Source organism: Tenrec ecaudatus (assembly GCF_050624435.1).
Source record: "Tenrec ecaudatus isolate mTenEca1 chromosome 5 unlocalized genomic scaffold, mTenEca1.hap1 SUPER_5_unloc_6, whole genome shotgun sequence".
Classification (NCBI taxonomy): Eukaryota; Metazoa; Chordata; class Mammalia; order Afrosoricida; family Tenrecidae; genus Tenrec; species Tenrec ecaudatus.
Window position 1 is genome coordinate 257,932 of NW_027457604.1, and position 72,089 is coordinate 330,020.

At 48.5% G+C, this 72,089-nt stretch overlaps 1 long non-coding RNA gene across 2 annotated transcripts; it reads right to left on the reverse strand.

Moving 5' to 3' along the window:
• Nucleotides 1-7,715: 7,715 nt before the first annotated feature.
• Nucleotides 7,716-32,661, reverse strand: LOC142435888 (uncharacterized). Of its 2 annotated transcripts, XR_012781651.1 has the most exons (4): nt 32,511-32,661; nt 25,433-25,557; nt 9,514-9,601; nt 7,716-9,444 (listed from the first exon to the last, which is right to left on the reverse strand). It is a non-coding gene; the product is annotated as an uncharacterized LOC142435888 (long non-coding RNA). The 2 variants fall into 2 exon arrangements; XR_012781652.1 differs by lacking the exon at nt 9,514-9,601 and having other exon boundaries at nt 7,721-9,444.
• Nucleotides 32,662-72,089: the final 39,428 nt, after the last annotated feature.

Here is a 72,089-nt window from a genome sequence, read left to right on the forward strand (position 1 = left end):
ATGCACTATCACCCTCACATCAACAAAACCAAACAAATGAGCATCTTCTTGAAGTTTGAGTTCACTTGACGAGGTGTATTTGAGTGAGGTGATGATGGCGTCTTACACTGACTTGATTTATGTTTGCATTCTGGCTTGTGAGAAGAGCACAAGGTCTTGTCACCAGCAATGACCTTGGGAAAAAAGTGTGGGTGCACTAGCTCAGAGCAAGTTGCCAGATGCCTGCCCAAACAGGAGAATGTATATTTTGAAATGTGTACCCAGTGGAGCTTTGTACCGCTTGGTTTTTTGGCGGGGGTGGGGTGGGGGTGGGTGGAAGGCCGGCTACTCCTTTGTAGGTTAGATAATCTGAGATGTGCTATTTGAAATTTCCTGGGGCCAGTTTTAGACAAAACTAGAAAAGTTAATTTTGCTGTATGGAAAAATCTGACAGTCTGGAAGTATCTAATTTTCCTCACATGCCATCATTCCCCTAGTAGCATTATTCTTAGTTAAAGCTCTCCTCTGTTCCTCCTTAGGGTTTCCCCCACTACCTGATGTTCCTTTTCTCCTACTCATCATCAAGGGACTTGTGTCCAAAGTGAGGACAGCAAATAATTAAGAGACCCTCCTGACTCTCTGTTAAGAAGGGTGCTCTGGTGCATGCGTGTGTTTATGTGTGCACATACAATCACATTTGAATTTTGTTGGAAGAGGCTTCATAGAGACAGAGAGTGACATGGTTAGAGCTGCTGCACATGTAGAGCACTGTACTCTATGGTGTTCTAATTCAAATGCATGTAAGGTCCAAGAGAGGTAATAGAAGCAAGTGACCAGGGTCAGGGAAGGCAGCAGGAGGAACTGAGGGAGCCTGAATGCCTCACACCCTGCCAGTTTCACTGATTCTTGGATGGGAGAGTACCAACCTAGTGCTGTGAAATCTTCGCAGTTTTCAGAGGCTTGAGGGATTTAAATTTTGTATGTAAAAAATAGACATCAAAAATGCTTGTAATTTATTGATTTCGATAAACACACTGAATGCCAGTACTCAAGTCAAACAAATCAAAATGACAGCCATCGAGTCTTTGCCAACTCATAGTGACCCTATTAGACAGGGTAGAACTGCCCCTCAGTTCAGCTCCCAGCCCTGGAAGCCCACCAGTTCCTCGTTATTATCATGAGGAATACTATTTTCACAAGAGCATTACATACCCCTAGAGACTAAACCATAAAGCCATATAGGCTTTGACCATCAATTCTGATATGCTTTTTCCTCAAACTGATGGGTCATTTGATGGAATCCTTGTATTACTTCCCTAACATAAAAATTAATCAAGCAAAGGAGATTCAGTGCTCAGTACTACAGCCCCCTATTTAGAGATTAACTCTTAAAAACCACCACCACCACCACCACCACCACCACCACCACCACCACCACCACCACCACCACCACCGCCACCTTATCTGTGTTGATAAAAACTTGAGTAGGCTGTATAAATATCTCAAGTATTTAGGATAAAATGGATTCTTATTCTACTGTCACATATTTAGTTTGAGTTATGTGTTTCCATCTGAACACAAATTAAATAGACCTCATTGACATCTTTTCAAAATGCCATAAAAATTAAATGATTACCTTAAAAGATACTCAGTATAATTAGGCATCAGAAAAATGTACATCAACACTAGAGCGAGATAGTGTTTCAACCCATCAAGATGACACTAGCCAAGAATATTAAAAATACCATTGAGTGCTGGAAGAATGAACAGATTTGTGTCAGAAGAACAGTCTGAAAGGTCCTTAGAAGCAAGCACGGGGAGACTTCACATGCTTTGGGTATGTTATCAGGAGATGCCAGTCCCTGGAAAAGGCTGAAATGTTAGGTTCAAGTATAACAACAGTTTTGAAGATGGTGTAGGACTGCGCAGTGGTTCATTCTGCCTTGAGTTGGAACTGACTCAATAGCACCTAATGCTAAAAGCTAGATGCTTTTGATCCTAAATGAAAAATGGATGGTCCAGCCTCCATACCAGCTACGTGGACAACTGCCCCTCCCCCCAGAAGAATTTACTTTAGAAGACGGCACTGAACCTGTAGCTAGGGGAAATGGACATGTCTGATCAGAGCACACAGGGGCAAATGAAGGGGGAGGAAGAGAGTGGAGCACACACTGGTCCACCAGGCTTGGAGGATGATTTTGGCACTCTGAACAGCCAATGTACAGAGTGGACCATATGGCTGATCCCACTATGAGACATGCCATCCCTTGCTGGCCCAGGGCCCTATGGGGACAATACCGGAGACTCTGTGTTGGGACTGACCCGACTGGCCCTCCAACACGGAGGCAAATCACTAAAAGCATGCAGCAGAGCAACCATGGGAGCAGAGCGGGTAGCCCCTGAGGGAGTACAAAGGACAGACTCTGGGGCCAGAGCATGATACGCCATCAGACCTGACTGAAGGACACACCTATAGAAAAAAAAAATCAGACCTTGATCTATTTACAGGTTTTTCTTTCTTAAAAATTTTTTTTGTCTTTTAATTAATTTACTCTTTTATTGATCATTGGTTTTCTGTTGTTGTTTTTTTGTCATCACTGTGTTCTCACCCATCGCCTATCTTGCTATGGTTTGATTTTTGGTGCATATTATTATCTCAACAGATCTATCTAGATAAGATAGGCTGGAAGAATAGGCTGGAGGAGAAAACAACAGGACCAATGGTTCCCGGGGACATGGGAGAGAGAGAGGAGGGGGTAAGGAGGTGATGCTGACCAATCCAGCGACAGGGGAGCAACAAGTAATCCAAAATCCGTCGCAAGGAGGGTGTGAGAAGCCTGGTAGGTATTCAGCAAGGGCAATGTAACCAAGAGAAATTACTCAAACCCAAGTGAAAGCTGAGCATGATAGTCGGACAAGAGGAAAGTAAAAGTAAATAGAGGAAAGAACTAGGTGACAAAGGGTATTTCTAGAGGTCTACATACTGGCATGTACATATGTAAATATATTTATACAGGAGGGTTCGTAAATAGATCAACGTGCATATATTTATAGACTTAGTATTAAGGCAGTAGATGGACATTGCCAAATACTTACTCAATGCAAGAACACGTTATATTAAATTGGCATTCCATGATGAACACCTTCCCAACATGATGGTTGAAGAAAAATGTGTGCACTAGCAAATGTGGTGAAGAAAGCTGATGGTGCCTGGCTATCAAAAGTTATAGCATCTGGGATCTTACAGGCTTGAAAATAAAGAAGCGGCCATCTAGCTCAGAAGCAACAAAGCCCACATGGAGGAAGCACACCAGCCTGTGTGACCATGAACTGTTGAAGGGATCAGATATCAAGCATCAAAGAACACAAAAATCATGTCATTGTAAATGAGGGTGAGTGCAGAGTGGAGACTCAAAGCCCATTGGTAGGTAACTGGACACCCCCTTCCTGAAGGGATGTGGGGACGAGATAAGCCAGTCAGGGTGCAGGGTAGCAACAATGAAACATGTTTCCTCTAGTTCCTAAATGCTTCCTCCCCCCACTATCATGATCCAAATTCTACTTTACAAATCTGGCTAGACAAGGGGATGTACAGAGAGATCGCCTTGGAGATTGGGTGGATGTTCCCACAGTAGCGTGGAGCCTCACAAGTGGTGGTCAGGCGTTTCCCACAGTCACTTGTAGGACCTCAGGATTTAGGCTGGGGATGCCCCCACTTTTTATAGGGGAGAACAACCTGTGGCTTAGTGTGTGGGAGAGGACCAGCGTGAATTCCCCAGCTGCTTGCCACACCAATAAGTGGGGGGTGGGAGCTCCCTCAGTTGGGCCTTCAGGTTTGCCCTAGGCAGAGGGGAGTGGCCTGGAGACAGCTATTGTCTTGTGATGGGAAAGAGAGTGAAAGGAGAGGAAAAAGAGAGAAAGAGGAAGACACAGACTGGGGCAATAATGCCAACCAGACTGACAACCACTCACCCACAGACAACTAAAATGCACAGAGTAAACAAAGGTGACAACAGTAAAAAAAAAAAAAAAAGAAAGAAAACAACTAAAAAGGAGAACCAAATCTGTGGAGGCTGTGGTAGGAAGTAGAGAAGAGCTAGATGGAGCGGAGAAAAGCAGAAAACCTGTAAGAAGAGCCCAATAAAAGGAAAAAGAGAGAAGAGAAAAGGAAGGAGGAGGAGAGAGTATTTTTTAAATGGTTAAAGAAATAACTGACCCTGTGTTATGCTGTGTGTAGCTCTGACTCGTCCTGTGTGCAGTACTGTCTTAGGGGTCAGGCTGCCCACTAGGAGGACAGGGTTGCCCTAGGCAGAGTGTAGGGCTCTGGAAACCAGCAGTGGTATGTGCAAGCAATGAGAGGGAGCAGAGAGAATCGTACAAGCTAAGAGAGAGGTGAAGAAAGCAAAGACAGAAAGAGGAAAGAAAGAAAAAGAGAATAAAGAGAAAGAAGGAAATAAATCCAACTGAGTTCACTAAGGTTGGCTGTGATGGTAAAGAGCAAGGAGAGAGAGAAGGAGGAAATAAAGTATAAAGTAGTAGCTGATCCCTGATTGCTTGGATGAGGGGCCAGAGGGGTTTAGACACTGCTCCAACATGGCAGGTCAGTGTGCCCTTTTAATGCCGGGACCCAGTGGTGCTGGGCAGAATTGCCCTAGTTGACGAGATCACCTTAGGGGCATGACGGAGGTTTCTTCAACGGTGCAGCGCACTGTAGGTGTTTGTCCCAGGTGCCTTGTGTGGTGTACAGCACTCCCACACAGGGCAGGCTGGAGTGCCTCCTGCTATTTGGGTTGATTTGCCCTAAGCGGAGGGAAGTGACCTGGAAGCCTTTAGTGGCATATGAGAGGAGAGAGTGGGAGAGAAGAGGAAAAAGAGGGGAAAAGGGGAAAAAAAGAGGGATAAAGAAGAAAGCGAGTAAATAAAAGCCCAACACCAACCTGAGCACGTTGAAACTGAGTGCGGTGGAAAAGTTAGAAGGGCTAGTGAATAAAGTGAGAATAAGTAGAGCAGTGGGATAGGAGGTAATGATACTTGATCACCTGTCCTTGAGGCCAGAGGAATTCCAACTCTTCCTCAAGGTCACAGGGTCATGGACTTGTAAGGTCTCTCTCTCTGGCCTAAATTCCAACCCCAGTCCTTGGCTCCCCGCGAGAAAAATTTCATGCGGAAGCCGGGCTCGTGATCCAAGTGAATTTAATGAGAGTTAAAAGAAGCTTCAGGTTTTACAAGGCACCCATAGGATTCCTTTGACCATGGGGCCTGGCAGAGACTGCCTCAGGTCATGCAAGGATCTCTCTCCTCCCAGGAAGACGACCTGGACCACCCCTCTCCCTTCTGGTTCCTGCCTTTTCAAGGGTTCCCGGGGAGGCTGGTGAAGGACCCCAGGTCAATCCCATTGGCTGAACTGCAATCATCTGGCCCAGGTGGGCTGCTCCAGGTGCAACATCCATCGGAGCCCACGGGCAGGAAAATCCAGCTTTCCTATGCTGGCTCTCCTGGGCATGCGTTAATGGACTTTCCCATCCCTGATGTAGGGTTCCACAGATGCTGTGTGAGATTACTTCAAAAGCAAGATCGCGCCCGTGGCCAGGGGTCACTTGGGTGCTGGAGTACCTGCCTTGTGCTGCATGTAGCACTGCAGCAGGGGCTGGGAGGGGGCACTGGGGGGCTCCCTCAGCCCCGTCTAGGGCTCCAAGACCGGCAGGGCCTCCCCAGCTATGTGCAGAATCACTGAGAGGGAAGCTTGTTGTCCTATCTAGACTGCTGATGCTTCCTAGATCAGAGGATTTTCTTTTTTATCCCTCTGGCCAGCTAGAATGAAATTGTCTCCCACAGTCTCTGGGCTACAGCTCAGTGCTGTTTAAGGCTGACACTGCTACAGCGGGTCTTTGTTATGGTAAAAGCTGCCAGGCCCTGTGGCTGAGTTCTGGCATTCCTTAGCTAGGTTGCTTCTTATGCTGATTTATGTTAAGGGACTCCCCATGTGGTGCTTGGAGCTGAGCAACCAGACTTGGGTTTGAGTTTTAAACCAATCATTTATGTTTCACCCTTAAAAAAAATTCTACTTGTGATGTGCTCAGATTTGGTGGCTGTCAAGCTGACCCCCAGAGGGGGAGATGCAGCTTATCAGGGGGGTTGTTTACTAGTCGGCCAATTGGAACTAAATTTGCTCCCTGGACTCCCGACTTTCTGCCTTTTTCTCCCACACCATGATCTTCCTAAGGTAATAATATATTTTTTCTTCTACTCTAAATTATGGCTACCCACCACCAACCCCTGACCGTGAGCTCAAGGCATCCAACCGCATGGAGAGCTCAGTGTGGGGTTCCCCTCGTGTCTGAGATTCTGCCCCCTCTCAGGGCGTCCACCTGCAGGGATCCCTGCTCCAGGCAAGGGCATATCTGGCGCCTGCCACTTCGTCAAAATTATAGTGCTGCTTTAAAGCATTCTTGGTTTGCTTTGTGAGTGGAAATCCCACAAAAGAAGGGGTTCAGGAGAAACCCTGTTACCCTAGTTCTAATTTCAGAACTCCACCTCCCCGTTTCCTTCACCTAATTTCCTATTTTTCTGGTCTGGCAGCAGGAGCTCCAGATAGATGGGTCCTATCTGGTTGCCATTTTCTCTGAATCCCTCCATCTATTTTTTTTTACACTCTTAAAAAGTACAAAACATTTACTCTACAAGCGCAAACAGATTTTCAAAAGCAGGGAAAAACCTGAACGTTCAGTACATGGTTCAATCGTCTTTTCATCTCTGCGCCCTAACTATGCTGAGCTCCATGGAACTGCATGGAGGGGAGCTATTCTGGCGTCATCGAGCCAAGTGAGTGTTTTGAATTACCTCAAGTGAATATTTGACTGGAAAGCATAGGGTGTAAAAAAACCCTGAAATCAGATGGTGCACATCTATCACAAAGAACAGGGCCTTGTACTTAAACCTTTTTTCTGAAAATAAGCAGCCATCTAAGTGAGATGTCAACTAAGTCCGCCCAGAACAAGCAGCACAGCCAGTGTGATGCCAGGGTGATAAATAATAGAATCTCAATCTGCAGGTATGAACAAGAATCAGAGCTTAAGTTCGGAACACCCAGTTTGCAAAAGGACTCAAATACACATGCGGGGTGAATTCCCTCTGACCACAGCCCATGGACATGAACAGATACAGTTAAGTTCAAATGTAACACCTGATCATTTGATCTCTTCAGACTAATTTTAATTTGGTTCCAGTTTTTAGTATTTTTCACTTTCTGTTCGATTGAGGTTTTTCTCTCTTTTATCATTGTTAGTTTTTCTTTTCTACTTGTTTCTTGATTTTGTTTTGTATTTTTTTTTAATACATATGAAATCCAGGAGAGGTAAATCCAGAGAGACACTAACAGAATTAACAATCTCCTAGGGACAGGCAGGAAAGATTTGGGGGAGTGAGGGGGGGGCTAACAAAAATGAATATAAAAGAAGGAAATGTTGTAAACCTGATTGTGGTGACGATTACACAAATCTTAATATGACTGAAGTATTGAATGATATATGTGAATTATATGAGAATTAAAATAAAACAAAAGCTGAGGTCAGAGATAGGGCAGCAATTTAACCCTGAATCTCTTGGTGAAGATTGAATGTCATTTTGTGCCAAGAGCCCATTTTTCCACTCATGAAGTTTGGGGAACCGGCCATGCTCCTTCATCACTGTTCTTACCTCAATAAATGGGTACAGTTCACTCTTCTCCCTTTTCTTCTCTGTCACATACTTTGCAGCAGTCAGGGGAACAGAACTTACAGTCCTGAAAGGGATCCATGAGTGTTAATCCAGGTAGACTAGAGAAACAAATCCACACTCATATGTGTATAGGAAAGACCTTTATATACAAGAACAGTTGTATATTGAGAAAGCATTCCAGCCCAACCAAGATCAAGTCCATAAGTCCAATATTAGCCCATGTCTGATATCAATCTATAATGTTCTCTTCAGACTCATGAAACACCTTCAATGACCCCAAATGCAGGAAGATCACAGGTCAGTAGTTGCAAAGTCTTCTGCATCCAGTGGTGGTAGAAGCATCTCAGCTTTGGCAGGGTCTCCATGTGGCTCCTCCAGTTCCCAGGGCATGGGTTCTATCAGTGTGGTGCCATGTGTCTTGTTAGTAGGACATCTCTCAGGGAATGAGCAGAAAGATAGTCTGCTGCCTCCAAGGAGGAAAGACCAGATTTCCCAGAACCCTGACGGGAAGGCCAGGCCCACAAAGAGGCCTCATTGGCCATAACCCAATAGAGAGACTAGAGTCTACCCCTTCACTCTTAATCCTCTCAAGTCCCAAATTGACACCAGATTGTATAACTACAACAGACTACCCCTTGTCCATTTGACATTTTCACAAAATTCTTTAGCCGTATATAATTTCAAAACAATAATAGAATCATATCAGTATCTAACAGTATAATATGAAAATGCATACATTTCACTCCGTGCCACCCTCCTTTAAACATAATATTCTGTAAGTGATGAAACAAAAATATCCTATGCTTAACAATTGCAGGTAAGGTACACCCACATATTAATCCTATAATTCTATGAATATATTCCAGTATCTATGAAATCTTGTAAGCTAGCCACTTCACGCCTTTATCTGGCCCATTTTGGCTATCCAGTTTCTCTACTGCCTACTTCCATCAACCCAGTGCTCTGAGGAGACAATCATATTCTTCAATATAAAGAGTCTTCATGCCAGTTGGAACCTTGTGAAGTCCACATCCACAAGAAAGTCAAAGCAGGACAGTTCGTCTATACAGTCTGCAGCAGTATACACCAGTGCACAGGCTCAACATTCTTCTCTTCATCTGGTCGGGTTCGGGTCAAGTCAATGTGGGCTCCCTCTCTTGGCCTCACCTCAGTGTCCATTGGTCGCATTGCCTTTAGGCCTTGGCCCCATCACCAATTCTCCACAACTCTAGTCCCCTCAGAGTAGGTCATGGACTTCAAACGAGTCAACCTGCTCTCATCTTCTTCTCTACTGCCTGTAAACCAGGTCCACGAGTGTCAGTGGTCAGAATGGACCCGCTGCTCTATTGCTGCTATTCTGCCACTTTCACTCAACAAGCAGATCCAGGTGGTCACCTAGCAATCATTTCAGGCTTCTACAGGCTCCCTTGAATGTTCAGTACTAGAAAGGAGTTTCTTCAGGCTTTGAGATTTTTTCCAGTTTCTGACAAAAACCACTAGTCAAAATTCAAATATTACAAAAGTTCCCTATTAATGCACATGAAGCTCTTCCTCACAGTGGGAGCAGTGCACAGAAACGGACCTTGATGCTGGGCTGCTCTGTGCGTGCTTTGGTCAGTTGGGAGCTGCTGATTCACAGATTCACTTCACGTGGATGAAGATGCTTGTTTGCTTCACCGTGAGTTTATCGCGCTTCAACAGAGAAGAACCCTGTTCTTGGGTTTTGCCTCTGCCTTGCTCCTAGCACCGCTGGAATAGAAAGATTACAAATGATTTTTTTGTTGTTGTTTTAAAAAACAGAAAAGAAATGCCGTGTACCTGCTAGGTAAGTAGAGGCAGAACTGAGGGTGGTCGCTGTGCATGCCAAACCTCCTCCCCATCACAGACAGTTGAAAGCTGCTTCAGGCTGGAAAGATGCACACATTTAGGTCCTTGTGACAGGAAGCAGGTCAGCCTGGGCGGGCCCCCATCTAGACCAGGTGGGCTTAATTCAGTCAATGGGGTCAAACAGTACCGTCAGCCATGCCTACCAACAGGGTATGGGTGGGGGCCTCAAACCAGCTGTCATGCAACCCAGCGCGCGTGGGCTGTCCAGTCCGCCCCCACCCCCCACGAGCATATTTGCCTCTTCTATCCTTTATAAAGTCACTTGGATCACAAACTAGGTTTCTGCGTCAATTGGTTCTTGTGTGAAGCCAAGGACAGAGGTACATTTCTCCCAGAGAGAGCCCTCACATAACCAAATCAGATTATAGCCTTCAGTGTTAGGGTTCCAACGAATTTTGGGTGAATATCTCAAGTGGTAGTGGTAAGGACACAACTCAATCCATATTATCTCTTTATTTTGCTCAGCCAGATGCTTGCCCTTTGAGCCTGAATTGTTGCAAGGCTTATTACCCCATCAAGTGTTCCCAGAGCAAGCCCTAAATGGGCAGTAGTCACACACAAGGAAGATTTGCAGGGGACACTGTTAAGAATGATTAATGCTTAAGTGTTCCTTGTCTCCCCAAATGTACCATCTGGCAGAAAATTTGTTAGATCTCTCTCCTGGGAGAGATATACCTCAGCTCTTGAATAACTCTCCTGGTCATAGAAGTCAAATTCCAAGCTTTTCATCCAACATTCATAAAGCTAAATAAATGTTACATAAACCTAAGTTCTCTATCTTGGATAAGACAAAGTAAAACCATGACTTGAGAAGGTTTTCATTGAGGACAGAGACAACTTCAGATATTCTAAGCCTATGAAATTGGTCATGATTCAGGCAACTTGCCAAGGAAGCAGGTAATACCTAGGTGGGAGGTGGAATGAATAAGAACTTGCACTAAGATTCCATTCCATCAGGTGCAGCTGGTGACTTTGGAGGCCCAGAGCAGGCAGTGGGAGAGAGAAGACCAGAGCAGGGGAGGGATGTGATGAGCTGGAGGGTAGAGGGAGGGATTATGTGATGTCCTGCTGTCACCTCCCACCCCACTGTGACCCTTTAGTGATGTGGGCCCAGGTTTGTGATGCAAGTGGGTTTGAAGCCAGAGGGGACTCAGAGTGCTCAGTTGCCTGAGTGCAACCGCTGTATCCAGAAGATGGAGGAGATTCTCTTTCTGCTGGAACAGAAAAGTGCTTCCTGGCTGACCTACCAATACCCCACCTGGTTCACTGTTTTGACCTTGGGCATCCTGTATGGAGTGGGTTGCTTCTTCCTGGTCCTCCCCTTCCTTCCAAATACTCCACCTGTGCGACCACCCAGGAAAAGGATAAAGGTAAGAAATTCTCAACCCAGCCATAGGAGAGATTGATTTTTCCTCGTTTTATAAATTTTTCCTTTCGTAATTAATTTCCTGATAGGGGAAATATCAAGAAAGAAGAGACCATCAGCCCTGGCTTTGGAATGTTGATGAGGGCTGGTGCGTCCTTACTCACTGTTAGGACTTTGTTCACTGCATTGGTATCATTTTATCCTTGCCGGCTTGTGTTGATTTTCATTATTTCTGTTGGCTTTCCCTGTTTGTGAAGCACAGGAGGCGTGGATGCATCATGATCATGGACACAAGGGTTGACAGAGTTGCAGGTGGAGAGATCTCATGGCAGAGGGAGGGATTGTGAGATCAGCAGTGTGGAGAACTCCCCCATCGGGAAGCTAGGGAGTGAAGGGGGATTGATTTCAAGACGAAAAAATGAAGGAGGCCAGAGGGGACAGAGAGCTTTAGACCTGACTGTGATTACACAACTCCTTTTGAAGGCAATTTAACCATGGAGGGGGGGGGGGTGTTGTTCTAAAATGGATATGGTAATCATTGATTGTACCATTGCCCTTGATCTGATTGAACGACTGAACTATTGACTCGTATGATATGTAAATCATTTGCCAGTAAGGTGAGCATTCAAAAATATTTCTCTTTGAAGATCTCAGACCTCCCATCTCTAGTTGTTATAGAGGGCAATAGGTAAAAATCCCCAATATAGTGACGCAGTGGCTAAGGACTAGATGACTAGACATTTCAAAGGGCAGCTCTCATCACTGGGTCCTCAGTCTCTTTCCTTGAGCTCCAGTCTCTGGGCCAAGGCTCCTTTTCTGTCTGGGCTAATTGAGAAAGCATGGCTGACCCCGGGGAGGAAGTGGTCAAGGGCTGGCCCAGAGCTTCAGCCTCCATAATCAAAATCTTGCCCACCAGAACACTGAGTGCTGAGAGTGTGTGCTCTCCGTGAGCAGAGGAAGGCTGACGGAAGAAATGCACTCTAGGTCTCACACAGAAGCTGGTTTCTGGGCTTTAGTCATTCCATGGAGATTGTCATTCTTCTAATCACCAGTAAATGCCTGCAGTTTGTCACAAAGAACAGACGCAGGATTGGATTCCAGCCTGACTTCCTCTCTTGTGCCCCAGCCTCAGGTGGAGACAAGGAGAAGCAGCAGGTCAAGGGACAAAGGTGACGCTCTGAAAGGTAAGGTTCTGCCCATTCAACCAAGCTCTGTAAGCTCTCCTGTCCCCTCCTCTGCAGGATGCCAGTGGCAACAGCCCGTCTCTCTCAGGTAATAATCCTGAACAAAAGGATACTGTGGATGGAAACAGAACCCAGATATTTCCCAGATGTACAGGAGGGGCCTAGGATGGGATGAAGGCTGGCCAAGGTAGGACCCAGTAGGGAGCAGTGGGGGTGTCAGGAGCAGATTCTGGTGGATTTGGAGGTGGAACATTGAGGGGTAACTGCGATAAGCTGTGTAACTTTGCCAAGGTTCAGATTGCTCACTGAGACCCCACAGACAATATTGGAAACCGATGCTCCTTGAAATGCCAAAGCACCTCCTGCCCGTGGGAGTAAGCTATCATTTGACCTTGAGCTCTGGAGAGTCCAACGTCCTAAGTGCACAGCCCGTGTGACATTCCTTTCGGTCCTCTGGGAGGGCTGCACCATAACGGTTCTCTTGATTTCCAGTTTTCCGAAGCTTCCTGCAAGAACTATATGGCGCTCAGAACCTGCGTTTGCGTCTTAGGCAGAAGTAAGTAACCTTCCTGCTTCAACGCGGGGTGCATCTTCCAACCAGGGTGCCTGTGTGGCCTCGGGCTGCAGAGCAGCTGGGATGCGCTGGTTTGGGGGACACTTTCAGGGATGGGCAGAGAATGACAGGAGTCCCGGGCAGTGGGGTGGGGCAGGAAGAGCAGGCCATCAAGGCTTGGGGAGGGGCTGAGCTTGCACCGACCCTTGCTAGCCTGCTAGGTCTCTTGCCCCTTCAGTCCTGGCAGTAATCTGGTCCTTCTGTCTCCTGCAGCCACTTGGGAAACCCACTTGACACTGGCAGCTTTGGTCAACAGAAAGCTCAAGCCCTCTCTGGTAGCTGGCGAAATAGAGGTACGGCTGAAGTCCACGTCGGTATGCGCGCCCCACACGGTTCTGCGGCTCATCCATTCCGGACACCTAGGTCTCAGAACTCCACCCTTCCACGGGCCCAGATGTGCATCTCAACTTCTCATGTCTTACCCGCCTTGAGTCAATCACCAGACTGCGCACATTCCCGTGAACCTGACAGTCTTTCACCCATACCACTGGCTCTTCCCTCACCCAGTGCCAAACCCCCGGATTCAAAGGCCTACCTGCAGCCTCCAAGCACTCTCTGGGACTCACCAGCCCCGCACCCCACAGGGACTCCTTCTCAGAATGACTTGTTGGCAAGGCCCAGGCAGAGCCCATCTCCACACAACCGCTGCTCCACACCTGCCATGGCAGCCATCACAAGTCAGGATCCCACAGGCCTCCCTACTGCCTCCCCACCCCAGTGTTGGGCAGCTGCCAAGAACTTACAGCTTCCCTCCTTGGAATACTTTGGGTCTCTGAAAGAGCACTCTACCTGGCACCCCCAAGAAGACACCTTTCGGGAAGGACCCACAAAGAGGCAGGGGGAAGTAGGGAGGCCCACCTTGCTCAACCCCAATGTCCACAAGCTGCTGGAAATAGAAATCACAAAGGCAGAGAAATGGAATATTTGGGAAGAAAAAGGAAAGGGTGTATCAGAATACCATCTGCAGGCCTTAAATATGTTGAAGGCACTCGATGGGGAGCAGATCACTGCACCTCCCCAGCCCTTCTGGAATGCCAGCATCAAAGCAGAGCAGATACCCAGCCCTCAGAAGCATTTTCCACAAAAATTCAGTGAGTTTTTCTGGGGTCTACCTTTTCTGCACAGGGAGTCTCTGGCAGCTGCTCTCAGGGTCTCTGGATCCACCCTAGAGTTTCCCACTGTCTTATTTAATGAAATTCCTAATGCCTTACCCGCTCAAATGCATGCTAAAGAGTACCCACTCTTGTTGCAACGTCACTCCTTGCCCTACACTGAAGGCCGATTCCAACTTTTACTTCCAACTGCATGCCAAGCCCAGGCCCCACCGCCGGCTACAGTCCTGACTCTGCCCGGTCCACAGCCCCGTGGCCCACTCGCAGTACCTTTTCCTCCTCCTCACAAGAGTCCCTGTGATGAATCCTGTCTTACCGTCCACACTAAGTCCCAATCACGCATTCCAAATTCACTTCAACAGCTGGAAAGCCATTTTTTAAAGAAACAACAGGAAAGTGAGAGTTCTTTACCCTTTATGATGCCACGACCCCAGGAAGCTTTTTGTCTTCGCAAACCCACTCATCCCCAGGACAATCAGAAGGTGCAGACCCCAAAGACAGACCCCAAGCTTCCTGGCTGCTTGAAGCAATCGGAGCTCCACCGCCAAGAGAACTTCCCTCAATTGCAGGGGCCCCTCGGCAATGGGACTCTTGAGTCTCTGACACTAAAGCAGCCTCAGGAAAAATGGCCAGGGACTTGTCTGGATATGAAGCAGCCCGAATGCTCCTGCTCAACACCTGGAGACAAGCAGGGGAAGAATGTAATGAAGACGGTGTCCCCAGGAAGATGCACACACCCTGGACCGTCGCTTGCGTGCTGCAGAGCCGGTGTCCAGCTGAGGAACAACTCGGTCAATGGACAAGGGAATTACTTGAGGAAAATATCCAAATGTAATCTATCTCTCTGTGGATCAGGAAACTACTGCCCAAAAGGAACTCCGGGAGCCGACTCAAAGGAGTTAAGTGATTTGAGGATACACAAGGGGATTAACGCAGGAACTTACACCCTAAGGGGTCCAAATAAAATCCTACTGGAAAACACCCTGAATGTCCACATGTGCAGGAAGGTGGAGCAGATTAGAAAGGATCAGATCCCTGGCATTGTTTGCCGTTCATGTCTTGCGACGACCACGCACGCTTTGTCTATTTCCCTGACCCACCCACATGTTGTCAATGTGGCCTCCTGGGGAGAGCTGGAAGATCTGAACACAACGCAGAGCCTTTCCTTTCTCAGCCCGGGCACTCAACAGGTGCTGGACTCGCATATCGTAAGGCTCCAAATGAGGCAGAGGTGGTGCATGCCCCTCAAAGTCCTTGAGCCCACAAACCTCTGTAGGACAAGAAAAGACAACGCAATGTCCTTTCCAAAGTCCACCTGCTTAGCCACCCCTAAGTATTGAACTAACCTAGTAACTGAGGCTGTCAAGGTCCTGGGAGAACCCTGTCAGGCAGACTGGGGAGAGAGAGTGACCACAAAGAAATCAAGCCCTACCCTGGAGAGTCCTTTTGCTGATTGCTCCCCTACAGAGGAGCCTGTTCAGGGAACCCCAGCCTACCCCCCACTTGATAATGACAGTGGATGCTCATTGGCCCTCAGGCAGCCGTTTCCAGCCTTCATGCCCAGTATCCTTGGCAGAACCTTCCAGAATGAAAGTGTCCAGAGAGAGAGCCTAGAGCAAACCTCAAATCCTGTACTGACCAGCAAGGGGTCAAGGAAAGAGGGTGCTAGTTGTGCCCCAGGAGGCCCCAGATTGGAAGTGAACTCTGAATGTCCATCTTCAAGAGCCAAAGAGACAGGGTTGGTGGTGGTCAAGAAGTCCTCTTCAATAGAGCTAGACGATAGAGACACTTTCAAAACCAGTGTGCTGGCAAAATCTCAAACCAATGATGTGGACCGGGGGTGCTTCGAGGCTCTAGGATGTAGTAAAAGGTTCCTGCTACCTGGAAAGTGTGCTCCAGTTCCTGAAAAGCCAAGCCTTACAGCACGAGTGTGCAGTGAGATTAAGCTCCAGGTGGAGGTAGAGGCAGAGGATGGTTCTCCATGCTGTCCTGTTGACGGGCTCCTTCAGGACTGCACCACTGATGTGCTCACTGCCACCAATGTTTTGCCTTCTCAGGTGGTCCATTGCCGCCCCCAGCATTTGTTCACTGGGGATAAGCCAATATGTCAAGGGCCAAGTGGCTTCATGGTGGCTAGAGCAAGTTACATGGGGCAGCAGAAGCTCAAAAGCCCCAACCTTCAGGACCCCTCGACAAGGAGAAGGAAGGATGCTGTTCCCACTGACAAGAGGGAGACTCATAAATGGCCCAATCCAGAAGAGCATGGAAAAGGATTAGCGGGAAGAGGCATCTCCCAAGTCTGTGGGTTAAGCCAGCCTGTGCAAGACAAGGCATTGGCTGAGTGCCTTGAGATCAAGTCCTCACAGCTCCCACCAGAGAAGGGACAGCTTCCTGCTGAGGGCCACAGCAAAAAATGGAGGAAGCACTTTGTCCAGTGGATTTGCTCCAGCAAAAAATCTACAGGACACGGTGATCCTTTGCAAAAAGGAAAGCCCGTATTACCCTGTGGTCACAGCCTTGGGCCCCTTCAAAGACAACCAGTGTCTCCTAACAAGGTCACGGAGGCTCAGGTGCTCACGACAGATGTTGGCCAAGTCCTAGAGGGGACACCAGGCTGACATCAGGAGTATCTTGCGTCAACGTTATGTCCACGAAAAGAAGCGCAGGCCTCAGTTAATGGATGTTCCTCCAGCTGCAGGGCTCCTTTCTTTGTAGAACACAGGAGAGTGGCAAGTGTGAGACCCTGCCTCCACCAGGCGATACCTGACTGCCAGAGCCTTCCCACCACGAGCACCTGTATCAGGGATGTATTCACAAATTTCTGTCCGTTCAGGGGATTCATTGTCAGAAGCCACACTCAGCCATTGCCCCCCAGGGTGTTTGTGTGCCCAGTCAGCTTGCAGCAGCAGAGGCGGAGGAGGTGGGCTTACTCCAGTTACCCTTACCACTGCCCACGTCACTGTCTTCGAGAATATGTCTTATCTGGCAAATTAGAAGACGCTTCTTCTGCTCTGATTAGTAGGAAAGTATCCATGCCAGCCACTTTAGCCTGTTCTGCACAGGCTAATGGCTTCTCTCAGCCATGATATTCATTGTTCCAAATTGAGATTTTCCCCCTCCTACATTAAAGTGTGACTTCTGTGCTGCATGGCGGGATCTAGAGGGGGTGTCATGTGTGTTAGTCTGTGTAGACTAGAGAAACAAAATTCATACACTCATATTTTATGAGTTTTATATAAAGGTTAAGTGAACATTGAAAAGCATCCCAACCCAGTTCAATCTAAGACCACCAGTCCAATAGTATCCCATGTGTCTGACACCAATCTACAAAGTCCTCCTCACAATCCAAAAACACACGGGGAGACAAGGACTGCAGGAGGAAATTGTAGTCCGTGCGCTGGCAGGTTCTCCATGAGGCTGCTGCAGAAACCAGGGCTGCAACAGGGTAGGTCCATGCGGCTTCTCCTCAGGGATCTCCCAGGAAATGAGTCTTTCCAGCTGCTTTAGGGACCTAACAAATGCATATCCACCCTGGTGGCACTATCAGAGAGCAAGAGACCAGAAAGGCTAGGCTCACAGAGCCATTGATCTCCCTGCCCTTCAATTAACCCCACATGAGTTCATTGACGAGGTTGGCATAATATACCTTTAACTATGTTAGATACTGCGTCTCCTTCTCTGAGTGCTAGCTTTGACTTCTCAAAGGGCAGGGCTCTGGAGGAGGTTTTCAGCAGTGTTTCCCACCCACTTCCATCCCAAGTTCTTCATTTTGCACCTCTTATGATTTATGGTAACACCCCTACTGTGAAAACCTCAGAAGGTCCCAACACAGTGAAGAATGTTCCCTGGTGCCATTACTTTGTCTTCAACGTTATGTGGCTGCAGTTGATAGGTTTTGAGAGGCGCAATCCAGCCAAGAAATTCCATCGAGGGTCCAGAAGAGGTTTAGACCAAAGTAGCGTCTCATGGTACCAAGCAGGCATGAGACATGTGGCGGCCTGTCTAAGTCCCACATGTGCATTTGATGAAGGCTGCCAAGTTTGGCATGGAGGTTCCGCCTCAATACACCTGTCACAAAATGGGAAATGACATATTTTGCTACCTTTGCCTCTCTCCCAGCCTAGGGTAACCTCCAGGATGGAAGTCCCAGGTCTGACACATGTGGGTGGGAACTGCTAGGGAGGCTGCCAGCGGGGGACTGTGCTCACCCACTGCACCAAGGGAAAATCCGGTTCACAGCTCACATGCCTTCCTCTGTATATAAACCCGGAGAAGGAGCAACAGCTTAGGCTGAGTGGTACAGGATGAGCGTCTGTGTAATAACCACTAATGGTTAGGCACCATGGACACAGGGTAGGGAAGGATACAGTGAAGAAGAATATGAAGCGTTGGACGTAGCAAAGGAGGCCAAAGAGCATGAGGATCCCCAGAAATGATGCAAGACACAAGCGGAGCTAACACAGGCTTACAAAGGGGAATCGGCCAGGTGCTTCACCCCAGCTTTAGCTAGCTGCCCCCACAGCAGAACTTTATCTCCTACAGAGAGCACTGGGTTGTATAGCAAAGGCACAGCTTTCAAGCAGGGAAGGTTACTTTCTCAATACTATCTTTAGTGGGGCGACAAACTGTTATTTTACTTGATTTCCATCTCCTGACTGGGGGAAGGATGAGTTGATAGCCAGGGTGGGGTAGAGTGGGGATGATTCAATAACAGGGTGCCAGGACTCAGGAAACATGACCCCAGGCTTTTGGGCTTCACACATGCATACACACACGCGTCCGCGCTCTAGGAATGTTCTCACGAAACATGACCCCAGGCTGGTGGTCTTCACATGCACACACACGCGTGTGCACACACACACATACATGCTCTAGGAATGTTCTCAGCAAACATGACCCCAGGCTGGTGGTCTTCACACACACACACACACACACACACACATGCACACACACACACACACACGCTCTAGGAATGTTCTCAGGAAACATGATCCCAGGCTGGTGGTTTTCACACACACACTAACGCGCACACTCTAGGAATGTTCTCAGGAAACATGACCCCAGGCTGGTGATCTTCACACACACGCACACACACACACACACACGCGTGCACGTGCTCTAGGAATGTTCTCTGGAGAGAGTGGCTTCTAAGGACTGAGTGCTGCAAAGAAAGTCACAACTGGGAGCAGCCTTCCCTTCCCCTAGAGACTCCTGGGAAATCAGGATGTGCATGGAGATTAGACATCACCTGTCTTGATAAGGGAAACCAGTTCAATAGTGGTCAGTGTTTCCTCTGTGCTTCTAACACAGGGTTTTATTTCCTGGGCACCAGATTATAGAAGAAGGCAGGAAGGCCCCCCAAAATATGATTAGTTGATCCGCTAGAGTAAATTCTCATGTGCTTAAAAGAACACCCCTGGTGGGCCAGGGTTTACTGTTTACTGAACTAAACAGTAAAGGATGGCGAGGAAGACATCCACTGAGCCTTGACCTCCATGCCTCAGTCAGGACACCAAGTGTGTGTGTGGGGTGGGTGGGGACTGACACCAGTGGTGGAGGAGGGAAGTGGACATAGGCCCCAGAGACTGCTGGTACAGCAGCATGATGTTGTTTCTGGAGTCCTGATTGTGCCAAGGCAGCCTCTGGAGTGACTGTGGCAGTAAAAAATCAGATTCTGGATCTGCAGAGCCTGGATCTGGGGCCTCTTGGGTAGCAGGTAGCTTGGGTGTGTTCCTAGAGAGTGAAGAGCTGGACACCGGACTACCCGCTGCTGAACCCTACCGTTCGTGCTAGGTAAGTGCACGGAGATGGAGAGAAGACCCTGAAAGAACAGCAAGGGGTGCATGGACCAAGCCCCTTCCCTTTCCCCTGCCACCAGGTCCTCTTATATGGTGCTGTGAGGTCAAACAAAGGGAAGCCCACTCAGACCTGCAGAGACCTCAGCGAAACACCTGCCCCCCACCCCCCACAATTCAGCAGACATCTCACAAGGACACTCACACATACCCGAGAGAGAAACCTCACACACATACTTCCTTGGAGACTTCCAGAGAGACTCAGAGGCCTCGCACAGAGACTTCATATGAAGTTCTCAGCATCCTTTATGGAGACTTCTCAGAGACCCCACAGGGACCTCACACAAAGCCCTCCCACATAGCTCACTGCCAGCACGGGAGAATTAGCAGCCGCTGTCCACCCCTGAGCTCCTGGAAACTTTCACACATTGTCTGCAGTGCCCCCCATGCTTGTGCATCTTTGTCCTCATAGCCTTGCTTGGGAACAACAGAATCACAAACTGCACGTAGTTGTGTGCAAATTTTTTCCACTGAAACGTTTTCACTAGCCTGAACTCTGAAGTGTAGTTTACAATTGAAATACAAGTAAAACTGCCAACACCAAATGAGAGTGTGATTTTAGATGGTGTGCAGTCAAATGTCGTACGCCACACTTTTACTTTTGCTTCGGACAAATTCTCTAATTGGTGGGGAAGTGACTGACTACTTTGGAAGCAACAGAACAGTCCATCAAATGGGCTTCAGGACTCAAATATATAAATAGACATCTGATCTGAACTCAAACTCATTCCCCAAGGGGCTCATGAACCTAATTTTTTTGGAAGAGTGAAGGAACCCACATGAAAATAACAAAATTTACATCACATTGTGTCTGTCTGGCTTAATTTCTCAATGAAACAGCTGTCATATCTGAAGATATGCAGGGCAACATTCCTTTTATAGCTCTGTCGACATAATTAATATGATTTTTCTGTGAAATGTAATATTTCTAAGTTATGCAAAGTCCTAATGTTTATCTACCACAACAAACTGATAATATTTCGAAGGATGAAGAAATAGATCAAGAAATAATAATTAATGAAATACACATTTTCAGGCAGTACCATTTACAATAGCCAAGCGTAAATGAAAATATCTATACCTATACTTGAATAAAAAAACAACAGATTTATATGAGGAAAACTTCAGAAATTACAAGAAATCAAGAGTGACCTCAGCAAATGGGATAATATCCCATGCTCCTTGACCAGACGACTCAATGTAGTACAGTTATCAGTTCTACTCAAGGCACTAGACAAGTTTAATTCACTCCTGATAAAATTACCCTCATCTTTCTTCAAAGAATTGCAAAACCACTGATTACTAACTTCATATGGTAAGGGCATAGGTCAGGGGTTGAACCTACAAACTTCTCCTTGGTAGAAAGATAAAACTGTTCTCATAAAAGACTTGTAGGCTGGCTTTGAGTTGGAATTTTGGGGTCATTTAGGATTTTTTTGTGGCATGTGATTTTTAGGGCTTTAAGGTCATTTGGGGTCATTTAATTTTTTTGCGCATTAGGGTGGTTTGGGCTTTAAGGGTGTTTTATAAGGTTTAAGGGAGTTTTTAAGGGATTTAGGGGTGATTTTTTGGAGTGTATAGGTATTTTTTAGCAGGTAGGGGTGTTTTTAGTGATCTTACAGGGTTTCTTAGAGATTTTAGGGTATTTTAAAATATTTTATGTGTTTTTCCCCAGCATTTTATGTTTTGTTGGGGCTTTCATGTTGTCTTCAGGGCATTTATGTGGTTTTGGAAGTTCATGGTTTGGGAATCTTCTAGGGATATGATTTGGAAGTTCCACATGTTTTGGGAGGCATTTAGTGTGTTATTTGTGGCTTCAGAGTGTTATTTGAATTTTAGGGAATATTATGGCTTTTCAGACATTTTAAGGCTTTTAGGGTGATTTTAGTGTTTAAGGGTGTTTATTAGGCTTATATGTGTTTTTATGGCTTTTAGTGTTTTGTTAAAATTTTAGGGTGCTTCTTAAGGCCTTAGAGTGTTTGGGGGGATTAGGTTTTGGTTTTCAGGGCTTTAGGGTTTTGTTGGATTATTTTTTGCTTTCATGGTGAATTCATGTCTATTAGGCTGTTGGACTTTTACAGGGTTTTATAGTGCTTCGGGTTGCTTTGTAGGGATGTTCTTGGGGTTTTAAAAGACTTTTAGCGTGTTTTTAGGGCTTCACGTGTTCTTTATTTTGCGTTTTAAGGCATTTGCATAATATTAGGGCATTTATTATGTTTTCGGGACGTAAGGAGTTTTTTTTAAGACTTATGGCGCATTAGGGTGTTTTAGAAAGCCTTTTACCATGTATTTAATGGTCTTAAGATGTTTTAGAGAGTCTTTAGGTGTGGTCTTAGCATTTTAGAAATATTTTAGACGTTTTAGGGTTTTTAAGGCATTTATAGTGTTTTTAAGACTTTTAAGGTGTTTTTAGAACACGCCTGACAGGTACACACTATTTCAATCAGGCTCTGGTTAGTGCCTCTCAATCAATTGGTGACATGGGAGTCTGGATAATGGATTACCTTTACTCTGCAGATGAGAAAACTCACTCAAAAAGACACAGGTGTTGACCCACAGGCACACAACTGGTTAACAACAAAGACATATTCACAACCAGTGTTGGGAGCCAGAGCCCTAAGCCCCACATACCTGTCCCCAGCCGAACAGTCAATCTATCCTGAACCATCAAATGATCTGAGCAGATCCTCCCACCCAACTCACCTTCCCATGCCAAATATTTTATTTCAGAAGGGGGCAGTGAATCTGCAGCTCTGAGAGAGGGACATATCTGATCGGAGCACATGGAGCAGATGAAGGGGGAGGAGGGGAATGTGGAGCACATCCTGGCACACCAGGACTTGAGGATGATGTTCCCACTCAGAGAATCCAGTCCACATAGAAGACCACATGGCCAGCCCCACGATGAGACAAGACACCCCTCAAAGACCCATAGCCTTAGAGGGGACAACACTGAAGACACAGTGTGGGAAATGCGCCCGAACTAATCCTGCCACACCGAGGCATAACACTAAGGGGGTACAGCAGAAGAGCAAGAAAACGAAGCATCAAGGTCCCCAGGGAATGCCAAAGGATGACTTTGGGGCCAGTACTTGGTACACCAACAGACTGGACTGGAAAACACTCTTAAAGGCCAACAAACCGACCTTGAACTAACGATGAGCCACTTCTTTCTTGTTGAGTTGTTTTCATTCATTGTCATTGGATTTTGGTTGTTTTGTTGCTTTTAGTGCTTGGTTTTGCTCTGTCTTGTTTTGTGTATGTTATTACATCTACAGGTCTGTCTAAATAAGATAGGCTGGATGAACAATCTGGAGGAGAGAAAACAGGACCAACACTTCTGGGGAGACATGGGAGAGAGGGAGGTGTGGGGAAAGGTAGTGGTGTTAAGAAACCCAGAGAAAAGGGAAGAACAGGTGATGCAAATCGGTGGTGAGGGGGATGTAGGAGGCCTGGTAGGGAGTGATCAAGGGAAATGGAACCAATGGAACCAAGAGGAATTACTGAATTACTGAAGCACAAATGAAAAGTGAGCATGGCAGTGGGCCCAAGAGGCAAATCAAAGGGAATAGAAAAGCAAGCTAGGAAGCAAGGGTCAATTATAGAGGTTTAAAAAAAGGCATGTACATATTTAAATATATGAGCATGGGGAAATAGATCTATGTCCCTATATTTATAGGTTTTGTATTAAGGTAGCAGATGGACATTGGGCCACTGCTCAAGGACTCCCTCGTTGCAAAAATACTGTTCTATTAAATTGGCATTCTATGATGCTCACCTTCCCTACACGATCACTGAACACAAAGCAGGTACATAAGCAAATGTGGTGAAGAAAGCTAATGGTGCCCAGCTATCAAATATATAGCATGTGAGGTCTTAAAGGCTTAAAGGAAAACAAGCGCCCATCTAGCTCAGAAGAAACAAAGCCCACATGGAAGAAGCACACCAGCTTGTGTGATCATGAGGTTTTGAAAAGATTTGGTAGCAGGCATCATCAGAACAAAAAAAATCTTATCATTGCGAATGAGCGGGGAGTGCTGGGTACAGACACAAAGCCCATTTACAGTCCTCTGGACATCCCTAACAGAAGGGTGTCAGGGAGGAGATAAACCAAGACAGGTACCAGATAATAACGATGAAACACAGCTTTCCCCTAGTTCCTACATGTTTCCTCTCTCCCACTATCATGATCCCAAGTCTAATTTACAAATCAGGCTAGACTAGAGAATGTACACTTGGACAGATAGGAACAGGAAACATGGGGAATCCAGGGTGGATGAGCCCTTGAGGACCAGTGTTATGAGTGCAGACTCGGGAAGGGTGGAGGGAGGGTAGGTTGGAAAACGGAAACCGTATACAGGGATCTACATTTAACCTCAACAGAAAAGTGGGTGAAGGAACACCAGACAGTGCAAGATATGAGAAAATAATTAGTAAATTATCAAGGGTAGCTCGAATGGAGGGGGAAAAATGAGGAGCTGAGGCCAGGGGCTTGGGTGGGGTGGAGAGTGGATATTTTGAGAATAATGAGGGCAATGAATGTACAAATGTGCTTTACACAACCGATGTATATATGCATTGTGGTTAGTGTTGCATGAACAATTTAAAAAAAGGTCTGGACAGAGGGCACATGCAAGGATGATCTCAGGCTGGATTAGATCAGCAAAATCACCTACTGGAGTTGCCTCACCCTGTGTCTATTCCTGAGTCAGGCATGAAGCTTAGGGCCCATAGTCCCAGGAGCTGGACAGGGAGGGAGGCGGGGTTCTGAGGTCATTCCATAGGGGCAATGGCCCTCCTGTCCTGCCCGGCCCACCCTCCTTTGTAATCCTGCTGGCTGGAGCACGGCTTTCATGGAGTCCACACCATGGGAGCTCTACTACTCATGGGGGATTGGCAGGAAGCCTCTGCTTATGCGCACACACCACCACCTAGCTGGAGGATCTCTGTGAACAAAGCCTGAGGCAGACAACAAGCCCACTAATTGATGCTGTAAGAGATACAATCAGCATCCAGAAACCTGCAACTGGGAGTAAGAGGCAGCATACTTGGCCCCAGCCACTCCCACTGCCATCTTCAAGGAGTGACATTCTAAAGCAGAGGGTTTTCAAAAGGCACTGCCAGGACTGTGGAATGAGCAGCTCATTTGTGGACATGGATACTGTGTGATCCAGAAGTATTACCTCTTCCTTTCCATTCAGGTGAGACAAAAAAAAGTTCCAAATAGAAAGCCATGCATCTAAACAGTATCCAATAGCCACTCATGTGCAGTGCTGCTGCCTCCAAAGAGCTTTCCTAGGTTTTTCTCTCTGTGGACAGATATACCTTGGTCCTTGGCTCTGCATGAGAAAGAATTCACGCCAAAGCCAGGTTTGTGATCCAATTGTGTTTTAGGAGAGATAGGGAGGTATGGTAGGCAACCCTGGTGGACCCCAGTGGCTGAATTGAATTTACTTGGCCTAGGTGGGTCAATGTGGGTGCAGCACCCACCCAGGTGTACCTGGCCTTCCTGACTGGAAACCTGGACCTCTGAGCACGCTCGGTGTGCCACTCTTTCCTGGATGGCTAGCTTGGCCCTCTGAGCATGCATCATGGACAACCTAGTCCCTATGCTAGCTACCTAAAATTTACACCCTGAAGAGATATGGACCCAAATCTTTGGGGTACAAGGCGACGACATCTTTAGGTACTTCCTGCTGGCAAAAGGGTGAAGTCCATACCCTTTCTACTCTGCTGGGAGGGGTTGTCCATTCAGGTCTAGGATGGATAAGGTTGAGGTGGTCCAGGAGATGGTGGTCCTAGAGGTGGCACACTTGGTTCAGAGGGCTTGGTAACTTGAGAACTTCTGGAAAAACAAACAAACGGACAAAAGGGTGAACAGTTTAACTGAGACAAGGCTAGGCTTGTGAGGTGGCAGTGCCCTTGAAATTAGGTGAGTGTCACAGGAAACAAAAAAAATCCTAGGATTATCAGGCATGTGTGTTTGTTCGTTCTAAGTATAGGCACGGGAGTAAAAGCATCCACAATTTCCCCTATGAGGGTACAGGGTTTGGGAACTACTGGGTGCACTGAGATCACTGTTTCATTTATGATCCTAATGTTTGGACCCACTGATAAGAACCATGCTTCTATTTAATCCTATTATCCCTCAATTATTAACTTTGGTCAAACAAATTTTGTTTTCATTAATTACTTTCATAGTTATCTATCTATCTATCTATACACACACATTTAATTGAATGGAATGAAAAGGTCATGCGTTATAGCGTTAAATTGTAATATTGGAATACTACAGCGGGAGTCAACAGGGATCAAAAGAAAGTAAGTGTCTGAGTCATTTTTAATTTTCTTGGCTTCAAATTGAATAAAAGACTTGTAAATTACCCAGAGACCAAATTCCCATGGCGCCTCCTACAACGGGTAGAATGTTCAGGGATGTTTCAGGGCTGGGAGATTAGTAACCCCTAAGTCCAGGATCCCTTAGGGCAGGGGTCCTCAAACTGTTTACACAGGGGGCCAGTTCACTGTCCCTCAGACCGTTGGAGCACCAGACTATAGTTAAAAAAAACCAAACTATGAACAAATTCCTATGCACATTGCACGAATCGGCTACTAAGTAGGACATGCAGAGGCAGCAAAAACACCCTGAGGGTGGGATAAATGTCGTCAGGCCACATGTGCCCCACGGGCCACAGTTTGAGGATGCCTGCCTTAGGGGTTCCTGGGTGCACTGGGGATGAAGGTCTCTACTGCTCCTCAAAAGGAGAAATGCTGTAACTTCTGGCATTTCGGCCCACTTTCCAATCACTTTACAAAACTGTTCCAGGTGAATCAGGGTTAGAAGGGAAAGTGTACCATTCTCTGGCCACCATTCTCCTTTCTCAAATAAAGTTGCATAGTGTATCAGCTTTTGTTTGTCTAGCCTCTGTGTCAACTCTATCCCAATTGGACAGGATTCATGCAAGGGGGCAATTCCTGAGTATGAAGCTGCTAAGTCCCATCTAGAAAGCACAAAAGAAGGCTATGTAGAGCTTGCTGCCTCAAGGTCAATAAACCCCACTTGAGAGCGAGCCCTTTGTTGCCCTGAATCTGTTGCCTCAGGAAGATGCCCCAGCAAGAAGTAAGGGATCAAAGACAACTCACTGAGGTCGACTTTAAGTCCAACCATTATTCTAGACAAGCTAGGAGAACCACTGCTTGGGATGGCCCCATGGCCCTCCAAGATGCCTGCTGGCGGGAGCAGACTCTCAAATCTCTGAAGGGAAGGGGCATCTGGAAGCTCAGGGAACCTTAAGGGAATTGGAATTTCTGTCTGGAACATCGTGGCAGTGGAACTGTGTATTAAGAGCTTTCCCCAAAAGTGCCTTAAGCAGCAACACTGAAAGCCAAAAGGTAACAGTTACACAGGAAGGGTTCCATATGCCATTGGCCTAAGCCTGGGCCACGGAAAACCAGCCTGTAACAAGGAACAAACCTACACTGGTAAGAACACTAACACTATAACGCCTCAAGTTTTAAATTCAGGAAATAATTTTAAACATTTTTATTCTTTACTTTCATAGTTATCAATATGTATATATGGCATTCAAATATATAAAACGTGCAATGTTTTTGAAATGTAACCAAATTGTCACATTGATAATTTATAAGTTTGGTACCAGATAAGTTTCAATTAAATGTTATAAAAATGTTGTGCTGGGCATTATAGGGCTAAAGCAGCTTGTTTGAAAAGCCAGGAGAAAGGGAATGGAGGGGAAAAGGGAAATATTTGGCTCCCAGGACAAGGCAGGGCTAACTCCCAGGTCTATTCAACCAGCTCCCTAGGCAGTGCCCTTCCACATGTTTGGGCTGGTGGGCACCATCTTGGCCAGGGTCACAGGCCCCGTTTCCCCATGGCCACAATGGCGGTTATATAGGATCTCTGGGAAAAGCTTAAACAGCCTTGACAAGAGTGAAGCCATTATGAGCTGACAGAAGGCACCATGTAAAGTAAATAAAGTAGCTATGAACTGTAAATGAACTAGCTGATGTAGGGGAGGTAGGCTGTGCAGATGTGCCCAAGGGAATGTCCCAAAGGATATGGATGCTCAGAAGATTCGCGAGAGCGACCAGAGCAGTCTTTGTTCAACTAAGAATGACTAACTGCAACACCCTGCTTCTCTACTCTGCCTGCTTGCACACCTGCACATTGCAAAAGTATAAAAACCTTTGGACAATTAGACTGGGGCTGCTCAGGAAAAAAAACTTTTTCTGTTGAACTTGCCAGCGGTCGGAGTAGTTTTCTTTCTGGGAATGGAGAGTGGCTACAACATTTCGAGGTGCACCGAGATCCAATTGCCACTGTCTGGGCTTGCTTAGAAAGGAAACCTCCTTAACAGGAGTGCTCTCCCCAGAACTACGGATTTCTGATTTCTCTAGGCCAGGGGTCCTTAAACTCTTTAAACAGGGACCAGTTCACTGTCCCTCTGATCAGTTGGAGGGCCGAACTATCGTTTCAATAAAACTATGAACAAATTCCTATGCTTCCTGCACATACCTTATTTTGAAGTTTAAAAAAAACACACAAACAAACGGGGCACAAACACTCGGCGGACAGGATCAAGGTCCTCGGCTATCCGCATGTGGCTCACAGGCTATTGTTTGAGGACCCCTGCTCTAGGCGCTCACAAAGAGAATGTAGTTTCAGCCCTAAAGCCTGGAGACTCCGCAATTTGTTTAAAGGTGATTGGACAGAAGGAGTTCCTGATTTGCCGATGCAAGACTCGTTTTCCCTTCCCCTATTTCTCAGAGTTCATAGTTATGTTTATGGGGAACCAGGACATCCCTATCTGATCCCTAAAATTGATGCGTGGAATGACATTGCCACTAATAAGCCAGCATAAACAAAAGACTTAGTTCCTCCTGCAACAGAAAGGGTTCTTGTTTCAAGATTTCAGGAAACATGGCAGGACCAGAAAAAAAATAGACCCAAGGTCCTAAAACCACTAAGGTGGAGGCTGCCCTTCCCCAACCCCTCCCCATACCCCTCTGTCTCGGCTTTATTCCTTTTTGCAGGAGGACTCTGGGAGTGGGAGAACTAGCTTACGACCCTTCATTATCACTGCCACCCTGTCAGGTGCATGGGGCTGGAGAGAGAGAAATACTCATAACTCCTTTCTGAGTCCACACCCCAACATACACTAGGGCTGGTATGGGATCTCGACCGCCCCACCCCCCAAGAAGGATGATTTGGCAGCAGCCATTCTACACTCAAGGCAAGCAGCCCCAACACCTGGGGAAGACCCCTGAGTCCCTTTTTGGGTATATATCCCCTTGTATTCCAGTGATTTGTATAATTGGAATCAACAAAATCCCTTTTCCTGACAAAGCAGGTCTGATTCCTTGATAGAAACGGTTTTCCATATGCATTAGCCCACCTCCAGAAATTGCCAGCAACTTCTCCAGGTGCTGTTCACAACACAGGTACAGTAGCCCTGCCAGAGAGAGGCCCAGTAAGCAGTCAATGGACATGATGGTCAGACAGCAGGCACTCCCCATGTGAGGGAAACTTTTTGCCACTGCATGAAAAATGTGAGATCCAAACTCCTAGCAAGGCACAGAAGGCCTAACCAGGTATCACCAGTTTCTCTTGCAGGCCCTCAGTGGAACAGCTAGAAAACCTATGAATTTATCTAAGGTCAGTGAGAATTTTCAGGCTCTTACAAGAGAATGTCTGCGTGCCTTTTTAGAGTGACTGATGGAAGCCTACGGGCTTTATATCCCTAAAGGCCTGGAGGCCCTGAGAACAGGAGGGCAATAAGTATTGCCTTTATTACTCAGTCTGACTCAGACATGAAAAAGAAGTGGGAAGGGTTTGACGGGAAAAATCTTAGTGATTTGGTACAAGTGGCTCAGCGGGTGTGTAACAACAGAGATGATCCTACCACGACAGAGACAAAGAAACTAGTTAAAATACTAGGAATTGCCATGAGAGACCCCAGAGACTCAGGAAAAGGAGAGCATGGCCCACTTACGGAGAGACTGACCTGTGGGCACCGCCAAGCCATGGGGCAGGATCAATGTGCCTACTGCAGGAAAGAAGGACATTGGAAAAATCAGTGCCTTGAATACCCCAGGAGAAGCAGACAACCCTCCAATAGAGAGGACGGGCCTCATCCACACCTAGAAAATCCCAAGCAAGAGACAATAATGCTTGAAGAAGCTGAATGAAGGTGTCCGTGCTCTGTTTCACTTGGTCCCCAGGATCCCAGGCTAACTGTCCAAGTAGGAGGCCAGCCAGTCAATTTCTTAGTGGACACAGGGATTACCTTCTCAGGTTCAGAAAAGAGTACAGGCAAATTGTCAAAAGGAAAGATTTGAATTACTGTCAGCATATGATTGCTTCCAAAAATAACTCACACCAGAAGATTTGCATGGAGGTTAGGTGGGTTTCTCAAGACATCATGATAAAAAATATCTGTCTGCCCTTTGTCCCAGTTAGCCATATGATTTTTATGGCACTGGCCCCTGGCTTGGCTGTTGAGCCAGGGAAACTGTTTTTGCAGGACGTGAGGCGGTGGCCTGTGGCCATCAGTGGAAGGACAAAATCTCCACAGTGGTCTTCCTGTTTCACTATGGAGCCACCTATATCACCTCTCGGACATTATTGTTGTCCTGGGCTCAGAATCGCCACCCCAGGTCTAGAAGGCACCTAACAGATCCACACTATTTGAATCAGGCTGTGGTTAGCCCCTATCGATCACTTGGTGACATGGGAGTCTGGACAATGGAGTACCTTTACTTTTCGGATCAGAAAACTAACTCAAAAAAACACAGGTGTTGACCCAGAGGCACACAACTGGTTAAAAACAAAGCCAAACTTACAACCATTTTCTGGAGCCAGAGTTCTGAGCCCCTCGTGGCTGTGCCCAGCCGAGCAGTCCCTCTCTCCTGGACCCACCAAAGATCTGAGCAGATATTCCCCACAACCCCTCCCAAAGATTTTATTTCAGAGGATAGCATTGAATTTGCATCTCCTGGACAGAGACATTATCTGATCAGAGCACACAGAGATGAAGGGGAGAAGGGGAGAGTGGAGCACATCCTGTCCCACCAGACCTTGAGGATGATGTTCCCACTCAGAGAAGTCAGTTCACATAGAAGACCACATGGCCAGCCCCACGATGAGACACAATGTCCCTCAAAGACCCATAGCCCTAGAGGGGACAACACTGGAGACACAGTGTGGGAATTACCCCCAAACTGATCTCGCTACACCGAGGCATAACACTAAGGGGGTACAGCAGAAGAGCAAGTAAAAGGAGCAGCAAGATCCCAAGGAAATGCTAAAGGTGGACTTTAGGGTCAGGGTTTGGTGCCCCAAAAGACTGGACTAGAAAACACTTCTAAAGGCCAACACATAGTCCTTAAACTATCTATGAGCTTTTCTATCTTGTTGACCTTTGTTTTCTTTTATTGTAATTGGATTTTTGTTGTTTTGTTTATTTTGCTGCTTGGTTTTGTTCTTTATTGTTTTTGTGCATGTTATTGCCTCTACAGGTCTGTCTAAATAAGATAGGCTGAACGAACAATCTGGAGGAGAAAAAAAAACGGGACTAGCACATCCTGGAGGACATGCGAGAGAGGTAGGTGGGAAGAAAGGTAGTGGTGTTAAGGATTCCAGAGACAAGGGAACAAAAAGTGATGGAAATCGGTGGTGAGGGGGATGTAGGAGGCCTGGTAGGGCGTGATCAAGGGTAATGTAACCAAGAGTAATTACTGAAACCCAAAGGAAGACTGAGCATGGCAGTGGGCACAAGAGGAAAATCAAAGGGTATAGAAGAGTGAGCTGGGAAGCAAGGGCCAGTTATAGATGTCTAAATAAAGGCATGTACATATATTTACAAAGGGGCATGGGGAAATAGATCTATGTCCATATGTTTATAGATTTAGTATTAAGGTAGCAGATGGACATAGGGCCTCCGCTCAAGGACTCCTTCATTGCAAGAACATTGTTCTATTAAATTGGCATTAAACGATGCTCACCTTCCCTACACGATCACTGACCACAAAGCGGCTGCATAAGCAAATGTGATGAAGAAAGCCGATGGTGTCCAGCTACCAAAAGATATAGCGTGTGGGGTCTTAAAGGCTTGAAGGTAAAGAAGCAACCATCTAGCTCAGAAGCAACAGAGCCCACATGGAGGAAGCATACCAGCCTGTGTGATCACAAAGTTTCAAAGGGATAAGGCAACAGGCATCATGAGAACAAAAAAATCTTATCATGGAGAATGAGAGGGGACGGCCGGGTATAGACCCAAAACCTATTTGCAGTGCACTGGACATCCCCTTACAGAAGGATCTCAGAGAGGAGATAAAAGAATACAGGGTATGAGACAACAAAGAAAAACAAAACTTTCCTCAAGTTCTTTTTTTTTTGTTTTTTTGCGCACCCCGCGGGCGCCCGGGGCCGCCCCCTCCCCGGTCCCGCGGCGGGGGCGGCGGCTCGGGGCTGGGGGGGGGGGGCGCCAGGGGAGGGGGCAGACACCAGGAGCAGCGGTGGCAGCGGCGGCTCCCGGCGCCATCTTGGGCTGATCGATGAATTGAACAAAGAGGATCAATTTCCGATCAAGCGAGTTATCAATGGGGGCCGGGGAGTGAGAGGGACTTGTCCCCGAGTCGGCCCCGCTTTTCCCGGCACCCCCCTCCTCCCCTCCGCCGCGGCCCCCCGGCGGCGAGGCAGCCCGGCGCCCCCGGGGAGGCCGCGACCGCCCGCAGCCCCCACCCCCGAGCGAGAGGCCGAGAGAGGAGAAGCCTGACCTGCAGCTGCTGTAAATCAAAGCGCTTCCAATATTGAAACATCGATCCCACATTGGCCGCCATCTTGAGACATATTGAGACGGAGTGAGAGGCTGATAGAGAGGGGGCTGGAGTTCAGGAGCCGCCAGGAGGCAGCAGGCGGGCGGCGCCAAAACCCGGCCTGGAGCCGGCCGCCGCCGCCGCCACAGAGGAGAGCGGACTCCTCCTCACGGCGCCACCGCCGCCAGGGCGAGCCGAGCCGGAGCCGGAGTCGGAGGCCGAGGGTGCGGCGGCAGCTGGCCCGGCCTCGCGCGCGGCCGCCCGGCCCCCGCCCCCCGCCAGCGGCCGAACGAGCGACCCGCCCGCGACCCCCGCCCCTCCCAACCCCCAGCCCCGGCCGGCGGCCGCCTGGCTTGGCGCGGCCCGGCCCCGAGGGGGCGCTGGAGGGCGGCGAGAGGGCAGCCCCGCGGCCCGCCGAGGCCCAGGCCCGGCTCACCTGGCGCGGGGGGGCGCGGAGGGAGGGGGCCCTGGCGGCGGCGGAGCGCAGCCCCCCCGCCCGCCTCTACGCCCGGGCGCTGGGTGCCGGCGACGCACCGGGGGTCGTCGGTCGTCCTGCTGGGCGCCCGCCCGGCCGCGGAGCCGCCGCGACCACCTGCCTGAGCCCAGACCCCCGCACGGCGCAGGCCTCAGCGCACCCGCGCGTGTGCCCGAAGCCTTGACCGTGGGCGGCCCCGCCAGCCGGGGCCTCAAGGACCCAGCACCCCAGAGCGCCCTTGCTGGGGGAGGGCAGGGGCGTGGGGAGGCATCAGCCCCTGACCCTCTTGAACTTGCACCCGCCAGCGTCCCACGCCGGGGCCCCAGAGTCCCCGCTCAACACCACCCGGTGACCCAGGGCCCCCAGCTGTCGCCGCCGACTTTTCACGACCGGAAAAGTCTCGACGCGCAGTCCTTGCAGCCCCCGAGGCGCGTCTGGGGAACAGCCCCGGAAACTTCCAGGGCTGCGGACCCCCTGGTTGGGTATTCGTTTTGAGGCAGACATTTGGGAAACCGAATTCAAAAACAGAAAGCAAGGCGAAAACGGCGACATGGGGACCGAATCCGAATAGCACGATCCCTCTTGATTGGCTTCCTCACGGACACCTGGCAAAAGCATGTTTGGGGATGGTCCTAAGTGTTGACACGCACGTGTGGCTCGGCGCTTCCAGTGGGACACCGCGCCGCGCTGGCTCGCACTGCAAGTAAAGTGCAGTTAGATCAAACCAATCCCCATCTCCAGGACTCGGGGTACATAAACCCTGTAGGGACTCCAAACTAAAATGCATATACGTGGGAGAGCATTCCTTTTCCCACTGGGCTGGGTGTGTGCCACTGATCAGGCGAGCGGGGTCGGCCTGCGTGAATGGATGGAGGAACCAGAAATGAGACGACGCAACATTCGAGGAGCCGCGCGTCCCCACGGTCTCGCGCTGCTGACCAAGGGGGGTCTCTCGTTTTATCCAGCCGCAGGTCCTGCGACACCCCCGCTCGCAGCCCCTCGGGGGGGCCCCGCGGGCAGGAAGACGGTGGGGTGCGCGAGGGCGTCGAGGGGCGCGTCCCGAGTCCCCGCCTGCAAGGCCGCCCGTGCGCCCTGCGGGGCGCTCCCAGCCTCCGGCTGCGCTGGGCGGCCCGTAGCGCGCGACGCCCGGGCCCGCGCACCCAGCGGGCGGGTGGCCGCCTCCTCAAGTTCTTAATGCTTCCTCTTGCCCCACTAACCTGAACCCAGTTCTACCATACTAATCTGGCCAAACTAGAGAAGGTATTGTAGTACCGATAGGAATTTCAAACACGGGGAATCCAGGGTGGATGGGCCTGTGAGGACCAGTGTTATGAGTGGAGATACTGGGAGGGTGGAGGAAGGGCAGGATGGAAAGTGGGAACCGATTACAAGGATCTTCATTGACCTCAAAAGAAAGGTGGGTGAAGATATGACAAAAGAATTAGTACATTTCCAAGGATTGATGAGGGATGGGTGGCGGGCATTGAGGGGGGAAAAAATGAGGAGCTGAGGCCAGGGGCTTGGGTGAAGAGTGGAGATTTTGAGAATAATGAGGGCAATTAATGGTCAGATGTGCTTCAAACAGCTGATGTATATATGGATTGTGGTTAGTGTTGTAAGAGCCCCTAATAAAATGATCATAAAAGAAACAAAAATAATCTGGGCAGAGGGCTCATGCAAGGATGATCTCAGGCTGGATTAGACCAGTCAAAACAGCTACTGGAGTCGCCTCACCCTGTGTCAATTCCTGAGTCAGGCATGAAGCTTAGGGCCCACAGCCCCAGCAGCTGGCCAGTGAGGGACGTGGGTCTCTGAGGCCATTCCACAGGGGGAATGGTCCTCTGTGCTGCAGGGCCCACCCTCCTATGTAAGCGTGCTGTCTGGGACAGGGCTTACATGGAGTCCACACCATGGGAGCTCTACTACTCATGGGGGATTGGCAGGAAGCCTCTGCTCATGCGCACACACCACCAACTAGCTGGAGGATCTCCGTGAACAAAGCCTGAGGCAGACAACAAGCCCACTAACTGATGCTGTAAGAGATACAGCGAGAGTGAGTCAGCATTGTGCACAGAATTGAGCGATACTGGTTCTTTGGGAAATTCATAATCCAACACTGACACTGCTGAGATAAAGGATGACAGTGAGGAAGATTCTACACCTGAGCTCTGTGATGGGCCAACGTGGTGCTCTACTCTCTTCAGGAATGGATGAGCCAGCTCCACCAAGATTCCCCTTTACTGGAGCACCTGCTATGTATGTAGACGTTGAACACAAGAACGCTTTGGCGTTCCTACAATGATTTCTGACCGATGAGGTCATCGAAAAATTGATTATGATAGCCCGGAGGTTTACTTTCAGGTTTTAACCCCTCTTCAGTTAATTTCTGTGCATGGGGGAAGGTTTGGGGCTTGCTTCATTTTCCTACATACGGTATCTCAGTTTGTCCAACACCATTTGTTGAGCAAGCAGAATTTGTCCCTTTGGATATTTCTGTGTCCTTTTTCGAAGGCTAGTTTCCTGTTGACTGGTGAATATATGTGTAGCTTTTCTGTTCGAATCCATTGATCTATATACCTCTCAGTGTACCAATACACTGCTCTCCCTTAGGGAAAAACAACAACAAAAGTTGTATGAGCCCCTATATAATGATTTTTTTTAATGGACGATGAACTATTTTCCAGGCCAGCACTATCCTATGTTTGAGCACATTGCTGCAGCCACTGTGTCAATCCATCATGCCTTATAGCCTGCGGTACTCATGTTCAGGTATAGTGTTCTGCCATTCACAAGGTTCACACTGGCCAGTTCTTTCAGAAGTGGAAGACCAGGTCCTCCTCCCTCGTCTCTCTGTCTGGAAACTGCTGAAGTCTACCTGCAGTGAGTGACCCAGCAGGCATTTGAACTACTGGCTGCAAAATTTCCACCATTACAGCCAAATGCAGGCCACCACAGTACAACAGACAGTAACAGCATCTTAACACCACACAAAGGCTCCTCCCTGGGGAGACCACGTGTTCAGGCAATTGCTGCTGTTACACATGTAAGTGGGGGCTACATGAAGTCGCACCATCTCCTGTGGCCCTTCCAGGAACAGGCCATTCTGCTGTTGTTTCTACTGGACTTAGGCTCAGCTGCCAACCTGCCCTCTGCACGCATTCTTCTCCTTACCCTTCCATGTCACCTTCTCTTTGCCCAAGTCAATACTGCTGGTCAGTCACCTACTGGTGGATGCTTGCTTCTGAAGTTTCTGAACCACATTTCCCCATGGTTATGAGACATTGCTGCTGCCACTGCGAGCATTTAACAGGTTACTTTACACCTTCAATGAGAAATCTAGGGGAATAGAAAGAAAGCTTCTTCTTTCTCCCAAGGAGTGGGTGGTGGTTTTGAACCGTTTCCCTTGAGGTTAGCAGCCCAATGTGTAACCCACTACACCAGTAGAGCCTTGGTGGCACTGTCCAGCAATTATTAGACTGCTAAATATGAGGTCAGGGTTTCAAACCTACCAACTTCTCCTTGGGAGAACGATAAAGCTGTTCCCATAAAAGACTGACAGCTCCAGAAGCCCTCTATAGGGTGGCTATGAGTTGGAATTTTGCGGTCATTTAGGGCTTTTTGGTGGCATGTGATTTTTTAGGGCTTTTAGGTTGTTTGTGGACGTTCAAGGTGTGTTTGGGGCATTCGGGTGGTTTGGGGTTTTTAGGGTGTTTTATAAGATTTTAGGGAGTGTTTAAGGGATTTAGGGGTGGTTTTTTAGAGTGTATAGGTATTTTTCAGCACAATAGGGTGTTTTTAGTGATGTTGCAGAGTTCCTTAGGGATTTTAGGGTATTTTTAATATTATATGTGTTTTTTTCCCCCAGCATTTTAGGTTTTCTTAGGGCTTTCATGGTGTTTTCAGGGCATATATGGGGTTTAGGAATGTTTAGGGTTTGGGAATCTTCTAAGGATGATTTTTGGAAGTTTCACATGTTTGGGTGGGCATTTGGTGTTTTTTTGTGGCTTTAGAGTGTTTATGGGATCCTGTCAATTTGCAGCTTTAATTCCGCAAAGAAAAGTCAGACAGCAAGCCAGAAAGGAGCAGGAAATGAAGGGGAAGCCCAGGCCACATGTTACAGCTGCCAAGTCCGGAGAACCTAGGTGTGGTCGTTGGCTACCTGGGACCCGGAGTGGGGCTGTGCTCCTGCCCAAGGGTGCTAGGGAGTAAACCAATCTCAGCTGGACGTTTGGCTTTTCTACTAATTAGCCGACTCCATGAACTTTCCCAAGGGCAGCTGGCGAATTGCCAGGGGAACCCAGCTAGACCCCCCACACAAAAGCACAGGGATGGTTACAGGAACAGGAGGTTTCACACAGTGGATGTGCAGGGCTTGGGGTCGGGATTGGGGGCCAAGGTGAGGAAGGGGCAGCAATAAGGCCTGGTCCCAAATAATCAGACACTGAGCAATAAAAGTACAAGGACTGCCAAGAGAACATGGGGACGAAGGATGGCTGGACTTCATTTGATATCTTTGGACGTGCTGTCAGGAGAGACCAGTCCCTGAAGGGACATCAAGTCCATGAAGGACATGATGCTTGGCAAAAAGTGGAGGACGGGCTATAAAACAGCTCGAACCAGTGGCTACATCAGTGGGCATAGTAACAATGGTGAGGATGGTTCGAGACCTGGCAGTGTTTTATTTTACTGCTTGTGTTTTTCTAGAACTGTCTTTCCTGGATGCACGAGGAAGGATAACTGTGCTTGTGGGAAGCAAATGCACAGTGGGCAGCGCTTTGGCCAACATAGGTACACCACCGGCACACAGTGCCCCCTTACTTGGCATCCAAAGTGACAGGGTTTGTCTTTCCCCAGAGCTCTCCAGCCCTGGGGGAAGCGGCCCTGCCTTCGGCGCACCGCCAGGGGGCAGCACTGCTGCTCTCTCACTGGCTACATCTGTGAGGACCCAGAGAGCAGCTCCTTTCTGCTGCTCTCCTCTCAGACTTCTGCCAGAAGCCTTGGCTCGTCCTGGATCCTCCCTTGATTCCCACTCTGCACCTTTGGGGACGCCCAGCCCATTAACTCTCTCCCATCCTTCCTTGCTGCCTCTTGTCCAGATGCCTGAGCTGGGCTTCAAGTAGTTGTAATGTTATGCTTAGGTGAGATGTGTTCAGCTTGTTTACTGTCTGTATACAAGAAAAGAGTGCAGCCCAAGACATCCACCCTTTTGTTCCTCTATGGAAAGCCTGTTACGTGTCATCGTCTTCTCTCTGTGCAGTGCTTTCCTCTGCTGCTGATGCTTTTACATGAAATAGGACTCGGTGTGTCACCGCTACAGGAAATTATCTCTGAAAAAATAATATGCCCAGAACTCAGAAACAGTGTCAGCTTGCATCTGGCATCATGGGTGTGTTTCCATTCATTCGCTCCTGAGTGTCACATGTTAAACTCAGTGCATAGCATAAACAGCAGCAGGCACAAACTGAGACAAAGCACACCCTTTGCTGTGAAGCACATTCCGACTCCTGGCTGCCCCTGTGCCACAGAGTAGAACTGCCCCGCAGGGGCTCCCTAGCTGTCATCTTTACAGAGGCACATGGCCACACCTCCCTTTTGGGAAGCCACTGGGTAGGTTTGAACTTCAGGGTTGTAGTAGTTGATGTTGTAGAGCCCTGGAGTCAGTTCGGATTCATAGGGGCCTGTGCACTAGAGAGAGAAACAAAGCCCAGTCCTGTGCCATCCTCGCACTTGTTACTGTATTTGAGCCGATTCTCGCAGCCACGGTGTCAATCCACCTAAGTAAGGGTCTTCCTCTTGTTTGCTAACCCTCTGCCAAAAATGACGCCCTTCTTGCAGGACTGGTTCCACCATAGTAATATGTCCAAAGTACCTGAGACAACGTCTCCGCATCCTCTTTCAGATCTCCTGCCTTTAGTTTGTCAGCTCACTTCGATGGAGTCGATGCTGAGCCATAGCGACTCTATGAGATCAGAGCAGAACTATCTCTGTGGGTTTCCCAAAGGCTAACTCTATGGGAGTAGAACGCCTCATCCTTTTCTTCTGAGGACTGACTGGTGGTTCCCCACTGCTGACATTACAGTTGACACCCAAGGCATAAGGTACTATGCCACCAGAAGTCCCTTGCCCCTGTGCAATAACCAACACCACCTACACACAAAACCCACCCCTTCTCTGTCAGTTGGATGTATGGTGATGGCTTGAGTTGCTATGAAATTGGAAGCTACTAGGGGGAACCCGACAAAAACTACAATTTTTTCAAAACTATGCATTTAAATTTTTTATCCCCTTCATAGTACTCTCCATTACACTTCACACATTTGTCTAATCTGTGATTACATTCTTGGAAACATTTTTCAAACTCAGCAGTTTGGGTGACACCCTTGTTTTTTTCCCCCCCTCTTCTGTGTTGTCAAACCACTGTCCTTCATTCATGGAAACAGAAAGAAGTCACATGGAGTGAGTTCAGGTGATTAGGATATGAGGGACAAGAGAGGCATGCTTTTTTGGGGGATGTTTTCATACTGTTATTTCTTTTCTCTTTTTTTATAATCAATTTTTGGGGCCTCATACAACTCTTATCACAATTGATACATACATCATATTTGTACATTCATTGCCCTCATCATTCTGAAAACATTTGCTCTCCACTTAATCCGCTGGCATCAGCTGATAATTATTCCCCATCCCTCATGAACCCTGAATAAATTCTAAATTATTATTTTGTCATATCTTACACTATACAATATCTCCCTTCAGCCACTTTTCTGTTGTCTGTCCCCCAGGGAGATGGTTATATGTAGATGCTTGTAATCGGTTTCCCCTTTCCATTCCTCCCTCCCTCTACCCTCCTCGTATCGCCACTCTCACCACTGGTCCTGAAGGGATCATCCGCCCTGGATTCCCTGTGTTTCCAGTTCCTATCTGTACCAGTGTACATCCTCAGGTCTAGCTAGATTTGTAAGGTAGAATGGGGATCATTTTAGTTGTGGGGGAAGAAGCATTTAGGAGCTAGAGGAAAGTTGTATGTTTCATTGTTGCTACAGTGCACCCTGACTGGCTCCTCTCCTCCCTGCTACCCTTCTGTAAGGGGATGTCCAATTATCTACAAATGAGCTTTGGGTTTTCACTCCACACTCCCCCGTATTCACAAAGATATGATTTTTTTGTTCCGATGATGTCTGATACCTGATTCTTCCGACACCTCGTGATCACACATGCTGGTGTGCTTCTTTCATGTGGGCTTTGTTGCTTCTCAGCTACATGACCACTTGTTTAACTTCAAGCTTTTAAGACCCCAGAATGTATAACTTTTGATAGCCGACCACCATCAACTTCAGTCACCACATTTGCTTATGCACCCATTTGCCTCCAGCAATTGTGTCGGGGAGGTGAGCATCACGGAATGCCACTTTAATACAACAAAGTATTTTTGCATTGAGGGAGTACTTGAATGGAGGCCCAATGTACATCTCTTACCTTAATACTAAACCTATAAATATATGCATATAGATCTATATCCCCATCGTTATACATAAATATATTTACATATGCACATGCCTTTATTTAGACCTCTATAAATGCCCTTTGCTTCCTACCTCTTTCCTTGATTTCCTTTTACTTTCTGATTGTCCCACTCTCATGTTCAGCCTTCATTTGTGTTTCAGTAATTCCTCTAGGTTACATTACTCTTGGTCACACTCTACCAAGCTTCCTACACCCTCCTCACCATCTATTTGGATCACTTGGTGTTCCCTTGTCCCTGGGTTTGTTAACAGCACTTCCTTTTTCCCTACACCCCCCTTTCCCATCTCCCTCCCCCAGCTGTCAGTCCCATTGTTTTCTCCTCCAGATTGTTCATCCAGCCTATCTCATTTAGACAGACCTGTGGAAATCATAGCATGCACAAAAACTAGACAGAACAAACCCAAGCAACAAAATGAAACAAAAGAACAACACCACCACCAACAAGCCAATGACAAAAAGCAAAACAAAACACAAGAAAGAAAAGCTTTTAGTTAGTTCAAGGACTGTTTGTTGGCCTTTAGGAGTGCTTTCTCATAGAGTATGATGGGTCAGCTAGCCCTGGCCCCAAAGTCTATTTTTGGTATTCCCTGGGGACTTCGTTGCTCTGTTCCCCTTCCTGTTCTGTTGTACACCCTTAGTATTTTGCCTCGGTGTGCTGGGATCAGATCGGGCGATAGAGGCATGCTGTTTTTTGTGTGTGAGCAGGTGCACTGTCATGGTGGCAAAACCAGTCCCCTGTCTACCACTAATCAGTCCTTTTTATTTTAAATAAATCATTTTATTGGGGGATCTTACAGCTCTTGTAACAATTCATACACCAATTTGTATGAAGCACATTTGTACATACATTGCTATCATCATTTCCAAACATGTTCTTTCTCCTTGAGCTCCTTTTTTCCCCTCCTCCCACCCACGTGAACCACTGATACTTTATACATACTTTTTATTTTTATATTTTACGCCTCTGCTGTATCCCTTCACCCAAACTTCTGCTGTTTGTTCCCCTGGGTGGTGGAGTGGGGCTGTATGTCCATCATTGAGATTGGTTTCCCCTTTCTTCTGCTTCTCCCCCCTACCTTCCCTCGTGGTGTTGCTACTCTCAGTATTGGTCCTGAGGGGTTTATGTGTCCTGGATTCTGTGTGTCGGAACTTCTAGTCAATAGCAGTGTGCAAGCTCTGGTCTAGCCAGACAACTCAGACCTTCTTACACAATATCTTCAGAACCTCTATATAGGAAGCTTGATTAACAGTCTGACCTAGTGCAATGACTAAACTCCAAATGCACTATCACCCTCACATCAACAAAACCAAACAAATGAGCATCTTCTTGAAGTTTGAGTTCACTTGACGAGGTGTATTTGAGTGAGGTGATGATGGCGTCTTACACTGACTTGATTTATGTTTGCATTCTGGCTTGTGAGAAGAGCACAAGGTCTTGTCACCAGCAATGACCTTGGGAAAAAAGTGTGGGTGCACTAGCTCAGAGCAAGTTGCCAGATGCCTGCCCAAACAGGAGAATGTATATTTTGAAATGTGTACCCAGTGGAGCTTTGTACCGCTTGGTTTTTTGGCGGGGGTGGGGTGGGGGTGGGTGGAAGGCCGGCTACTCCTTTGTAGGTTAGATAATCTGAGATGTGCTATTTGAAATTTCCTGGGGCCAGTTTTAGACAAAACTAGAAAAGTTAATTTTGCTGTATGGAAAAATCTGACAGTCTGGAAGTATCTAATTTTCCTCACATGCCATCATTCCCCTAGTAGCATTATTCTTAGTTAAAGCTCTCCTCTGTTCCTCCTTAGGGTTTCCCCCACTACCTGATGTTCCTTTTCTCCTACTCATCATCAAGGGACTTGTGTCCAAAGTGAGGACAGCAAATAATTAAGAGACCCTCCTGACTCTCTGTTAAGAAGGGTGCTCTGGTGCATGCGTGTGATATGTGTGCACATACAATCACATTTGAATTTTGTTGGAAGAGGCTTCATAGAGACAGAGAGTGACATGGTTAGAGCTGCTGCACATGTAGAGCACTGTACTCTATGGTGTTCTAATTCAAATGCATGTAAGGTCCAAGAGAGGTAATAGAAGCAAGTGACCAGGGTCAGGGAAGGCAGCAGGAGGAACTGAGGGAGCCTGAATGCCTCACACCCTGCCAGTTTCACTGATTCTTGGATGGGAGAGTACCAACCTAGTGCTGTGAAATCTTCGCAGTTTTCAGAGGCTTGGGGGATTTAAATTTTGTATGTAAAAAATAGACATCAAAAATGCTTGTAATTTATTGATTTCGATAAACACACTGAATGCCAGTACTCAAGTCAAACAAACCAAACTGACAGCCATCGAGTCTTTGCCAACTCATAGTGACCCTATTAGACAGGGTAGAACTGCCCCTCAGTTCAGCTCCCAGCCCTGGAAGCCCACCAGTTCCTCGTTATTATCATGAGGAATACTATTTTCACAAGAGCATTACATACCCCTAGAGACTAAACCATAAAGCCATATAGGCTTTGACCATGAATTCTGATATGCTTTTTCCTCAAACTGATGGGTCATTTGATGGAATCCTCGTATTACTTCCCTAACATAAAAATTAATCAAGCAAAGGAGATTCAGTGCTCAGTACTACAGCCCCCTATTTAGAGATTAACTCTTAAAAACCACCACCACCACCACCACCACCACCACCACCACCACCACCACCACCACCACCACCACCACCTCCACCTTATCTGTGTTGATAAAAACTTGAGTAGGCTGTATAAATATCTCAAGTATTTAGGATAAAATGGATTCTTATTCTACTGTCACATATATTAGTTTGAGTTATGTGTTTCCATCTGAACACAAATTAAATAGACCTCATTGACATCTTTTCAAAATGCCATAAAAATTAAATGATTACCTTAAAAGATACTCAGTATAATTAGGCATCAGAAAAATGTACATCAACACTAGAGCGAGATAGTGTTTCAACCCATCAAGATGACACTAGCCAAGAATATTAAAAATACCATTGAGTGCTGGAAGAATGAACAGATTTGTGTCAGAAGAACAGTCTGAAAGGTCCTTAGAAGCAAGCACGGGGAGACTTCACATGCTTTGGGTATGTTATCAGGAGATGCCAGTCCCTGGAAAAGGCTGAAATGTTAGGTTCAAGTATAACAACAGTTTTGAAGATGGTGTAGGACTGCGCAGTGGTTCATTCTGCCTTGAGTTGGAACTGACTCAATAGCACCTAATGCTAAAAGCTAGATGCTTTTGATCCTAAATGAAAAGTGGATGGTCCAGCCTCCATACCAGCTACGTGGACAACTGCCCCTCCCCCCAGAAGAATTTACTTTAGAAGACGGCACTGAACCTGTAGCTAGGGGAGATGGACATGTCTGATCAGAGCACACAGGGGCAAATGAAGGGGGAGGAAGAGAGTGGAGCACACACTGGTCCACCAGGCTTGGAGGATGATTTTGGCACTCTGAACAGCCAATGTACAGAGTGGACCATATGGCTGATCCCACTATGAGACATGCCATCCCTTGCTGGCCCAGGGCCCTATGGGGACAATACCGGAGACTCTGTGTTGGGACTGACCCGACTGGCCCTCCAACACGGAGGCAAATCACTAAAAGCATGCAGCAGAGCAACCATGGGAGCAGAGCGGGTAGCCCCTGAGGGAGTACAAAGGACAGACTCTGGGGCCAGAGCATGATACGCCATCAGACCTGACTGAAGGACACACCTATAGAAAAAAAAAAATCAGACCTTGATCTATTTACAGGTTTTTCTTTCTTAAAAATTTTTTTTGTCTTTTAATTAATTTACTCTTTTATTGATCATTGGTTTTCTGTTGTTGTTTTTTTGTCATCACTGTGTTCTCACCCATCGCCTATCCTGCTATGGTTTGATTTTTGGTGCATATTATTATCTCAACAGATCTATCTAGATAAGATAGGCTGGAAGAATAGGCTGGAGGAGAAAACAACAGGACCAATGGTTCCCGGGGACATGGGAGAGAGAGAGGAGGGGGTAAGGAGGTGATGCTGACCAATCCAGCGACAGGGGAGCAACAAGTAATCCAAAATCCGTCGCAAGGAGGGTGTGAGAAGCCTGGTAGGTATTCAGCAAGGGCAATGTAACCAAGAGAAATTACTCAAACCCAAGTGAAAGCTGAGCATGATAGTCGGACAAGAGGAAAGTAAAAGTAAATAGAGGAAAGAACTAGGTGACAAAGGGTATTTCTAGAGGTCTACATACTGGCATGTACATATGTAAATATATTTATACAGGAGGGTTCGTAAATAGATCAACGTGCATATATTTATAGACTTAGTATTAAGGCAGTAGATGGACATTGCCAAATACTTACTCAATGCAAGAACACGTTATATTAAATTGGCATTCCATGATGAACACCTTCCCAACATGATGGTTGAAGAAAAATGTGTGCACTAGCAAATGTGGTGAAGAAAGCTGATGGTGCCTGGCTATCAAAAGTTATAGCATCTGGGATCTTACAGGCTTGAAAATAAAGAAGCGGCCATCTAGCTCAGAAGCAACAAAGCCCACATGGAGGAAGCACACCAGCCTGTGTGACCATGAACTGTTGAAGGGATCAGATATCAAGCATCAAAGAACACAAAAATCATGTCATTGTAAATGAGGGTGAGTGCAGAGTGGAGACTCAAAGCCCATTGGTAGGTAACTGGACACCCCCTTCCTGAAGGGATGTGGGGACGAGATAAGCCAGTCAGGGTGCAGGGTAGCAACAATGAAACATGTTTCCTCTAGTTCCTAAATGCTTCCTCCCCCCACTATCATGATCCAAATTCTACTTTACAAATCTGGCTAGACAAGGGGATGTACAGAGAGATCGCCTTGGAGATTGGGTGGATGTTCCCACAGTAGCGTGGAGCCTCACAAGTGGTGGTCAGGCGTTTCCCACAGTCACTTGTAGGACCTCAGGATTTAGGCTGGGGATGCCCCCACTTTTTATAGGGGAGAACAACCTGTGGCTTAGTGTGTGGGAGAGGACCAGCGTGAATTCCCCAGCTGCTTGCCACACCATTAAGTGGGGGGTGGGAGCTCCCTCAGTTGGGCCTTCAGGTTTGCCCTAGGCAGAGGGGAGTGGCCTGGAGACAGCTATTGTCTTGTGATGGGAAAGAGAGTGAAAGGAGAGGAAAAAGAGAGAAAGAGGAAGACACAGACTGGGGCAATAATGCCAACCAGACTGACAACCACTCACCCACAGACAACTAAAATGCACAGAGTAAACAAAGGTGACAACAGTAAAAAAAAAAAAAAGAAAACAACTAAAAAGGAGAACCAAATCTGTGGAGGCTGTGGTAGGAAGTAGAGAAGAGCTAGATGGAGCGGAGAAAAGCAGAACACCTTTAAGAAGAGCCCAATAAAAGGAAAAAGAGAGAAGAGAAAAGGAAGGAGGAGGAGAGAGTATTTTTTTAAATGGTTAAAGAAATAACTGACCCTGTGTTATGCTGTGTGTAGCTCTGACTCGTCCTGTGTGCAGTACTGTCTTAGGGGTCAGGCTGCCCACTAGGAGGACAGGGTTGCCCTAGGCAGAGTGTAGGGCTCTGGAAACCAGCAGTGGTATGTGCAAGCAATGAGAGGGAGCAGAGAGAATCGTACAAGCTAAGAGAGAGGTGAAGAAAGCAAAGACAGAAAGAGGAAAGAAAGAAAAAGAGAATAAAGAGAAAGAAGGAAATAAATCCAACTGAGTTCACTAAGGTTGGCTGTGATGGTAAAGAGCAAGGAGAGAGAGAAGGAGGAAATAAAGTATAAAGTAGTAGCTGATCCCTGATTGCTTGGATGAGGGGCCAGAGGGGTTTAGACACTGCTCCAACATGGCAGGTCAGTGTGCCCTTTTAATGCCGGGACCCAGTGGTGCTGGGCAGAATTGCCCTAGTTGACGAGATCACCTTAGGGGCATGACGGAGGTTTCTTCAACGGTGCAGCGCACTGTAGGTGTTTGTCCCAGGTGCCTTGTGTGGTGTACAGCACTCCCACACAGGGCAGGCTGGAGTGCCTCCTGCTATTTGGGTTGATTTGCCCTAAGCGGAGGGAAGTGACCTGGAAGCCTTTAGTGGCATATGAGAGGAGAGTGGGAGAGAAGAGGAAAAAGAGGGGAAAAGGGGAAAAAAAGAGGGATAAAGAAGAAAGCGAGTAAATAAAAGCCCAACACCAACCTGAGCACGTTGAAACTGAGTGCGGTGAAAAAGTTAGAAGGGCTAGTGAATAAAGTGAGAATAAGTAGAGCAGTGGGTAAGGAGGTAATGATACTTGATCACCTGTCCTTGAGGCCAGAGGAATTCCAACTCTTCCTCAAGGTCACAGGGTCATGGACTTGTAAGGTCTCTCTCTCTGGCCTAAATTCCAACCCCAGTCCTTGGCTCCCCGCGAGAAAAATTTCATGCGGAAGCCGGGCTCGTGATCCAAGTGAATTTAATGAGAGTTAAAAGAAGCTTCAGGTTTTACAAGGCACCCATAGGATTCCTTTGACCATGGGGCCTGGCAGAGACTGCCTCAGGTCATGCAAGGATCTCTCTCCTCCCAGGAAGACGACCTGGACCACCCCTCTCCCTTCTGGTTCCTGCCTTTTCAAGGGTTCCCGGGGAGGCTGGTGAAGGACCCCAGGTCAATCCCATTGGCTGAACTGCAATCATCTGGCCCAGGTGGGCTGCTCCAGGTGCAACATCCATCGGAGCCCACGGGCAGGAAAATCCAGCTTTCCTATGCTGGCTCTCCTGGGCATGCGTTAATGGACTTTCCCATCCCTGATGTAGGGTTCCACAGATGCTGTGTGAGATTACTTCAAAAGCAAGATCGCGCCCGTGGCCAGGGGTCACTTGGGTGCTGGAGTACCTGCCTTGTGCTGCATGTAGCACTGCAGCAGGAGCTGGGAGGGGGCACTGGGGGGCTCCCTCAGCCCCGTCTAGGGCTCCAAGACCGGCAGGGCCTCCCCAGCTATGTGTAGAATCACTGAGAGGGAAGCTTGTTGTCCTATCTAGACTGCTGATGCTTCCTAGATCAGAGGATTTTCTTTTTTATCCCTCTGGCCAGCTAGAATGAAATTGTCTCCCACAGTCTCTGGGCTACAGCTCAGTGCTGTTTAAGGCTGACACTGCTACAGCGGGTCTTTGTTATGGTAAAAGCTGCCAGGCCCTGTGGCTGAGTTCTGGCATTCCTTAGCTAGGTTGCTTCTTATGCTGATTTATGTTAAGGGACTCCCCATGTGGTGCTTGGAGCTGAGCAACCAGACTTGGGTTTGAGTTTTAAACCAATCATTTATGTTTCACCCTTAAAAAAAATTCTACTTGTGATGTGCTCAGATTTGGTGGCTGTCAAGCTGACCCCCAGAGGGGGAGATGCAGCTTATCAGGGGGGTTGTTTACTAGTCGGCCAATTGGAACTAAATTTGCTCCCTGGACTCCCGACTTTCTGCCTTTTTCTCCCACACCATGATCTTCCTAAGGTAATAATATATTTTTTCTTCTACTCTAAATTATGGCTACCCACCACCAACCCCTGACCGTGAGCTCAAGGCATCCAACCGCATGGAGAGCTCAGTGTGGGGTTCCCCTCGTGTCTGAGATTCTGCCCCCTCTCAGGGCGTCCACCTGCAGGGATCCCTGCTCCAGGCAAGGGCATATCTGGCGCCTGCCACTTCGTCAAAATTATAGTGCTGCTTTAAAGCATTCTTGGTTTGCTTTGTGAGTGGAAATCCCACAAAAGAAGGGGTTCAGGAGAAACCCTGTTACCCTAGTTCTAATTTCAGAACTCCACCTCCCCGTTTCCTTCACCTAATTTCCTATTTTTCTGGTCTGGCAGCAGGAGCTCCAGATAGATGGGTCCTATCTGGTTGCCATTTTCTCTGAATCCCTCCATCTATTTTTTTTTACACTCTTAAAAAATACAAAACATTTACTCTACAAGCGCAAACAGATTTTCAAAAGCAGGGAAAAACCTGAACGTTCAGTACATGGTTCAATCGTCTTTTCATCTCTGCGCCCTAACTATGCTGAGCTCCATGGAACTGCATGGAGGGGAGCTATTCTGGCGTCATCGAGCCAAGTGAGTGTTTTGAATTACCTCAAGTGAATATTTGACTGGAAAGCATAGGGTGTAAAAAAACCCTGAAATCAGATGGTGCACATCTATCACAAAGAACAGGGCCTTGTACTTAAACCTTTTTTCTGAAAATAAGCAGCCATCTAAGTGAGATGTCAACTAAGTCCGCCCAGAACAAGCAGCACAGCCAGTGTGATGCCAGGGTGATAAATAATAGAATCTCAATCTGCAGGTATGAACAAGAATCAGAGCTTAAGTTCGGAACACCCAGTTTGCAAAAGGACTCAAATGCACATGCGGGGTGAATTCCCTCTGACCAAAGCCCATGGACATGAACAGATACAGTTAAGTTCAAATGTAACACCTGATCATTTGATCTCTTCAGACTAATTTTAATTTGGTTCCAGTTTTTAGTATTTTTCACTTTCTGTTCGATTGAGGTTTTTCTCTCTTTTATCATTGTTAGTTTTTCTTTTCTACTTGTTTCTTGATTTTGTTTTGTATTTTTTTTTAATACATATGAAATCCAGGAGAGGCAAATCCAGAGAGACACTAACAGAATTAACAATCTCCTAGGGACAGGCAGGGAAGATTTGGGGGAGTGAGGGGGGGGGGCTAACAAAAATGAATATAAAAGAAGGAAATGATGTAAACCTGATTGTGGTGAGGATTACACAAATCTTAATATGACTGAAGTATTGAATGATATATGTGAATTATATGAGAATTAAAATAAAACAAAAGCTGAGGTCAGAGATAGGGCAGCAATTTAGCCCTGAATCTCTTGGTGAAGATTGAATGTCATTTTGTGCCAAGAGCCCATTTTTCCACTCATGAAGTTTGGGGAACCGGCGGCGGCGGCGGCTCGGGACGGGGGTGGGGGGGGCGCCAGGGGAGGGGGCAGACACCAGGGGCAGCGATGGCGGCGGTGGCGGCGGCGGCTCGGGGCCGGGGGGGGGGGGTGCGCCAGGGGAGGGGGCAGACACCAGGGGCAGCGGTGGGGGCGGCGGCTCGGGGCCGGGGGGGGGGGGGCGCCAGGGGAGGGGGCAGACACCAGGAGCAGCGGTGGCAGCGGCGGCTCCCGGCGCCATCTTGGGCTGATCGATGAATTGAACAAAGAGGATCAATTTCCGATCAAGCGAGTTATCAATGGGGGCCGGGGAGTGAGAGGGACTTGTCCCCGAGTCGGCCCCGCTTTTCCCGGCACCCCCCTCCTCCCCTCCGCCGCGGCCCCCCGGCGGCGAGGCAGCCCGGCGCCCCCGGGGAGGCCGCGACCGCCCGCAGCCCCCACCCCCGAGCGAGAGGCCGAGAGAGGAGAAGCCTGACCTGCAGCTGCTGTAAATCAAAGCGCTTCCAATATTGAAACATCGATCCCACATTGGCCGCCATCTTGAGACATATTGAGACGGAGTGAGAGGCTGATAGAGAGGGGGCTGGAGTTCAGGAGCCGCCAGGAGGCAGCAGGCGGGCGGCGCCAAAACCCGGCCTGGAGCCGGCCGCCGCCGCCGCCGCCACAGAGGAGCGCGGACTCCTCCTCACGGCACCACCGCCGCCAGGGCGAGCCGAGCCGGAGCCGGAGTCGGAGGCCGAGGGCGCGGCGGCAGCTGGCCCGGCCTCGCGCGCGGCCGCCCGGCCCCCGCCCCCCGCCAGCGGCCGAACGAGCGACCCGCCCGCGACCCCCGCCCCTCCCAACCCCCAGCCCCGGCCGGCGGCCGCCCGGCTCGGCGCGGCCCGGCCCCGAGGGGGCGCTGGAGGGCGGCGAGAGGGCAGCCCCGCGGCCCGCCCAGGCCCAGGCCCGGCTCACCTGGCGCGGGGGGGGCGCGGAGGGAGGGGGCCCTGGCGGCGGCGGAGCGCAGCCCCCCCCCCCCCGCCCGCCTCTACGCCCGGGCGCTGGGTGCCGGCGACGCGCCGGGGGTCGTCGGTCGTCCTGCTGGGCGCCCGCCCGCCCGCGGAGCCGCCGCGACCACCTGCCTGAGCCCAGACCCCCGCACGGCGCAGGCCTCAGCGCACCCGCGCGTGTGCCCGAAGCCTTGACCGTGGGCGGCCCCGCCAGCCGGGGCCTCAAGGACCCAGCACCCCAGAGCGCCCTTGCTGGGGGAGGGCAGGGGCGTGGGGAGGCATCAGCCCCTGACCCTCTTGAACTTGCACCCGCCAGCGTCCCACGCCGGGGCCCAAGAGTCCCCGCTCAACACCACCCGGTGACCCAGGGCCCCCAGCTGTCGCCGCCGACTTTTCACGACCGGAAAAGTCTCGACGCGCAGTCCTTGCAGCCCCCGAGGCGCGTCTGGGGAACAGCCCCGGAAACTTCCAGGGCTGCGGACCCCCTGGTTGGGTATTCCTTTTTGAGGCAGACATTTGGGAAACCGAATTCAAAAACAGAAAGCAAGGCGAAAACGGCGACATGGGGACCGAATCCGAATAGCACGATCCCTCTTGATTGGCTTCCTCAGGGACACCTGGCAAAAGCATGTTTGGGGATGGTCCTAAGTGTTGACACGCACGTGTGGCTCGGCGCTTCCAGTGGGACACCGCGCCGCGCTGGCTCGCACTGCAAGTAAAGTGCAGTTAGATCAAACCAATCCCCATCTCCAGGACTCGGGGTACATAAACCCTGTAGGGACTCCAAACTAAAATGCATATACGTGGGAGAGCATTCCTTTTCCCACTGGGCTGGGTGTGTGCCACTGATCAGGCGAGCGGGGTCGGCCTGCGTGAATGGATGGAGGAACCAGAAATGAGACGACGCAACATTCGAGGAGCCGCGCGTCCCCACGGTCTCGCGCTGCTGACCAAGGGGGGTCTCTCGTTTTATCCAGCCGCAGGTCCTGCGACACCCCCGCTCGCAGCCCGTCGGGGGGCCCCGCGGACAGGAAGACGGTGGGGTGCGCGAGGGCCTCGAGGGGCGCGTCCCGAGTCCCCGCCTGCAAGGCCGCCCGTGCACCCTGCGGGGCGCTCCCAGCCTCCGCCTGCGCTGGGCGGCCCGTAGCACGCGACGCCCGGGCCCGCCCACCCAGCGGGCGGGTGGCCGCCTCCTCAAGTTCTTAATGCTTCCCCACTAACCTGAACCCAGTTCTAATCTGGCCAAACTAGAGAAGGTATTGTAGTACAGATAGGAATTTCAAACACGGGGAATCCAGGGTGGATGGGCCTGTGAGGACCAGTGTTATGAGTGGAGATACTGGGAGGGTGGAGGAAGGGCAGGATGGAAAGTGGGAACCGATTACAAGGATCTTCATTGACCTCAAAAGAAAGGTGGGTGAAGATATGACAAAAGAATTAGTACATTTCCAAGGATTGATGAGGGATGGGTGGCGGGCATTGAGGGGGGAAAAAATGAGGAGCTGAGGCCAGGGGCTTGGGTGAAGAGTGGAGATTTTGAGAATAATGAGGGCAATTAATGGTCAGATGTGCTTCAAACAGCTGATGTATATATGGATTGTGGTTAGTGTTGTAAGAGCCCCTAATAAAATGATCATAAAAGAAACAAAAATAATCTGGGCAGAGGGCTCATGCAAGGATGATCTCAGGCTGGATTAGACCAGTCAAAACAGCTACTGGAGTCGCCTCACCCTGTGTCAATTCCTGAGTCAGGCATGAAGCTTAGGGCCCACAGCCCCAGCAGCTGGCCAGTGAGGGACGTGGGTCTCTGAGGCCATTCCACAGGGGGAATGGTCCTCTGTGCTGCAGGGCCCACCCTCCTATGTAAGCGTGCTGTCTGGGACAGGGCTTACATGGAGTCCACACCATGGGAGCTCTACTACTCATGGGGGATTGGCAGGAAGCCTCTGCTCATGCGCACACACCACCAACTAGCTGGAGGATCTCCGTGAACAAAGCCTGAGGCAGACAACAAGCCCACTAACTGATGCTGTAAGAGATACAGCGAGAGTGAGTCAGCATTGTGCACAGAATTGAGCGATACTGGTTCTTTGGGAAATTCATAATCCAACACTGACACTGCTGAGATAAAGGATGACAGTGAGGAAGATTCTACACCTGAGCTCTGTGATGGACCAACGTGGTGCTCTACTCTCTTCAGGAATGGATGAGCCAGCTCCACCAAGATTCCCCTTTACTGGAGCACCTGCTATGTATGTAGACGTTGAACACAAGAACGCTTTGGCGTTCCTACAATGATTTCTGACCGATGAGGTCATCGAAAAATTGATTATGATAGCCCGGAGGTTTACTTTCAGGTTTTAACCCCTCTTCAGTTAATTTCTGTGCATGGGGGAAGGTTTGGGGCTTGCTTCATTTTCCTACATACGGTATCTCAGTTTGTCCAACACCATTTGTTGAGCAAGCAGAATTTGTCCCTTTGGATATTTCTGTGTCCTTTTTCGAAGGCTAGTTTCCTGTTGACTGGTGAATATATGTGTAGCTTTTCTGTTCGAATCCATTGATCTATATACCTCTCAGTGTACCAATACACTGCTCTCCCTTAGGGAAAAACAACAACAAAAGTTGTATGAGCCCCTATATAATGATTTTTTTTAATGGACGATGAACTATTTTCCAGGCCAGCACTATCCTATGTTTGAGCACATTGCTGCAGCCACTGTGTCAATCCATCATGCCTTATAGCCTGCGGTACTCATGTTCAGGTATAGTGTTCTGCCATTCACAAGGTTCACACTGGCCAGTTCTTTCAGAAGTGGAAGACCAGGTCCTCCTCCCTCGTCTCTCTGTCTGGAAACTGCTGAAGTCTACCTGCAGTGAGTGACCCAGCAGGCATTTGAACTACTGGCTGCAAAATTTCCACCATTACAGCCAAATGCAGGCCACCACAGTACAACAGACAGTAACAGCATCTTAACACCACACAAAGGCTCCTCCCTGGGGAGACCACGTGTTCAGGCAATTGCTGCTGTTACACATGTAAGTGGGGGCTACATGAAGTCGCACCATCTCCTGTGGCCCTTCCAGGAACAGGCCATTCTGCTGTTGTTTCTACTGGACTTAGGCTCAGCTGCCAACCTGCCCTCTGCACGCATTCTTCTCCTTACCCTTCCATGTCACCTTCTCTTTGCCCAAGTCAATACTGCTGGTCAGTCACCTACTGGTGGATGCTTGCTTCTGAAGTTTCTGAACCACATTTCCCCATGGTTATGAGACATTGCTGCTGCCACTGCGAGCATTTAACAGGTTACTTTACACCTTCAATGAGAAATCTAGGGGAATAGAAAGAAAGCTTCTTCTTTCTCCCAAGGAGTGGGTGGTGGTTTTGAACCGTTTCCCTTGAGGTTAGCAGCCCAATGTGTAACCCACTACACCAGTAGAGCCTTGGTGGCACTGTCCAGCAATTATTAGACTGCTAAATATGAGGTCAGGGTTTCAAACCTACCAACTTCTCCTTGGGAGAACGATAAAGCTGTTCCCATAAAAGACTGACAGCTCCAGAAGCCCTCTATAGGGTGGCTATGAGTTGGAATTTTGCGGTCATTTAGGGCTTTTTGGTGGCATGTGATTTTTTAGGGCTTTTAGGTTGTTTGTGGACGTTCAAGGTGTGTTTGGGGCATTCGGGTGGTTTGGGGTTTTTAGGGTGTTTTATAAGATTTTAGGGAGTGTTTAAGGGATTTAGGGGTGGTTTTTTAGAGTGTATAGGTATTTTTCAGCACAATAGGGTGTTTTTAATGATGTTGCAGAGTTCCTTAGGGATTTTAGGGTATTTTTAATATTATATGTGTTTTTTTCCCCCAGCATTTTAGGTTTTCTTAGGGCTTTCATTGTGTTTTCAGGGCATATATGGGGTTTAGGAATGTTTAGGGTTTGGGAATCTTCTAAGGATGATTTTTGGAAGTTTCACATGTTTGGGTGGGCATTTGGTGTTTTTTTGTGGCTTTAGAGTGTTTATGGGATCCTGTCAATTTGCAGCTTTAATTCCGCAAAGAAAAGTCAGACAGCAAGCCAGAAAGGAGCAGGAAATGAAGGGGAAGCCCAGGCCACATGTTACAGCTGCCAAGTCCGGAGAACCTAGGTGTGGTCGTTGGCTACCTGGGACCGGGAATGGAGCTGTGCTCCTGCCCAAGGGTGCTAGGGAGTAAACCAATCTCAGCTGGACGTTTGGCTTTTCTACTAATTAGCCGACTCCATGAACTTTCCCAAGGGCAGCTGGCGAATTGCCAGGGGAACCCAGCTAGACCCCCCACACAAAAGCACAGGGATGGTTACAGGAACAGGAGGTTTCACACAGTGGATGTGCAGGGCTTGGGGTCGGGATTGGGGGCCAAGGTGAGGAAGGGGCAGCAATAAGGCCTGGTCCCAAATAATCAGACACTGAGCAATAAAAGTACAAGGACTGCCAAGAGAACATGGGGACGAAGGATGGCTGGACTTCATTTGATATCTTTGGACGTGCTGTCAGGAGAGACCAGTCCCTGAAGGGACATCAAGTCCATGAAGGACATGATGCTTGGCAAAAAGTGGAGGACGGGCAATAAAACAGCTCGAACCAGTGGCTACACCAGTGGGCATAGTAACAATGGTGAGGATGGTTCGAGACCTGGCAGTGTTTTATTTTACTGCTTGTGTTTTTCTAGAACTGTCTTTCCTGGATGCACGAGGAAGGATAACTGTGCTTGTGGGAAGCAAATGCACAGTGGGCAGCGCTTTGGCCAACATAGGTACACCACCGGCACACAGTGCCCCCTTACTTGGCATCCAAAGTGACACGGTTTGTCTTTCCCCAGAGCTCTCCAGCCCTGGGGGAAGCGGCCCTGCCTTCGGCGCACCGCCAGGGGGCAGCACTGCTGCTCTCTCACTGGCTACATCTGTGAGGACCCAGAGAGCAGCTCCTTTCTGCTGCTCTCCTCTCAGACTTCTGCCAGAAGCCTTGGCTCGTCCTGGATCCTCCCTTGATTCCCACTCTGCACCTTTGGGGACGCCCAGCCCATTAACTCTCTCCCATCCTTCCTTGCTGCCTCTTGTCCAGATGCCTGAGCTGGGCTTCAAGTAGTTGTAATGTTATGCTTAGGTGAGATGTGTTCAGCTTGTTTACTGTCTGTATACAAGAAAAGAGTGCAGCCCAAGACATCCACCCTTTTGTTCCTCTATGGAAAGCCTGTTACGTGTCATAGTCTTCTCTCTGTGCAGTGCTTTCCTCTGCTGCTGATGCTTTTACATGAAATAGGACTCGGTGTGTCACCGCTACAGGAAATTATCTCTGAAAAAATAATATGCCCAGAACTCAGAAACAGTGTCAGCTTGCATCTGGCATCATGGGTGTGTTTCCATTCATTCGCTCCTGAGTGTCACATGTTAAACTCAGTGCATAGCATAAACAGCAGCAGGCACAAACTGAGACAAAGCACACCCTTTGCTGTGAAGCACATTCCGACTCCTGGCTGCCCCTGTGCCACAGAGTAGAACTGCCCCGCAGGGGCTCCCTAGCTGTCATCTTTACAGAGGCACATGGCCACACCTCCCTTTTGGGAAGCCACTGGGTAGGTTTGAACTTCAGGGTTGTAGTAGTTGATGTTGTAGAGCCCTGGAGTCAGTTCGGATTCATAGGGGCCTGTGCACTAGAGAGAGAAACAAAGCCCAGTCCTGCACCATCCTCGCACTTGTTACTGTATTTGAGCCGATTCTCGCAGCCACGGTGTCAATCCACCTAAGTAAGGGTCTTCCTCTTGTTTGCTAACCCTCTGCCAAAAATGACGCCCTTCTTGCAGGACTGGTTCCACCATAGTAATATGTCCAAAGTACCTGAGACAACGTCTCCGCATCCTCTTTCAGATCTCCTGCCTTTAGTTTGTCAGCTCACTTCGATGGAGTCGATGCTGAGCCATAGCGACTCTATGAGATCAGAGCAGAACTATCTCTGTGGGTTTCCCAAAGGCTAACTCTATGGGAGTAGAACGCCTCATCCTTTTCTTCTGAGGACTGACTGGTGGTTCCCCACTGCTGACATTACAGTTGACACCCAAGGCATAAGGTACTATGCCACCAGAAGTCCCTTGCCCCTGTGCAATAACCAACACCACCTACACACAAAACCCACCCCTTCTCTGTCAGTTGGATGTATGGTGATGGCTTGAGTTGCTATGAAATTGGAAGCTACTAGGGGGAACCCGACAAAAACTACAATTTTTTCAAAACTATGCATTTAAATTTTTTATCCCCTTCATAGTACTCTCCATTACACTTCACACATTTGTCTAATCTGTGATTACATTCTTGGAAACATTTTTCAAACTCAGCAGTTTGGGTGACACCCTTGTTTTTTTCCCCCCCTCTTCTGTGTTGTCAAACCACTGTCCTTCATTCATGGAAACAGAAAGAAGTCACATGGAGTGAGTTCAGGTGATTAGGATATGAGGGACAAGAGAGGCATGCTTTTTTGGGGGATGTTTTCATACTGTTATTTCTTTTCTCTTTTTTTATAATCAATTTTTGGGGCCTCATACAACTCTTATCACAATTGATACATACATCATATTTGTACATTCATTGCCCTCATCATTCTGAAAACATTTGCTCTCCACTTAATCCGCTGGCATCAGCTGATAATTATTCCGCATCCCTCATGAACCCTGAATAAATTCTAAATTATTATTTTGTCATATCTTACACTATACAATATCTCCCTTCAGCCACTTTTCTGTTGTCTGTCCCCCAGGGAGATGGTTATATGTAGATGCTTGTAATCGGTTTCCCCTTTCCATTCCTCCCTCCCTCTACCCTCCTCGTATCGCCACTCTCACCACTGGTCCTGAAGGGATCATCGGCCCTGGATTCCCTGTGTTTCCAGTTCCTATCTGTACCAGTGTACATCCTCAGGTCTAGCTAGATTTGTAAGGTAGAATGGGGATCATTTTAGTTGTGGGGGAAGAAGCATTTAGGAGCTAGAGGAAAGTTGTATGTTTCATTGTTGCTACAGTGCACCCTGACTGGCTCCTCTCCTCCCTGCTACCCTTCTGTAAGGGGATGTCCAATTATCTACAAATGAGCTTTGGGTTTTCACTCCACACTCCCCCGTATTCACAAAGATATGATTTTTTTGTTCCGATGATGTCTGATACCTGATTCTTCCGACACCTCGTGATCACACATGCTGGTGTGCTTCTTTCATGTGGGCTTTGTTGCTTCTCAGCTACATGACCACTTGTTTAACTTCAAGCTTTTAAGACCCCAGAATGTATAACTTTTGATAGCCGACCACCATCAACTTCAGTCACCACATTTGCTTATGCACCCATTTGCCTCCAGCAATTGTGTCGGGGAGGTGAGCATCACGGAATGCCACTTTAATACAACAAAGTATTTTTGCATTGAGGGAGTACTTGAATGGAGGCCCAATGTACATCTGTTACCTTAATACTAAACCTATAAATATATGCATATAGATCTATATCCCCATCGTTATACATAAATATATTTACATATGCACATGCCTTTATTTAGACCTCTATAAATGCCCTTTGCTTCCTACCTCTTTCCTTGATTTCCTTTTACTTTCTGATTGTCCCACTCTCATGTTCAGCCTTCATTTGTGTTTCAGTAATTCCTCTAGGTTACATTACTCTTGGTCACACTCTACCAAGCTTCCTACACCCTCCTCACCATCTATTTGGATCACTTGGTGTTCCCTTGTCCCTGGGTTTGTTAACAGCACTTCCTTTTTCCCTACACCCCCCTTTCCCATCTCCCTCCCCCAGCTGTCAGTCCCATTGTTTTCTCCTCCAGATTGTTCATCCAGCCTATCTCATTTAGACAGACCTGTGGAAATCATAGCATGCACAAAAACGAGACAGAGCAAACCCAAGCAACAAAATGAAACAAAAGAACAACACCACCACCAACAAGCCAATGACAAAAAGCAAAACAAAACACAAGAAAGAAAAGCTTTTAGTTAGTTCAAGGACTGTTTGTTGGCCTTTAGGAGTGCTTTCTCATAGAGTATGATGGGTCAGCTAGCCCTGGCCCCAAAGTCTATTTTTGGTATTCCCTGGGGACTTCGTTGCTCTGTTCCCCTTCCTGTTCTGTTGTACACCCTTAGTATTTTGCCTCGGTGTGCTGGGATCAGATCGGGCGATAGAAGCATGCTGTTTTTTGTGTGTGAGCAGGTGCACTGTCATGGTGGCAAAACCAGTCCCCTGTCTACCACTAATCAGTCCTTTTTATTTTAAATAAATCATTTTATTGGGGGATCTTACAGCTCTTGTAACAATTCATACACCAATTTGTATGAAGCACATTTGTACATACATTGCTATCATCATTTCCAAACATGTTCTTTCTCCTTGAGCTCCTTTTTTCCCCTCCTCCCACCCACGTGAACCACTGATACTTTATACATACTTTTTATTTTTATATTTTACGCCTCTGCTGTATCCCTTCACCCAAACTTCTGCTGTTTGTTCCCCTGGGTGGTGGAGTGGGGCTGTATGTCCATCATTGAGATTGGTTTCCCCTTTCTTCTGCTTCTCCCCCCTACCTTCCCTCGTGGTGTTGCTACTCTCAGTATTGGTCCTGAGGGGTTTATGTGTCCTGGATTCTGTGTGTCGGAACTTCTAGTCAATAGCAGTGTGCAAGCTCTGGTCTAGCCAGACAACTCAGACCTTCTTACACAATATCTTCAGAACCTCTATATAGGAAGCTTGATTAACAGTCTGACCTAGTGCAATGACTAAACTCCAAATGCACTATCACCCTCACATCAACAAAACCAAACAAATGAGCATCTTCTTGAAGTTTGAGTTCACTTGACGAGGTGTATTTGAGTGAGGTGATGATGGCGTCTTACACTGACTTGATTTATGTTTGCATTCTGGCTTGTGAGAAGAGCACAAGGTCTTGTCACCAGCAATGACCTTGGGAAAAAAGTGTGGGTGCACTAGCTCAGAGCAAGTTGCCAGATGCCTGCCCAAACAGGAGAATGTATATTTTGAAATGTGTACCCAGTGGAGCTTTGTACCGCTTGGTTTTTTGGCGGGGGTGGGGTGGGGGTGGGTGGAAGGCCGGCTACTCCTTTGTAGGTTAGATAATCTGAGATGTGCTATTTGAAATTTCCTGGGGCCAGTTTTAGACAAAACTAGAAAAGTTAATTTTGCTGTATGGAAAAATCTGACAGTCTGGAAGTATCTAATTTTCCTCACATGCCATCATTCCCCTAGTAGCATTATTCTTAGTTAAAGCTCTCCTCTGTTCCTCCTTAGGGTTTCCCCCACTACCTGATGTTCCTTTTCTCCTACTCATCATCAAGGGAATTGTGTCCAAAGTGAGGACAGCAAATAATTAAGAGACCCTCCTGACTCTCTGTTAAGAAGGGTGCTCTGGTGCATGCGTGTGATATGTGTGCACATACAATCGCATTTGAATTTTGTTGGAAGAGGCTTCATAGAGACAGAGAGTGACATGGTTAGAGCTGCTGCACATGTAGAGCACTGTACTCTATGGTGTTCTAATTCAAATGCATGTAAGGTCCAAGAGAGGTAATAGAAGCAAGTGACCAGGGTCAGGGAAGGCAGCAGGAGGAACTGAGGGAGCCTGAATGCCTCACACCCTGCCAGTTTCACTGATTCTTGGATGGGAGAGTACCAACCTAGTGCTGTGAAATCTTCGCAGTTTTCAGAGGCTTGGGGGATTTAAATTTTGTATGTAAAAAATAGACATCAAAAATGCTTGTAATTTATTGATTTCGATAAACACACTGAATGCCAGTACTCAAGTCAAACAAACCAAACTGACAGCCATCGAGTCTTTGCCAACTCATAGTGACCCTATTAGACAGGGTAGAACTGCCCCTCAGTTCAGCTCCCAGCCCTGGAAGCCCACCAGTTCCTCGTTATTATCATGAGGAATACTATTTTCACAAGAGCATTACATACCCCTAGAGACTAAACCATAAAGCCATATAGGCTTTGACCATGAATTCTGATATGCTTTTTCCTCAAACTGATGGGTCATTTGATGGAATCCTCGTATTACTTCCCTAACATAAAAATTAATCAAGCAAAGGAGATTCAGTGCTCAGTACTACAGCCCCCTATTTAGAGATTAACTCTTAAAAACCACCACCACCACCACCACCACCACCACCACCACTATCACCACCACCACCACCACCACCACCGCCACCTTATCTGTGTTGATAAAAACTTGAGTAGGCTGTATAAATATCTCAAGTATTTAGGATAAAATGGATTCTTATTCTACTGTCATATATTTAGTTTGAGTTATGTGTTTCCATCTGAACACAAATTAAATAGACCTCATTGACATCTTTTCAAAATGCCATAAAAATTAAATGATTACCTTAAAAGATACTCAGTATAATTAGGCATCAGAAAAATGTACATCAACACTAGAGCGAGATAGTGTTTCAACCCATCAAGATGACACTAGCCAAGAATATTAAAAATACCATTGAGTGCTGGAAGAATGAACAGATTTGTGTCAGAAGAACAGTCTGAAAGGTCCTTAGAAGCAAGCACGGGGAGACTTCACATGCTTTGGGTATGTTATCAGGAGATGCCAGTCCCTGGAAAAGGCTGAAATGTTAGGTTCAAGTATAACAACAGTTTTGAAGATGGTGTAGGACTGCGCAGTGGTTCATTCTGCCTTGAGTTGGAACTGACTCAATAGCACCTAATGCTAAAAGCTAGATGCTTTTGATCCTAAATGAAAAGTGGATGGTCCAGCCTCCATACCAGCTACGTGGACAACTGCCCCTCCCCCCAGAAGAATTTACTTTAGAAGACGGCACTGAACCTGTAGCTAGGGGAGATGGACATGTCTGATCAGAGCACACAGGGGCAAATGAAGGGGGAGGAAGAGAGTGGAGCACACACTGGTCCACCAGGCTTGGAGGATGATTTTGGCACTCTGAACAGCCAATGTACAGAGTGGACCATATGGCTGATCCCACTATGAGACATGCCATCCCTTGCTGGCCCAGGGCCCTATGGGGACAATACCGGAGACTCTGTGTTGGGACTGACCCGACTGGCCCTCCAACACGGAGGCAAATCACTAAAAGCATGCAGCAGAGCAACCATGGGAGCAGAGCGGGTAGCCCCTGAGGGAGTACAAAGGACAGACTCTGGGGCCAGAGCATGATACGCCATCAGACCTGACTGAAGGACACACCTATAGAAAAAAAAAATCAGACCTTGATCTATTTACAGGTTTTTCTTTCTTAAAAATTTTTTTTGTCTTTTAATTAATTTACTCTTTTATTGATCATTGGTTTTCTGTTGTTGTTTTTTTGTCATCACTGTGTTCTCACCCATCGCCTATCCTGCTATGGTTTGATTTTTGGTGCATATTATTATCTCAACAGATCTATCTAGATAAGATAGGCTGGAAGAATAGGCTGGAGGAGAAAACAACAGGACCAATGGTTCCCGGGGACATGGGAGAGAGAGAGGAGGGGGTAAGGAGGTGATGCTGACCAATCCAGCGACAGGGGAGCAACAAGTAATCCAAAATCCGTCGCAAGGAGGGTGTGAGAAGCCTGGTAGGTATTCAGCAAGGGCAATGTAACCAAGAGAAATTACTCAAACCCAAGTGAAAGCTGAGCATGATAGTCGGACAAGAGGAAAGTAAAAGTAAATAGAGGAAAGAACTAGGTGACAAAGGGTATTTCTAGAGGTCTACATACTGGCATGTACATATGTAAATATATTTATACAGGAGGGTTCGTAAATAGATCAACGTGCATATATTTATAGACTTAGTATTAAGGCAGTAGATGGACATTGCCAAATACTTACTCAATGCAAGAACACGTTATATTAAATTGGCATTCCATGATGAACACCTTCCCAACATGATGGTTGAAGAAAAATGTGTGCACTAGCAAATGTGGTGAAGAAAGCTGATGGTGCCTGGCTATCAAAAGTTATAGCATCTGGGATCTTACAGGCTTGAAAATAAAGAAGCGGCCATCTAGCTCAGAAGCAACAAAGCCCACATGGAGGAAGCACACCAGCCTGTGTGACCATGAACTGTTGAAGGGATCAGATATCAAGCATCAAAGAACACAAAAATCATGTCATTGTAAATGAGGGTGAGTGCAGAGTGGAGACTCAAAGCCCATTGGTAGGTAACTGGACACCCCCTTCCTGAAGGGATGTGGGGACGAGATAAGCCAGTCAGGGTGCAGGGTAGCAACAATGAAACATGTTTCCTCTAGTTCCTAAATGCTTCCTCCCCCCACTATCATGATCCAAATTCTACTTTACAAATCTGGCTAGACAAGGGGATGTACAGAGAGATCGCCTTGGAGATTGGGTGGATGTTCCCACAGTAGCGTGGAGCCTCACAAGTGGTGGTCAGGCGTTTCCCCCAGTCACTTGTAGGACCTCAGGATTTAGGCTGGGGATGCCCCCACTTTTTATAGGGGAGAACAACCTGTGGCTTAGTGTGTGGGAGAGGACCAGCGTGAATTCCCCAGCTGCTTGCCACACCAATAAGTGGGGGGTGGGAGCTCCCTCAGTTGGGCCTTCAGGTTTGCCCTAGGCAGAGCGGAGTGGCCTGGAGACAGCTATTGTCTTGTGATGGGAAAGAGAGTGAAAGGAGAGGAAAAAGAGAGAAAGAGGAAGACACAGACTGGGGCAATAATGCCAACCAGACTGACAACCACTCACCCACAGACAACTAAAATGCACAGAGTAAACAAAGGTGACAACAGTAAAAAAAAAAAAAAAAAAGAAAACAACTAAAAAGGAGAACCAAATCTGTGGAGGCTGTGGTAGGAAGTAGAGAAGAGCTAGATGGAGCGGAGAAAAGCAGAAAACCTGTAAGAAGAGCCCAATAAAAGGAAAAAGAGAGAAGAGAAAAGGAAGGAGGAGGAGAGAGTATTTTTTAAATGGTTAAAGAAATAACTGACCCTGTGTTATGCTGTGTGTAGCTCTGACTCGTCCTGTGTGCAGTACTGTCTTAGGGGTCAGGCTGCCCACTAGGAGGACAGGGTTGCCCTAGGCAGAGTGTAGGGCTCTGGAAACCAGCAGTGGTATGTGCAAGCAATGAGAGGGAGCAGAGAGAATCGTACAAGCTAAGAGAGAGGTGAAGAAAGCAAAGACAGAAAGAGGAAAGAAAGAAAAAGAGAATAAAGAGAAAGAAGGAAATAAATCCAACTGAGTTCACTAAGGTTGGCTGTGATGGTAAAGAGCAAGGAGAGAGAGAGAAGGAGGAAATAAAGTATAAAGTAGTAGCTGATCCCTGATTGCTTGGATGAGGGGCCAGAGGGGTTTAGACACTGCTCCAACATGGCAGGTCAGTGTGCCCTTTTAATGCCGGGACCCAGTGGTGCTGGGCAGAATTGCCCTAGTTGACGAGATCACCTTAGGGGCATGACGGAGGTTTCTTCAACGGTGCAGCGCACTGTAGGTGTTTGTCCCAGGTGCCTTGTGTGGTGTACAGCACTCCCACACAGGGCAGGCTGGAGTGCCTCCTGCTATTTGGGTTGATTTGCCCTAAGCGGAGGGAAGTGACCTGGAAGCCTTTAGTGGCATATGAGAGGAGAGTGGGAGAGAAGAGGAAAAAGAGGGGAAAAGGGGAAAAAAGAGGGATAAAGAAGAAAGCGAGTAAATAAAAGCCCAACACCAACCTGAGCACGTTGAAACTGAGTGCGGTGGAAAAGTTAGAAGGGCTAGTGAATAAAGTGAGAATAAGTAGAGCAGTGGGTAAGGAGGTAATGATACTTGATCACCTGTCCTTGAGGCCAGAGGAATTCCAACTCTTCCTCAAGGTCACAGGGTCATGGACTTGTAAGGTCTCTCTCTCTGGCCTAAATTCCAACCCCAGTCCTTGGCTCCCCGCGAGAAAAATTTCATGCGGAAGCCGGGCTCGTGATCCAAGTGAATTTAATGAGAGTTAAAAGAAGCTTCAGGTTTTACAAGGCACCCATAGGATTCCTTTGACCATGGGGCCTGGCAGAGACTGCCTCAGGTCATGCAAGGATCTCTCTCCTCCCAGGAAGACGACCTGGACCACCCCTCTCCCTTCTGGTTCCTGCCTTTTCAAGGGTTCCCGGGGAGGCTGGTGAAGGACCCCAGGTCAATCCCATTGGCTGAACTGCAATCATCTGGCCCAGGTGGGCTGCTCCAGGTGCAACATCCATCGGAGCCCACGGGCAGGAAAATCCAGCTTTCCTATGCTGGCTCTCCTGGGCATGCGTTAATGGACTTTCCCATCCCTGATGTAGGGTTCCACAGATGCTGTGTGAGATTACTTCAAAAGCAAGATCGCGCCCGTGGCCAGGGGTCACTTGGGTGCTGGAGTACCTGCCTTGTGCTGCATGTAGCACTGCAGCAGGAGCTGGGAGGGGGCACTGGGGGGCTCCCTCAGCCCCGTCTAGGGCTCCAAGACCGGCAGGGCCTCCCCAGCTATATGCAGAATCACTGAGAGGGAAGCTTGTTGTCCTATCTAGACTGCTGATGCTTCCTAGATCAGAGGATTTTCTTTTTTATCCCTCTGGCCAGCTAGAATGAAATTGTCTCCCACAGTCTCTGGGCTACAGCTCAGTGCTGTTTAAGGCTGACACTGCTACAGCGGGTCTTTGTTATGGTAAAAGCTGCCGGGCCCTGTGGCTGAGTTCTGGCATTCCTTAGCTAGGTTGCTTCTTATGCTGATTTATGTTAAGGGACTCCCCATGTGGTGCTTGGAGCTGAGCAACCAGACTTGGGTTTGAGTTTTAAACCAATCATTTATGTTTCACCCTTAAAAAAAATTCTACTTGTGATGTGCTCAGATTTGGTGGCTGTCAAGCTGACCCCCAGAGGGGGAGATGCAGCTTATCAGGGGGGTTGTTTACTAGTCGGCCAATTGGAACTAAATTTGCTCCCTGGACTCCCGACTTTCTGCCTTTTTCTCCCACACCATGATCTTCCTAAGGTAATAATATATTTTTTCTTCTACTCTAAATTATGGCTACCCACCACCAACCCCTGACCGTGAGCTCAAGGCATCCAACCGCATGGAGAGCTCAGTGTGGGGTTCCCCTCGTGTCTGAGATTCTGCCCCCTCTCAGGGCGTCCACCTGCAGGGATCCCTGCTCCAGGCAAGGGCATATCTGGCGCCTGCCACTTCGTCAAAATTATAGTGCTGCTTTAAAGCATTCTTGGTTTGCTTTGTGAGTGGAAATCCCACAAAAGAAGGGGTTCAGGAGAAACCCTGTTACCCTAGTTCTAATTTCAGAACTCCACCTCCCCGTTTCCTTCACCTAATTTCCTATTTTTCTGGTCTGGCAGCAGGAGCTCCAGATAGATGGGTCCTATCTGGTTGCCATTTTCTCTGAATCCCTCCATCTATTTTTTTTTACACTCTTAAAAAATACAAAACATTTACTCTACAAGCGCAAACAGATTTTCAAAAGCAGGGAAAAACCTGAACGTTCAGTACATGGTTCAATCGTCTTTTCATCTCTGCGCCCTAACTATGCTGAGCTCCATGGAACTGCATGGAGGGGAGCTATTCTGGCGTCATCGAGCCAAGTGAGTGTTTTGAATTACCTCAAGTGAATATTTGACTGGAAAGCATAGGGTGTAAAAAAACCCTGAAATCAGATGGTGCACATCTATCACAAAGAACAGGGCCTTGTACTTAAACCTTTTTTCTGAAAATAAGCAGCCATCTAAGTGAGATGTCAACTAAGTCCGCCCAGAACAAGCAGCACAGCCAGTGTGATGCCAGGGTGATAAATAATAGAATCTCAATCTGCAGGTATGAACAAGAATCAGAGCTTAAGTTCGGAACACCCAGTTTGCAAAAGGACTCAAATGCACATGCGGGGTGAATTCCCTCTGACCAAAGCCCATGGACATGAACAGATACAGTTAAGTTCAAATGTAACACCTGATCATTTGATCTCTTCAGACTAATTTTAATTTGGTTCCAGTTTTTAGTATTTTTCACTTTCTGTTCGATTGAGGTTTTTCTCTCTTTTATCATTGTTAGTTTTTCTTTTCTACTTGTTTCTTGATTTTGTTTTGTATTTTTTTTTAATACATATGAAATCCAGGAGAGGCAAATCCAGAGAGACACTAACAGAATTAACAATCTCCTAGGGACAGGCAGGGAAGATTTGTGGGAGTGAGGGGGGGGGGCTAACAAAAATGAATATAAAAGAAGGAAATGATGTAAACCTGATTGTGGTGAGGATTACACAAATCTTAATATGACTGAAGTATTGAATGATATATGTGAATTATATGAGAATTAAAATAAAACAAAAGCTGAGGTCAGAGATAGGGCAGCAATTTAGCCCTGAATCTCTTGGTGAAGATTGAATGTCATTTTGTGCCAAGAGCCCATTTTTCCACTCATGAAGTTTGGGGAACCGGCGGCGGCGGCGGCTCGGGACGGGGGTGGGGGGGGCGCCAGGGGAGGGGGCAAACACCAGGGGCAGCGATGGCGGCGGTGGCGGCGGCGGCTCGGGGCCGGGGGGGGGGGGGGCGCCAGGGGAGGGGGCAGACACCAGGAGCAGCGGTGGCAGCGGCGGCTCCCGGCGCCATCTTGGGCTGATCGATGAATTGAACAAAGAGGATCAATTTCCGATCAAGCGAGTTATCAATGGGGGCCCGGGAGTGAGAGGGACTTGTCCCCGAGTCGGCCCCGCTTTTCCCGGCACCCCCCTCCTCCCCTCCGCCGCGGCCCCCCGGCGGCGAGGCAGCCCGGCGCCCCCGGGGAGGCCGCGACCGCCCGCAGCCCCCACCCCCGAGCGAGAGGCCGAGAGAGGAGAAGCCTGACCTGCAGCTGCTGTAAATCAAAGCGCTTCCAATATTGAAACATCGATCCCACATTGGCCGCCATCTTGAGACATATTGAGACGGAGTGAGAGGCTGATAGAGAGGGGGCTGGAGTTCAGGAGCCGCCAGGAGGCAGCAGGCGGGCGGCGCCAAAACCCGGCCTGGAGCCGGCCGCCGCCGCCGCCGCCACAGAGGAGCGCGGACTCCTCCTCACGGCGCCACCGCCGCCAGGGCGAGCCGAGCCGGAGCCGGAGTCGGAGGCCGAGGGCGCGGCGGCAGCTGGCCCGGCCTCGCGCGCGGCCGCCCGGCCCCCGCCCCCCGCCAGCGGCCGAACGAGCGACCCGCCCGCGACCCCCGCCCCTCCCAACCCCCAGCCCCGGCCGGCGGCCGCCCGGCTCGGCGCGGCCCGGCCCCGAGGGGGCGCTGGAGGGCGGCGAGAGGGCAGCCCCGCGGCCCGCCGAGGCCCAGGCCCGGCTCACCTGGCGCGGGGGGGCGCGGAGGGAGGGGGCCCTGGCGGCGGCGGAGCGCAGCCCCCCGCCCGCCTCTACGCCCGGGCGCTGGGTGCCGGCGACGCGCCGGGGGTCGTCGGTCGTCCTGCTGGGCGCCCGCCCGCCCGCGGAGCCGCCGCGACCACCTGCCTGAGCCCAGACCCCCGCACGGCGCAGGCCTCAGCGCACCCGCGCGTGTGCCCGAAGCCTTGACCGTGGGCGGCCCCGCCAGCCGGGGCCTCAAGGACCCAGCACCCCAGAGCGCCCTTGCTGGGGGAGGGCAGGGGCGTGGGGAGGCATCAGCCCCTGACCCTCTTGAACTTGCACCCGCCAGCGTCCCACGCCGGGGCCCCAGAGTCCCCGCTCAACACCACCCGGTGACCCAGGGCCCCCAGCTGTCGCCGCCGACTTTTCACGACCGGAAAAGTCTCGACGCGCAGTCCTTGCAGCCCCCGAGGCGCGTCTGGGGAACAGCCCCGGAAACTTCCAGGGCTGCGGACCCCCTGGTTGGGTATTCCTTTTTGAGGCAGACATTTGGGAAACCGAATTCAAAAACAGAAAGCAAGGCGAAAACGGCGACATGGGGACCGAATCCGAATAGCACGATCCCTCTTGATTGGCTTCCTCAGGGACACCTGGCAAAAGCATGTTTGGGGATGGTCCTAAGTGTTGACACGCACGTGTGGCTCGGCGCTTCCAGTGGGACACCGCGCCGCGCTGGCTCGCACTGCAAGTAAAGTGCAGTTAGATCAAACCAATCCCCATCTCCAGGACTCGGGGTACATAAACCCTGTAGGGACTCCAAACTAAAATGCATATACGTGGGAGAGCATTCCTTTTCCCACTGGGCTGGGTGTGTGCCACTGATCAGGCGAGCGGGGTCGGCCTGCGTGAATGGATGGAGGAACCAGAAATGAGACGACGCAACATTCGAGGAGCCGCGCGTCCCCACGGTCTCGCGCTGCTGACCAAGGGGGGTCTCTCGTTTTATCCAGCCGCAGGTCCTGCGACACCCCCGCTCGCAGCCCGTCGGGGGGCCCCGCGGACAGGAAGACGGTGGGGTGCGCGAGGGCCTCGAGGGGCGCGTCCCGAGTCCCCGCCTGCAAGGCCGCCCGTGCACCCTGCGGGGCGCTCCCAGCCTCCGCCTGCGCTGGGCGGCCCGTAGCACGCGACGCCCGGGCCCGCCCACCCAGCGGGCGGGTGGCCGCCTCCTCAAGTTCTTAATGCTTCCCCACTAACCTGAACCCAGTTCTAATCTGGCCAAACTAGAGAAGGTATTGTAGTACAGATAGGAATTTCAAACACGGGGAATCCAGGGTGGATGGGCCTGTGAGGACCAGTGTTATGAGTGGAGATACTGGGAGGGTGGAGGAAGGGCAGGATGGAAAGTGGGAACCGATTACAAGGATCTTCATTGACCTCAAAAGAAAGGTGGGTGAAGATATGACAAAAGAATTAGTACATTTCCAAGGATTGATGAGGGATGGGTGGCGGGCATTGAGGGGGGAAAAAATGAGGAGCTGAGGCCAGGGGCTTGGGTGAAGAGTGGAGATTTTGAGAATAATGAGGGCAATTAATGGTCAGATGTGCTTCAAACAGCTGATGTATATATGGATTGTGGTTAGTGTTGTAAGAGCCCCTAATAAAATGATCATAAAAGAAACAAAAATAATCTGGGCAGAGGGCTCATGCAAGGATGATCTCAGGCTGGATTAGACCAGTCAAAACAGCTACTGGAGTCGCCTCACCCTGTGTCAATTCCTGAGTCAGGCATGAAGCTTAGGGCCCACAGCCCCAGCAGCTGGCCAGTGAGGGACGTGGGTCTCTGAGGCCATTCCACAGGGGGAATGGTCCTCTGTGCTGCAGGGCCCACCCTCCTATGTAAGCGTGCTGTCTGGGACAGGGCTTACATGGAGTCCACACCATGGGAGCTCTACTACTCATGGGGGATTGGCAGGAAGCCTCTGCTCATGCGCACACACCACCAACTAGCTGGAGGATCTCCGTGAACAAAGCCTGAGGCAGACAACAAGCCCACTAACTGATGCTGTAAGAGATACAGCGAGAGTGAGTCAGCATTGTGCACAGAATTGAGCGATACTGGTTCTTTGGGAAATTCATAATCCAACACTGACACTGCTGAGATAAAGGATGACAGTGAGGAAGATTCTACACCTGAGCTCTGTGATGGGCCAACGTGGTGCTCTACTCTCTTCAGGAATGGATGAGCCAGCTCCACCAAGATTCCCCTTTACTGGAGCACCTGCTATGTATGTAGACGTTGAACACAAGAACGCTTTGGCGTTCCTACAATGATTTCTGACCGATGAGGTCATCGAAAAATTGATTATGATAGCCCGGAGGTTTACTTTCAGGTTTTAACCCCTCTTCAGTTAATTTCTGTGCATGGGGGAAGGTTTGGGGCTTGCTTCATTTTCCTACATACGGTATCTCAGTTTGTCCAACACCATTTGTTGAGCAAGCAGAATTTGTCCCTTTGGATATTTCTGTGTCCTTTTTCGAAGGCTAGTTTCCTGTTGACTGGTGAATATATGTGTAGCTTTTCTGTTCGAATCCATTGATCTATATACCTCTCAGTGTACCAATACACTGCTCTCCCTTAGGGAAAAACAACAACAAAAGTTGTATGAGCCCCTATATAATGATTTTTTTTAATGGACGATGAACTATTTTCCAGGCCAGCACTATCCTATGTTTGAGCACATTGCTGCAGCCACTGTGTCAATCCATCATGCCTTATAGCCTGCGGTACTCATGTTCAGGTATAGTGTTCTGCCATTCACAAGGTTCACACTGGCCAGTTCTTTCAGAAGTGGAAGACCAGGTCCTCCTCCCTCGTCTCTCTGTCTGGAAACTGCTGAAGTCTACCTGCAGTGAGTGACCCAGCAGGCATTTGAACTACTGGCTGCAAAATTTCCACCATTACAGCCAAATGCAGGCCACCACAGTACAACAGACAGTAACAGCATCTTAACACCACACAAAGGCTCCTCCCTGGGGAGACCACGTGTTCAGGCAATTGCTGCTGTTACACATGTAAGTGGGGGCTACATGAAGTCGCACCATCTCCTGTGGCCCTTCCAGGAACAGGCCATTCTGCTGTTGTTTCTACTGGACTTAGGCTCAGCTGCCAACCTGCCCTCTGCACGCATTCTTCTCCTTACCCTTCCATGTCACCTTCTCTTTGCCCAAGTCAATACTGCTGGTCAGTCACCTACTGGTGGATGCTTGCTTCTGAAGTTTCTGAACCACATTTCCCCATGGTTATGAGACATTGCTGCTGCCACTGCGAGCATTTAACAGGTTACTTTACACCTTCAATGAGAAATCTAGGGGAATAGAAAGAAAGCTTCTTCTTTCTCCCAAGGAGTGGGTGGTGGTTTTGAACCGTTTCCCTTGAGGTTAGCAGCCCAATGTGTAACCCACTACACCAGTAGAGCCTTGGTGGCACTGTCCAGCAATTATTAGACTGCTAAATATGAGGTCAGGGTTTCAAACCTACCAACTTCTCCTTGGGAGAACGATAAAGCTGTTCCCATAAAAGACTGACAGCTCCAGAAGCCCTCTATAGGGTGGCTATGAGTTGGAATTTTGCGGTCATTTAGGGCTTTTTGGTGGCATGTGATTTTTTAGGGCTTTTAGGTTGTTTGTGGACGTTCAAGGTGTGTTTGGGGCATTCGGGTGGTTTGGGGTTTTTAGGGTGTTTTATAAGATTTTAGGGAGTGTTTAAGGGATTTAGGGGTGGTTTTTTAGAGTGTATAGGTATTTTTCAGCACAATAGGGTGTTTTTAATGATGTTGCAGAGTTCCTTAGGGATTTTAGGGTATTTTTAATATTATATGTGTTTTTTTCCCCCAGCATTTTAGGTTTTCTTAGGGCTTTCATTGTGTTTTCAGGGCATATATGGGGTTTAGGAATGTTTAGGGTTTGGGAATCTTCTAAGGATGATTTTTGGAAGTTTCACATGTTTGGGTGGGCATTTGGTGTTTTTTTGTGGCTTTAGAGTGTTTATGGGATCCTGTCAATTTGCAGCTTTAATTCCGCAAAGAAAAGTCAGACAGCAAGCCAGAAAGGAGCAGGAAATGAAGGGGAAGCCCAGGCCACATGTTACAGCTGCCAAGTCCGGAGAACCTAGGTGTGGTCGTTGGCTACCTGGGACCGGGAGTGGGGCTGTGCTCCTGCCCAAGGGTGCTAGGGAGTAAACCAATCTCAGCTGGACGTTTGGCTTTTCTACTAATTAGCCGACTCCATGAACTTTCCCAAGGG